The 72089-nt window shown below is 47.0% G+C and overlaps 4 protein-coding genes across 4 annotated transcripts; 2 read left to right on the forward strand and 2 right to left on the reverse strand.

Annotated features, from left to right (window-relative positions):
• Nucleotides 1-11105: 11105 nt before the first annotated feature.
• On the reverse strand, nt 11106-13798 carry LOC123162705 (G-type lectin S-receptor-like serine/threonine-protein kinase LECRK3). Its single transcript, XM_044580479.1, has one exon. The coding sequence runs from the start codon at nt 13689-13691 to the stop codon at nt 11220-11222; it is 2472 nt and encodes an 823-aa protein (XP_044436414.1). The 5' UTR covers nt 13692-13798; the 3' UTR covers nt 11106-11219.
• A 10270-nt stretch (nt 13799-24068) lies between these two features.
• Nucleotides 24069-29059, forward strand: LOC123158147 (pentatricopeptide repeat-containing protein At2g22410, mitochondrial). Its single transcript, XM_044576252.1, has 4 exons — nt 24069-26208; nt 26298-26364; nt 27336-27469; nt 28790-29059. Exon 1 carries the CDS (start codon nt 24069-24071, stop codon nt 25998-26000), a length of 1932 nt encoding a protein of 643 aa, XP_044432187.1. The 3' UTR covers nt 26001-26208; nt 26298-26364; nt 27336-27469; nt 28790-29059.
• On the reverse strand, nt 28431-32521 carry LOC123157170 (probable methionine--tRNA ligase). Its single transcript, XM_044575418.1, has 13 exons — nt 32181-32521; nt 31326-31479; nt 31070-31225; nt 30757-30987; nt 30519-30662; nt 30115-30205; nt 29932-30038; nt 29730-29844; nt 29535-29653; nt 29360-29425; nt 29136-29264; nt 28913-29056; nt 28431-28809 (listed from the first exon to the last, which is right to left on the reverse strand). The coding sequence occupies exons 1-13, from the start codon at nt 32438-32440 to the stop codon at nt 28735-28737; spliced, it is 1791 nt and encodes a 596-aa protein (XP_044431353.1). The 5' UTR covers nt 32441-32521; the 3' UTR covers nt 28431-28734.
• A 16413-nt stretch (nt 32522-48934) lies between these two features.
• LOC123158148 (G-type lectin S-receptor-like serine/threonine-protein kinase LECRK4) lies at nt 48935-51283 on the forward strand. The gene has a single exon (XM_044576253.1). It carries the CDS (start codon nt 48935-48937, stop codon nt 51281-51283), a length of 2349 nt encoding a protein of 782 aa, XP_044432188.1.
• The last annotated feature ends 20806 nt before the right edge of the window (nt 51284-72089 follow it).

The raw sequence follows: 72089 nt of genomic DNA on the forward strand, positions 1-72089 counted from the left end.
TAGGGCATCCCAACAAACAATCATGTCTTTCAAAATATCAATGCTTCCAGAACGTTATCCCTACAAAATCATATAGTCATGTATGCTCCCTTTTCTTAACACAAGGTACCCCTCATGCCTATCCCGGTGTTAGCCAAGCAATATTTTCATACTTCAGTATTCTCAAACCTTTTCAACTTTCACGCAATACATGAGCGTGATCCATGGATATAGCACTATGGGTGGAATAGAATATGATGGTGGAGGTTATGTGGAGAAGACAAAAAGGGAGAAAGTCTCACATCGACGCGGCTAATCAACGGGCTATGGAGATGCCCATCAATTGATGTCAATGTGAGGAGTAGGGATTGCCATGCAATGGATGCACTAAGAGCTATAAGTGTATGAAAGCTCAAACTGAAAACTAAGTGGGTGTGCATCCAACTTGCTTGCTCATGAAGACCTAGGGCATTTGAGGAAGCCCATCGTTGGAATATACAAGCCAAGTTCTATAATAAAAAATTCCCACTAGTATATGAAAGTGACAACATAGGAGACTCTCTATATGAAGAACATGGTGCTACTCTGAAGCACAAGTGTGGTAAAAGGATAGTAACATTGCCCCTTTTCTTTTTTTCTTTTTTTCCTTTTTATTTTTTTTCTTTTTGGGTGGGCTTCTTTGGGCCCCTTTTTTATTTAGGCTTGTTTGGCCTTTCCCTTTTTTTTCTTTTTTTTCTTTTTTCTTTTTTTTTCATGGGGCAATGCTCTATAATGATGATCATCACACTTTTATTTACTTACAACTCAATATTACGACTCGATATCTAGAACAAAGATATGACTTTATATGAATGCCTCCGGCCGTGTACCGGGATGTGCAATGATCTAGCGTAGCAATGACATCAAAAAATGGACAAGCCATGAAAACATCATGCTAGCTATCTTACGATCATGCAAAGCAATATGACAATGGATGCTCAAGTCATGTATATGATGATGATGGAAGTTGCATGGCAATATATCTCAGAATGGCTATGGAAATGCCATGATAGGTAGGTATGGTGGCTGTTTTGAGGAAGATATAAGGAGGCTTACGTGTGATAGAGCTTATCATATCACGGGGTTTGGATGCACCGGTGAAGTTTGCACCGACTCTCGAGGTGAGAAAGGGCAATGCATGGTACCGAAGAGGCTAGCAATGATGGAAAGGTAAAAGTGCGTATAATCCATGGACTCAACATTAGTCATAAAGAACTCACATACTTATTGCAAAATCTATTAGCTCTTGAAACAGAGTACTACACGCATGCTCCTAGGGGGGAGGTTGATAGGAGTTAATCATCACGCGCCCCCGACCTTCACGCAAAGATAAACAATCAAAATACAATGCGCGCCAATTTGGTCACATAGTTAGTAGACCATACGTGCATGCCGGGAATCACAAACCTTAACACCAACATCCTTACTAAACACAACCATCTAATAGTACCTCCCACATATTCTCACCTCTATATTGCAAAACTATTGCAAGGAATCAAACATATCATATTCAGCGATCTACAAGTTTATGTAGGATTTTATGACTAACCATGTGAATGACCAATTCACGTCGTCTCTCTAAATAGATATACATGAAGCAAGAGAGTTTAATTCTTTCTACAAAATATATTCCCACGCTATAACAAATATAAATGAAGCAAAAGAGCATTCTACAAATTGCGGTTTTCTATGTGAAGAGAAACAGGCAATCCAAACTTCAAACGATATACGTGAAGCACATGAAGCATTCTATAAAGCCATACTCAAAAGATTTAAGTGAAGTGCAATGAGCATTTTATAATCAACCAAGGACTATCTCATACCATCATGGTGCATAAAAGAAAAATTAAAACTAAATGCAAAAGACGCTCCAAGACTTGCACATATCGCATGAACGAAACGAATCCGAAAACATACCGATACTTGTTGAAGAAAGAGGGGATGCTTTCCGGGGCATCCCCAAGCTTAGACGCTTGAGTCTCCTTTAATATTTACTTGGGGTGCCTTGGGAATCCCCAAGCTTGAGCTCTTGCCTCTCTTCCTTTTCCTCATATCGAGACCTCCTCGATTAGACACTTCATCCACACAAAACTTCAACAGAAAACTCGGTAAGATCCGTTAGTATAATAAAGCAAATCACTACTCTAAGTAATGTAGAAAACCAATTCATATTTTGTTTTTGCATTGTGTCTACTGTAATATAACCTTTCCATGGCTTAATCCACTAATATAAATTGATAGTTTCATCTAAACAAGCAAACTATGCATTAAAAACAGAATCTGTCAAAAACAGAACAGTCTGTAGCAATCTGAACATTCATCATACTTCTGGTATCCCAAAAATTCTACCAAAATTAGGAAAAATAAACAATTTGTACAGAAAGACAGTGCAAAAAGGAATCATAACCGTTTGGCATCCCTGTAAACAATGTAAAATCGAGCACTACAGCCAAAGTTTCTGTCTTGCAACGCAAAAACCAACAAGCATTGGAAACATCCTAAAGGCAAACCTTGGCACATTATTTTTATAATACAATGGAATTTTACAAGGGGATAATTATTTTTGATGAAAATTTTCTTTAATCAAGATCCACAAAGTTTCCGTGAGCATGAACAAAGTTCAAGGAGCTCTCCCACTTCAACAATGCTTGTCTCTCTCACTTTCACTTTCCTTTTTGAAAATTTTGGTTTCCCCTCTTTATGTTTTTTGTTATTGAACTATATAAAAGCACTCAACAGAAATAAATGACTCTCTAAAACTTACGGGTTGTCTCCCTGGCAGCGCTTTCTTTAAAGCCATTAAGCTAGGCATATAGTGCTCAAGTAATGGATCCACCCGGATCCCAAGGTATATCAAAGCCAATTTTAATTAACAATGATTTGTAATTTAGTAGTGAGCACAAAGTAACATATATCATGCATAAACGAAGTCTAACTCTCTTCCTATGCATCGGCATGTCATAAAAGAACAATTCATGCACACCAAGTAAAGACCAATGCATAGTATAAGCGGTTTCTTGCAATTTTATCATATTGGAAACATAGAGAGGTGAAGATATAGTTACTCTCTCATAATAATTGCAAGTAGGAGCAGCAAGCACATGCATATTATATGTATCAAAATCATCATGTGCAATGGTAAAAGGCAAACCATCAATATAATCCTTAATAAGCACAAACTTCTCCGATATAGTGTAGTCGGGAGAATTCAAAAAGATAATAGGACTATCATGCGTGGGTGCAATAGCAACAATTTCATGTTCAACATAAGGAACTATAGCAAGTTCATCTCCATAAGCATAATTCATATTGGCATCTTGTCCACAAGCATATCAAGCATCATCAAAAAGGGGTAATTCAAGATAATCAACGGGATCATAACAATCATCATAGCAATCATCCTTCGGTAAGCACGAAGGGAAATTAAACAATGTATGAGTTGAAGAGTTACTCTCATTAGAAGGTGGGCACGGGTAGCTAATCCGCTCTTCCTCCTTTTGTTCTTCGCTCTCCTCCTCATCTTTTTCATCCAATGAGCTCACAGTTTCATCAATTTCTTCTTCCATAGCTTCCTACAAAATATTAGTCTCTTCTTGGACAGCGAAAAATTCCTCAATATATGGTTTAACATAGGCATTAGAAGCATAATTATCATAACAATATTCAAGTATGGCAAAATTTTCAGATTTGTAGAGAGTAGCATCATACTTTTCAATCAAAGAAGCAATTTCATAAGCACCCTTAAAAGCAACAAATTCTTCAATATGTTGAACATCATAGTAATTATAAACACCCTTAACATACGAAGATACGATTCCATTATCACTAGACAAGCATTGATAGGGAAGGTGTTTCTTAGGGTTTTCAGAACAACAAGTAAAATCATATAGTTCACATAAAGTCCAAGCATAGCATTGCAAACGATGAATTTGATCCAGTAAAAGTTTCCCTTTTTCAGATATACGGTGTCGCATATAACAAGCATGCTCATCTAAAGATTTGCCCTCAACTAAGCTAGTTGGGGTTTCAACACGAGCACATAGGGATCGAAGATGATCTAAGTAAAAAGCTTCACTACTGTGATAGATTTTGAGTGGTTCTTCAACCATTGGTGCAGTAGGTACAACTAATTTTTTTGGTATTTTGCTTTTCCTACCCATAACTAAAGATAGAAAACAACTTATAATAGCAAATAAAAATTACTTAGTGATAAAGCAAACAAGCACACACGAGAATATTCACCCCACGCTATGGCTCCCCGGCAACGGCGCCAGAAAAAGGTCTTGATGACCCGCAAGTATATGGGATAACTGTAGCCTCTTTCGATAGTAAGAGTGTCAAACCCAACGAGGAGCTAAAGGTAGAACAAATACTCTCTCAAGCCCTATCTGCCACTGATACGACTCGACGCACGCTTAGTGTTTGCTTTACCTAGAACAGGTATGAAACTAGAAATACTTTGTAGGTGTGATAGGATAGGTTTGCAAGATAATAAAGAACACGTAAATATAAACTAGGGGATGTTTAGATAAAGATGTAATAAAGTAAATATAGCGAGTGTGGAAAAGTGGTGGTAGGAGTTGTGAAATTGTCCCTAAGCAATTGACTATGTTACTAGAACGGTAATCACTATTGCAATTCTATTTGAGGGAGAGGCATAAACTAACATACTTTCTCTTCTTGGATCATATGCACTTATGATTGGAACTCTAGCAAGCATCCACAACTACTAAAGATCATTAAGGTAAAACCCAACCATAGCATTAAAGTATCAAGTCCCCTTTATCCCATACGCAAACAACCTACTTACTCGGGTCTGTGCTTCTGTCACTCACGCCACCCACCATAAGCAAATCATGAACATATTGCAAACCCTATAGTGGGGATCCCTCACGCTTGTGCGACACGGAGAGCACTATAGGACAGCACCAATAATAAAACACACAACTCAAACCAATCATAGCAATTCATCAATCACCGATAGGACAATGAAAATCTACTCAAACATCATAGGACGGCAACACATCATCGGATAATAATATGAACCATAAAGCACCATGTTCAAGTAGAGAGTACAACGGGTTGCGGGAGAGTGGACCGCTGAATATAGATGGGGGAAGGTGATGGAGATGTTGGTGAAGACGGCAAAGGTGTTGGTGTAGATCGCGGTGATGATGATGGCCCCCGGCAGCGTTCCGTCGCCATCGGAAGCAAGGGGTAGAGGGCCCCCCTTCTTCTTCTTCTTCTTCTTCTTCCTTGACCTCCTCCCTAGATGGGAGAAGGGTTTCCCCCTCTGGTCCTTGGCTCTCATGGCGTGGGAGGGGCGAGAGCCCCTCCGAGATTGGATCTATCTCTTTGTCTCTCTTTGTTTCTGCGTAGCCAGATTCTGCCCTTCACCGTTTCTTTTATATCCGGAGATCCGTAACTCCGATTGGGGTGAATCTTTCGCCCAGATCTTTCTCATAAAATTAGCTTTATTGCGGCAAAAGAAGAGCGTCAACCGCCTTATGGAGGGGCAGGAGAGTCCACGGCGCGCCTGCCTCCCTGGGGCGCGCATCCTGTCTCGTGGCCCCCTCGGGCACCGTCTCGTATTGATTTTACTGCCCAAAAATCATAAATATTCCAAAATAATTCTCCATCCGTTTTTATCCCGTTTGGAATCTATTTGATATTGGGTTTCTGTGAAACATAAAACATGCAACAAATAGGAACTGGCACTGGGCACTAGATCAATATGTTAGTCCCAAAAATAATATAAAAAGTTGCCAAAAGTATATGAAAGTTGTAGAATCTCGGCATGGAACAATCAAAAATTATAGATACGATGGAGATGTATCATGTACCAGACCTATTGTATACCTTGCTCTGCGTTTGGCAAGGGAGTACAATTTTGATCTAGCAATAGATCACTGGGCAGCGGTCAAGAATATCCTTAGTAAGGACTAAGGAAATGTTTCTCGATTATGGAGGTGATAAAAGAATTGGTCGTAAAGAGTTAGATCGGTGCAAGATTTTACACCGATCCAGATGACTCTAAGTCTCAATCTGGATACATATTGAAAGTGGGAGCAATTAGCTAGAGTAGCTCCATGCAGAGCATTGCAGACATATAATATTTGCAAAATACATACGGCTCTGTATGTGATAGACACGTTGACTAAACTTCTCTCACAAACAAAACATGATCATACCTTAGTACTCTTTGGGTGTTAATCACATAGCGATGTGAACTAGATTATTGACTCTAGTAAATCCTTCGGATGTTGGTCACATGACGATGTGAACTATGGGTGTTAACCACATACAGATGTGGATATTGGTATTAAATCACATGGTGATGTAAACTAGATTATTGACTCTAGTGCAAGTGGGAGACTGAAGGAAATATGCCCTATAGGCAATAATAAAGTTGTTATTTATATTTCCTTATATCATGATAAATGTTTATTATTAATGCTAGAATTGTATTAACCGGAAACTTAGTACATGTGTGAATACATAGACAAACATAATGTCACTAGTATGCCTGTACTTGACTAGCTCGTTGAATCAAAGATGGTTAAGTTTGCTAGCCATAGACATGAGTTGTCATTTGATTAACAGGATCACATCATTAGAGAATGATGTGATTGACTTGACCCATTCCGTTAGCTTAGCACTTGATCGTTTAGTATGTTGCTATTGCTTTCTTCATGACTTATACATGTTCCTATGACTATGAGATTATGCAACTCCCGTTTACCGGAGGAACACTTTGTGTGTTACCAAACATCACAACGTAACTGGGTGATTATAAAGGTGCTCTACAGGTGTCTCCGAAGGTACATGTTGGGTTGGCATATTTCGAGATTAGGATTTGTCACTCCGATTGTCGGTGAGGTATCTCTGGGCCCTCTCGGTAATGCACATCACTATAAACCTTGCAAGCAATGTAAGTAATGAGTTAGTTGCGGGATGATGCATTACGGAGCGAGTAAAGAGACTTGCCGGTAACGAGATTGAACTAGGTATTGAGATACCGACGATCGAATCTCGAGCAAGTAACATACCGATGACAAAGGGAATAACGTATGTTGTTATGAGGTTTGACCGATAAAGATCTTTGTAGAATATGTGGGATCCAATATGAGCATCCAGGTGCCACTATAGGTTATTGACCGGAAATGAGTCTCGGTCATGTCTACATAATTCTCGAACCCGTAGGGTCCGCACGCTTAACGTTCGGTGACGATTTATATTATGAGTTATGTGTTTTGATGTACCGAAAGTATTTCGGAGTCCCGTATGAGATCAAGGACATGACGAGGAGTCTCGAAATGATCAAGACATAAAGATCGATATATTGGACAACTATATTCGGACATCGGAAAGGTTCCGAATGATTCGGGTATTTATCGGAGTACCGGAGAGTTACGGGAATTCGCCGGGGAGTATATATGCCTTATTTTGCTTTAGGGGAAAGAGAGAGGGGAGGCTGCACGCCCCCCAAGGCCTAGTCCGAATTGGACTAGGGGGAGGGGCTGCGCCCCCTCCTTCCTTGTCTTCTCTTTTCCCTTTCCTTGACTCCTACTCCTACTACATGGAAGGGGGGAATCCTACTCCCGGTGGGAGTAGGACTCCCCAGGGCACGCCATAGAGAGGCTCGGCCCCTCCACTCCTCTCCTCCTTTATATACTAAGGCAAGGGGCACCTCTAGACACAACAATTGATCTCTTGATCTCTTAGCCGTGTGCGGTGCCCCCCTCCACCATATTCCACCTTGATCATATTGTAGCGGTGCTTAGGCGAAGCCCTGCGTCAGTAGCTACATCATCACCGTCACCACACCGTCGTGCTGATGAAACTCTCCCTCAAAGCTTGGCTGGATCAGAGTTCGAGGGACGTCATCGAGCTGAACGTGTGCTGAACTCGGATGTGCCGTACGTTCGGTACTTGGATCGGTCGGATCGTGAAGACGTACGACTACATCAACCGCGTTGTGCTAACGCTTCCGCTTTCGGTCTACGAGGCTACGTGGACAACACTATCACATCTCATTGCTATGCATCACCATGATCTTGCGTGTGTGTAGGAATTTTTTTGAAATTACTACGTTCCCCAACATATACATTCAGGAACCAAACCTTCACACCCTGAATACGAGTTTTTTAGGACCCTAAATACGAGTTATTATTGGGAAAGGCTAGGTGCCACTGTGCCAGTCACTTGGAAACTGAAAAAGGGGCAGTCGATTCTCATCTTTCTATCTCAACCGTTGGATCAAGATTCAATGGACAATGCTTCGTCTTCAACCTCAAAGCGGCACCTATTGTTTCCCTTCTTTCTCTCACACCCGCTAATCTAGACCGGTCGTAATTGCCCACTTCCACCGCCCATAGTTGGGGGCACTCCCGTGACCAGCTCGCCGCCCTGCCCTCCCCTCACCCGCCGCCCATCGTTGTGCTGCCGCTGCCCCCGGCCATCCCTCTAACCCCGATGATGTCAAGTTTTTTTCCCACGAACTTGCACCACTCCACACCCCTAAGATAGATCATGGGGTCGCCTGCCGCCCAAAGATAGATCTCCAGCGAGCTCCTTCCTTTCCTCCAGTTGTTCCTTCATTCATGCAACATTCGACTCACCCAAATTCAAATTATAGCTATTGTGTATCATTGTTGTTCTCGGTAACAAAAATATGGTTGTGCTCGATGCACTCAATGTAATTAAACAAAAGACACGGTCAAAGGAGCCAAGTCCATGTAACACGAGGGAGGGTCAGGTAGCACCTCAGCCTCAGCAACCACGCTCTCCAGCATCTGCACCACATGGTGCATCGTCGGCCGGAGCGACGGGTTGGGCTCGATGCACCAGAACGCCACACGCGCGAACCTCTCCACCCTCTCCAAGTTCGCCACCGCGTCATTGTCTTCCGGCAGTATGAGCTCAGTCCTCTGGCTGCTGACTAGTTGGATCGCCCACTCGAACAGCATGACTGCCTCGTCTCCTCCCTAGTCGGACAACGGGTCCTGCCACTTTCGGCAGCAGATCATCTCCATCAGCACGACGCCGAAGTTGTACACATCCACCTTGGTGTCGATCCGCGCGTTGCCGCGAAACCATTCCGGGGCGATGGACCCCCTGGTGCCCCTGATGTTGGTCACCGTGGTGTGCACTTGCTGGTTCCCGAGCAGCTTGGAGATCCCGATGTCGGTGATCTTGGGGGTGTGCGCGCCGTCAAGGAGTATGTTGTCCGCTTGATGTCGCTCCCGACCTCTTCGGCCTCGCTTTGGCCGAAGACTAGACTAACCGAAGTTAATCTCTTCGGCCTACGGGCCGCCGCCGATGGCTCTTTGGCTCAGTTATGCCACTCTTCGGCCCAAGGTAAACCGAAAACAACTCTTTGACCTATGCTGGACAAAGAGTGAATCTCCTGCCTAAGCGTGATCAAAGACTGGCTCTTCGGCCCGAGTGAGGCCGACGGGTCATCGTTTTGATTTTTCCGTATTAGACCAATATTTTCGAAATTTGTTATAAAAATGATATTTTAAAAAATCTAGTTCGGACCATATCCCGTGATCAGCCGCGTAGTGGGGTGACGACAAGTGTCGGACTAGTCGCAACTCGCAACAAAAAACCCGTCTCCACGGTCAAGGATGCGCGTGTACGACACACGCGCGACACGTCTTCACAATTCATTCCGTTGCGACTTGCGACGTTGCTCATGCTCCACCCGTCCCCGTCATGTCCCATTTCATCCGCGGAAAACCGGACAAGACTCGGGGTCCATGCCACCGTACGTACGGAGCTACTACATGCACGCATGCACCCTACATGAACGATGATCGTGCCAACTGCGAAGCTTCCTCGTGGTGTCCATCTCAGATCTCACCGTAGTGCGCAGCAGGGGAAGACTTCCAGGTCATGCGAGCCTACGGCCCTGACCGGCGACAGGCACAACTGTTGTGATGCGCCGTGACTATCGTCAACCCCGAAGCGTCACTGCTTTCGGCTTTCGCTTGACTTAGCTCCAGACAATGTACGGTACGGGAGACAAACCAATGTAGGGTTCGGGAGACGGGGCTCCTCGGTGTGCCGCTTGGGCACGCTGGGTTTCCTTTACACGGAAACCGTACAACTGTCCCGGCGACCACGTCCGTGACAAAGTAATGGCAGTGACCCTACACTGCACTGAACGACCAGTCAACCGAACGAAAATGAATGTTGATGGATCTTAGTTGTCTGATGGACTTAACTGAAAAAGGCTCGGGCCTCACTTTATAAATAAAGCAACGACCATACAACTCAACATCACACCACACACGCGCGAGGTAGGATACACCGGTGCATAAGAACGTCAACATCACCCCAACCCACTCCAAACCCACAACGACCGCTTGAAGTTGCATGACACAAAGTAGCATAGTATTTAACATGATACGGTATCTAGTGTATTTTATGATACTATCATAGATGATCATACTATGCACTATGATACTACCACAACGATCTAGTGTACTTTATGATATTATGCACTATGATGGTAGTATCATACGCATACTCCCTCAGTTTCTTTTACCTCTGCGTATAAGTTTTGGTCAAAGTCAAACTACACAAAGTTTGACCAAATTTATATTAAAAAATATAAACATCGACAATACTTAAACTATATAATATGAAAATACATTTCATGGTGCATCTGAAAATGTAGATTTCATATTGTGAATGTTGATATTTTTTAATATAAAGTTAGTCAAACTATGTAAAGCTTGACTTTGACCAAACCTTATATGCAGACTAAAAAGAAACGGAGGGAGTACTTCCCACTATAACTAGCCTAAGAAATCAAGGGTGTCATTTTTAAAGTGCTTTTATGAATACAGTAAAGCATCTCTGAACTTTATCTAAAAGTAACAAATACCGTGTGACACATTTCTGAAACATGGAAAAAGTCAATATAAGTACACAAAAACATATTAGGATCATGCGAATATGTTCCAAGAAAATTTGTAAAGAAAATATTGAAACCCACCGAAATTCTTTTGAAACTTCTCTAGAAACATTTTTAATCTGGATTGATTCGCAGTTTTAAGAGAAAGAAAAGGGGAGTGTTTGGTGTGTGTATTTCCACCTTGAACAGTAGAGATGATCATGGCTGGTTGGTGGATCATTCCATAGCACTGTCTCGATAAGCACAAAAAATCGTTGTGCTCGATGCACTCAATCTAAACAGAAGACACGATCAAAGGAGCCGAGTCCATGTAACAAGCGGGAGGGTCAGGTAGCACCTCAGCCTCACCAACCGCGCTCTCCAGCATCTGCACCACATGGTGCATCGTCGGCCGGAGCGACGGGTTGGGCTCGATGCACCAGAACGCCACGCGCGCGAACCTCTCCACTCTCTCCATATCCGCCGCCGCATCGTCGTCGTCAGGCAGTATGAGCTCAGTCCTCTGGCTGCTCACCAGCTGGATCGCCCACCCAAACAGCGTGACCGTCTCGTCCCCGCCCTGGTCGACCAACGGGTCCTGGCACTTCCGGCAGCAGATCATCTCCAGCAGCACGACGCCGAAACTGTACACGTCCACCTTGGTGTCGATCCGCGCGTCGCTGCGGAACCACTCCGGGGCGATGTACCCCCTGGTGCCCCTAATGTTGGTCACCGTGGTGTGCACCTGCTGGTTCCCGAGCAGCTTGGAGATCCCGAAGTCGGTGATCTTGGGGGCGTAAGCGCCGTCGAGGAGTATGTTGTCCGGCTTAATGTCGCAGTGCATGATCGGGGAGACACATCCGTCGTGGAGGTACTCGATCCCCCTGGCGATGCCGAGCGCCGCCTCGGCGCGCCAGCTCCACGGCGGCCGCTCCGGCTTGAAGAGGAATCCGCGGAGCGACCCTCCCGGCATGAACTCCAGCACCAGCATCCGGTGCTTGCCTTCCTTGCAGTACCCGATCATGCGGACCAGGTTCCGGTGGTGGATCTGCCCGATGGACTGCACCTCATTGCTGAACTCCCTCTCGCTGTACTCGTTCGAGTTGATGAGCCTCTTCACCGCGATGAGGCGCCGCCGCGGGGATTTGAGCTCTCCTTGGTAGACCTCGCCGAAGCTCCCTTTACCCAGCAGCTTCTCAAAGCCGTTGGTGGCTCTGTGGAGCTCCTTCCAACTGAAAGCTCTCACGCTCAGCAAGTCCTGCCTCTCTCTGCTCTTCTTGGTCACGTAGTGCCTTGCCAGGAAGCCGCCGGGGAAGGCCAGCAGCACGAAGGCCACGCAGACTGTCACGGCCACTATGGTCCTTGTCCTCGCCGACATCCTCGCCGGAGGATTATTGCTTCGCCGAACTTTGATCAGTGCCTTGGTGGTGACGTCGCTGGCCTGCCGCCCGTTTGTCAGCGCCGCCATCTCGGCGCAGTCGGTCCCGCCGATCATCAGCGCGGCGGCGCAGTAGCAGTCGTTGAGGCAGTAGTCGCGGCACTGGTCCTCCGTGACCGACGTGAACTTCTTGTAGTAGATCGATGTCTCCCAGGTGGTGTTGGGCAGATCGACGAGCGTGTACTCCTCGGTGTTGTTCTCGCCGTCGCAGCTCTGCGGCTCGAACACCGGCGTGCAGCCGCTGTCCGTGTGCTGCGCGTCGGTGTACGTGTACCCCGACGGGCACACGCAGCGGAGCCGGTCCTTCTGCTCCGTGCAGTACGACCCCGGGCCGCACACGCCCTGCAGCCCGGATGTCCTCTTGTTGCAGGCGTCGCTGGGGAAGGCCCCCGAGACGCTCCATGACGTGTTGCCGCCGCCGTCCGGGACGTTCTTGGCGCGGGCATAGGCACGGACGACGCCGTCTGGGTCCATCCTGGCGAACCTGTAGAACTTGCCGGCGCTGCCGGTCGCCACCGGTGATATCAGGCTCTGGACGTCGCCGTTGTACAGAGTGGAGCTGAGGCCGCCCTGGTCGTCGAAGGTGACCGTCGTGTTGCCGCTGGAGCTGATGGTATGGGCCTGCCAGTAGGCGTTGTCCGGGCTGTTGCCGCTGAGCAGGTCCACGTAGAGCACGACGTTGCCGTCCGTCTGGACGCCCATGGTGAACCGGCCGGTGGTGAACTCCGCGTCCGCGCGCCTGGAGATGAGCTTCCCCTGGGACCGATCGTCCATGGTCAAGGACTGGCCCGGCACCAGCGTGTCCGTCGGGTACCAGAAGCTCGCCCACAGCACGTTCTCCGGGCCGCCGCCGTCGCCGAGGAACTGGAGGTTGCTGGAGTCGAGGAGCGCGAGCACGGACCCGCGCTTGAGGCTGGGGATCGGCGCCCTCCACAGCACCCGATTGCCGCCGCCGTCGGCGGTGTCCGCGAGCGCCAGCTGGCCGTCGGCCGTGACGCTGAGAGCGGACTGCGCCGTGGCGAGGGCGGCCGACGAGTACGTCGACGACTGCCTGGCGAACCACACCACGGACTGCAGCTGGGAGGAGCCACTGGGCCGGCCGTCGTCGTCGGAGCCGGAGCGGAACCATGTGGCGAGGAGGAACTTGCCCGGGCTGGAGTCGTCGAGGGCGCGGAAGCCGAACGCGAAGACGCCGGAGGGGCTGGTGATGTAGCTGGGCGGCGTCATGGGGACTCCGGCCGTGAGGTTGGACCGTGCAGCGGCTGCTACGTGGCCACTTAGCACTGCAAGGAACGCGGCGAGGAAGAGAGCGGAGGAGGGCGGCCCCATTGTTGGGTGTGGGAGCTCGCCGGAGCAAGCGGAAAGGAGTTTGATAATAAACACTACGTAGTACTACTGACTCGGGCCCATTCGTTGACTCCAATTCCTCGTCAAGATGTGCGTGTGGCACCGCCACCATGTGATGCATCAGTTTATATCTGATTTTCGCGGAGCTGATGTGCGGCTCCACACGCACGCCGGAGTCGTGTCGTGTCTTGGACGAGGTCTTGGCCTTGCGTAAAGTTCACACCCGGCTCAAAGAAAGTGATCACAAGATCACACGTGATCACTTATTTGCTCTTAACCTATACTGTCTTGGACGAGGTCGTCTCGATGATGCACGGGCACGTACAGATCCACATCTAAGTTTCTTAGACGGGGTGCCGGTCCGAGGTCGGCACGATTTCTATTTGGAGTATAATTGTTTTTCTTTTTGAAAGACCCGGCTAGTTGCCGGCTTCATTGATTTAGCAGAGAACAGTGGAAACAAAGATCAAGCGATCAGATGAATGAAAAGAAAAGGAAAATACAGTTGTCCTCCCCTCTCTTGAGTCTAATTTTCGCTAGTGGTGTCCCGAAGGGAGACTCTAAACATTTGGCTCCGGCCAGTCTCCATTGCTCGATATTGCTCCTGATTGCCGTGAGAACGTCATCCACCCGCGGTGTTTTTGCCCGGAACACGCAGTGGTTCCTTTCCCTCCACAGTTCCCAGGCGATCATGATGATCAGCGATCTGATTCCGCGCCTGCAAGCGGTAGCAGTCTTGTTAATGAGGAGTTGGCAAGTCTGTGCCGAGCTGAGCCGAGACGCCGTGACTGTTAGAAGTATAATTATGTTTAAGTTAAAGATTAGGAGTTAGAGGTAGGATTGGTTTAAACCATGTACGACTTGTCCTCTACTCCAAGTCTCTCTCACATATTATACTTTATATATACCCACACCTGGGTCAGATCAATAGAAGAACAACATAATATTATCATCTTACAATTTCCACATGGTATAAGAGCCATTAGACCAACGTCGCTCGATCCTTGGTCCTTCCATGACTTCCGCGGCATGCCGCCCCCGGGGAGATTAATCTCCTCTTCCTGGGGCGCAGCACCCGATCAATCAAGATCGGCTCATAGTTTAGATCAATTCCTTAGATTAGATCAATTTCCAAATTTCATAGTAGATTGATTTTTTCTTAGCCACCAAATAAATCCAGCGATCTGCAAATCCGGTGATAATCAGTGCGAGATCCATCGTCGTGCGCCTCGAGCGGATCTACATCGACACACAGCCGGCCGGCGCCGCTCCGATCAGCCATAGCCATCTTCTCCAACAAAGACGCGTACCTCCTGATCACGGGAGGGTGATACTCCCACGCACGAGATCTCTCGGCAGGAGCAGATCCCCCGCGTCGCCTGCATGGAGTCATATGACCATCAGCCGATGCATCATCATGTAGACCTGACGCCGCAGTGCGGCTCCCTGTGATCGGATGTACATCGACAGCAAACGCGTGGCTCCATGGCACGTCCGAAGCGCTGGCCGGATCCATCCCGATCTGTGCCCGGCTGATACCCACCGAACCAACCACAACTCCGGGCTCCATCAGCATCCATCCGGCGAAACACGAAGCAACCAGCAGACCCAGGTACGTCCATGCACTCAGATGAGGCTTCAATAAGGTCTGCATCGAGTTCTCCTGTACCGGCAGTATGCCCCAGTTTCAACATGAAGCACCGGGCAAACTGCACCGACCGATCTACGCCGAGCAAAGCAATTTACACTAATCTAGCCGGCCGGTACGCACCGGCGCCAACTTCGTCGACTCCACGAGCATGCATCTGATGTGTGACTCATGCGAGCGCATCGAGACCTGGAGGGCGGAACGTGCAACCGCACACCTCCTGTCCATGCGCATCCATCGACTCGGCTTCAGCTACTCGACGCCTCGCCTTCAACAACGGGTCACAGGCACCTACATCAGCACTTCTGCATCGCCGGGCTATGGATCTACATCTGCATCAACCAGACCAACGACATGCATCTACGTAACTGATCTTCATCTGCATTGACCCCGAGCTGAACGACATCAACCTGTACGACTACGCCGGGCTATGAGCGAACATACTTCTTCAGCATGGCGCGACATCGACACTTCATCACGCGGAGGGACGCCTTCCAGCGACGCATCATCGTCGACATGCCGCTGTAATGTTATCGCCGACACTTCATCGCCAATGTCTTCATCAACGTCGTCTTCACCAACATCTTCATCAACACACCGCCGCCGCCTCGTCCACAAGATGGGCACCTAGCGCCCTCTGACAGACTTTTCTGCAAGACGCGACCTCGACGACGGCAATGACCGCGTCACGACGACGGCATCGACCGCGTCATCCACGACGGCACGATTGCATCGACATGACGTCACTATAGTGACGACCCTACACGGCCACATGGTTCTGGCAAAATCGATGTGTGCTCGATGGGCTTTCTTCGGTCTTAGCAAACCGGTGGACTCATCGCCGACGGCACCCTCTAACATCCGCAAGGTGCATTGTCCACGACTGCAGCTCCGTCATCTACAACATCGCACAATTTTGCGCCTCCGGCTTTGTGCGGCTTCATCATCCACGACTATCTCGACCACGGCTACATCACATGATCGGCTACCTCAACATTGACATCAATGGCTACGTCTACAGCAACTCATCGGCAACAACTCCAGTCAACAGCGTCCGTGTCGTCACTAGCGTCCAAGCCACTCGCGCTATGACTGCGGGAGGGAATAGAGGAGAAGGCAGGAAGGCACCAGAAGGGGACGCAGTCACCGCCCTTGGTGCTGACCCATCAGAGACGCAGTTGATGATGGCGCGGCGGAGAAGACAACGAAAGCACAAGAGTTCAAATTCAGTCATCATCGTCCGCTTCACTCCCGCTACGACTGAGGGGGAATGTTAGAAGTATAATTATGTTTAAGTTAGAGATTAGGAGTTAGAGATAGGATTGGTTTAAACCATGTACGACTTGTCCCCTACTCCAAGTCTCTCTCACATATTGTACTCTATATATACCCACACCTGGGTCAGATCAATAGAAGAACAACATAATATTATCATCCTACAATTTCCACAGTGACTGGAGCCAGCGAAGAGCAGCCTGACCAAGTAGCACATTTCCCCCAAACCAGGTGTGAGAAACTGCAGTTCCAGATGAGGTGTGTAGATGTTTCCAAGTTCCTGGTGCACAAAGGGCAAAAATAGCCATTGGGCCAACCTCTTCTCTGCAGTCTGTCGTTGCACCACAGTCGATCTCTTATCAAGAGCCACATGAACATTTTGAGCTTGTTGGGAGCCCAAACCTTCCAGATGAAGCTGCTGTAGGCCGGGTTGGGGGCTTGCTGGCATTGCATCTGATAAGCTGATTTGGCAGTGTATGCTCCTTCGCGGTTGAGCTTCCATGTGATTTCGTCTTCTTGATCAGGAGTCATGGCAATTGGCGCAGCGTCAAAGAGCCGCCACATCTGCAGAAACTGAGGGGCTATTGCTGCTGTATCTCCATGTTGTAAATCTGCAATCCACTGATCATTTGCCAACGCCTCCCCAACCGATCTGTTCTTGCGCCTCGCGTGACTGAACAGAGCAGGGAAAGTTGTAGACAGTGGCTCATTTCCGATCCAGGTATCCTTTCAGAAGTTGGTGCCTTTTCCATTGCCAACACGGATTGATGTTGCATTGGCAAACAGAGCCCTTTCATAATCGTCAGGAGTTGGGGACACGGCTACCCAAGGCTTCTCAGGCCTCGCCCAAACAAGCCATTGCCAGCGCATTCTCAGCCCACGATTGAATTTGTGCAGATCCAGGAGACCAAGGCCTCCACGATCAAGAGGGCAGCAAACCTTGTCCCAGGATACCTTGCACTTTCCACCTGAGAGCTCGTCGTCTTGTGCCCAAAGGAATCGTCTCGCGATTTGTCCATTTCCCTCAGGATTTTCTTCGGTATTTTCAGTGCAGTCATCGCAAAAGTTGGGAGAGCAGAGAGGACGCATCTGACGAGAACTCTTCTCCCCACAATATTAAGGAACTTGCCCTTCCAGCCAGCCAGCCGTGCTTTCAACCTATCTATCAGGAACTGGAAATGTACCATTCTGAGGCGAGTTGGCGAAATTGGGAGGCCCAGGTAAGTTATTGGGAAACTGACAATTTGGCCACCGAAGCCCTGTAGGAGATCCGGCACGTTCAGCCCCTCACAGCCGATTGCGACCACTGAAGATTTTCTCTGGTTCAGCTTTAGACCGGTGGCTTCTCCGAAACTATCCAACAGCTCTAGCAGCTTGCCCACCTCCTGCGCAGATGGATTGGCGAAGATAACTGCGTCGTCAGCATATAAGCTGACACGCAAGCTTTGGCCGCGGCCCGGTAGGGGCGCCAGGACCCCAAGGTCAGAAGCAGCATCCAACAGGTGGTGGAGCGGGTCAATGGCGATGATGAAGAGCAGGGGGGAGAGGGGGTCGCCCTGCCTTAACCCTTGCATATGCCAGAAGCGATCGCCCGGGTCCCCGTTTAGCAGCATTGAAGAGGAGGCCGACGATAAGATAAGCGCGATCCAATCACGCCATCTCGGTGGAAAACCCAACTTTTGCATTAGCTCCAGGAGATAAGCCCAAGAGATAGAGTCGAAAGCTTTTGTGTCTAACTTGAACAGGAGGGCCCTTTTTTCTGCCGATGGAGCGCTCTGACGTAGCCCTGTACATATTGGTAGCTTTCATGCAGGCATTTTCCTTTCTGAAACGCCGTTTGCGCTGGGGAAATCAGGTCTTGAAGCCGAGGCGCTAGTCTCATGGATAGAACTTTTGCGATCAACTTAGCAATGGAATGAATGAGGCTGATCGGACGAAAGTGACCCAACTCTGTTGCTCCATCCTTCTTCGGCAGCAAGGCAATGAAGGCAATGTTCAGATCGGCAAAATTGCCACCCGCTAGGTTGTAGAACTTTTGGAAAACCGCCATGATATCTAGCTTGATAATGTGCCAACATGATTTGAAGAACTTGCCAGTGAACCCATCTGGCCCAGGAGCTTTTTCTAATGGAGATGCCTTGATGGCCGCCCAGATTTCTTGTTCAGAGAAAGGAAGATCGATGCCCTGCAGGTCGACGGCTGGCAGCTGGAGCATGTCCCAGTTAAGTGTGCAGCTTCGATGCCAGGAATTCCCAAGGCCGCGGGCGAAGTGATCGAAGGCCAACTTAGCTTTCTCCCGCGGCTCTGTGACAATGGCGTCGCCGTGCTTGATCGAGTGGATGTAGTTTTTTCTACGACGTGAGAGGACGCGGGCATGAAAAAACTTTGAGTTTGCATCTCCTGCACGGAGCCAAGAAATCCTGGAGGCCTGCTTCTTGCGAGCCCTTTCAATTGCTGCCAGCCCAAGAACCTTTAGTTTTAGCTGCTTCCTCAGGTGTAGCTCTTCAGGTGACAACGGTCTGGTCTCCAGCGCTGCGTCTAGCCTCATGATGACCTCGTTGGTGATGTGAAATTGAAGTTTTGCACCCCCAAACAGACTCTTGCTCCACACCTTTAAGTCCGCCGCAACTCTTTCCATTTTCTTCTTCAACCTGACGAACGGGCAGTCATGGCAGACAGGCCTCTCCCAGGCATGTTGCACAGTCTCTTGGAAATGAGGAAAGATTGTCCAAAAGTTTTCGAATCTGAACCTTGCCCTGGTGACAGGCCTGACACCATTAGCCAGCACCAGAGGGCAATGATCAGAGAACGAAGTGGAGGCCGCCATTAGCACAAAGTTTGGGTGCATATCCTCCCATGCCAGGTTGCAGAAAACCTTGTCGATGCTACAAAGAGTTGGGTCCTCCCTCTCGCTGCTCCATGTAAATCTCCTATTCTTGCATTTGACCTCTTTTAACCTGGCGAGGTCAATTGCTCCGCGGAAACGGCCCATCATTCTTTTGTTGATGTTGGAGTTGTTCTTGTCCCTAGCTTGGTAAATCATGTTGAAGTCGCCGTTCAGCATCCATGGCTCTGGTGCAGCCGGCGCAACCGCAGCCAGTTCAGACAGAAAATTTGCTTTCTGCTGGTCATCCGTCGGCCCATATACTGTAGTCATCCAAAACGAGTGGCCGGTGCTAATGATCCTCACTTTGGCAGTGATGGAGAAACTAGCGATGATCTGGTCCGTGATGTCGACGATCTGCTTGTCCCAGAAGATTGCCGCCCCCCCCTTGTGCCCGTTGCCGGAAGCACCACGCAGCCCTGCAGAAGATTTCCCCCAATGTCGCGAGCCATTTCAGAAGTCCAAGCCTCTATTTTAGTTTCTTGTAGGTTTAGGATTGAGATCTTGTTTGCCTGCGCCACCTCTCTGACTGCAGATCGTCTAGCCGGGGCGTTTAGGCCTCTAACATTCCACGACATAATCCTATAATTTATATCAATCATGGAGACAGGGGAGTTCGCTTCGTCGACTATCCATTAAAACAAAGGGGTTACAACACACATTACATCGACCCAGGGGGCACCGCCGGCCACCAATAGGCCCAAAATCCTATTGGAGTATAATTGTAGATGCTCACATACATGTGCATACACTCACATATATAAACACACACGCACACACTATATATCTCTAAAGAAACTTTGAAAAACTTAACCGATACAACATTTTAACATTGACGAAGTCAACACGACGAACAAACATCTCTAGAAATATTGAAATAAACCCAGAAAATGCAGGTAACAAGTGTCAAGTTTGGCACTTAAACCTGATAGACTGACTTCACAAGACAAAACTTTTTTTTTGCATGGTAATACGTGTCTCATTCATATCATAAAGATTAAAGTACAAGTCACGTAAGGACCGACATGACAAAACTGAAAAGGTAGCAGAACATCTCTGAGTTTGACACCAACGCCCATCACCTGCCTCCGGCACCACGACAGCAGCCACCGAAGAAAAGAATGATGGATCACCTCCTCACCCGAGCTCGACGCGGCTCCATCGCTGATATGCAGCTTTGCGGACCTCCAAGGTGGCTTACCAAAAGTGAAGCCCTTACTGTTGAACGAATCAGACCGGGGCAACACCCCGGACACGCCATCAAACTCCAGATCTGACACCCCACCGTGACTAAAACGTCGCAGAAGGAAACCATACCTGCCATCTACGGAACCACGAACTTAGCACATGTTCCGTCTTCCAGATGTTGTCGATACAGACCTCAATCTGCATCCGCTCCTGGACTACCTCCCAAGCTCCGTGCCGACGCTGGAGCAAACGTCGTCGCAACGGCGGAGCCCGAGGACACAGGTCCACCACGAGGATGTCATCGCCGCCACGCCATTCTTGCTTGAACAAACTGGTTTCCAAATTCATCCCCAACCATAGGACCGATGGCCTTGTCAAGAAAGGATCCGAAGAATATTTATTCAGCGTTATCATCGTCGCCGCCGAAACAGAGACGATGAACAGTCTAAAAATCTAAACTACGAAGGAGTAAAAACGATCCACACGTGTGGATCCGGCGACCCCCCCTCACCACCGACGACCGAAGTCGCCGGTGGAGGGGAGCCGCCGGAGGACGGCGCTGGAAGATTGGGTCTCCTGGCGGCGGCTAGGGTTCCGGCCGCCAGGGACAGGAGGAAAACTTAAAAGCCAATGTAACTAGCACCACAAGACAGAACTTAGCCATCCAAGCTATGACTCGGTCAGCTGTCGTCACGATAGTTGAGTTGAGTGTTCTATTAATGATCTCCGTTCAAAACAAAACAAAAACACCTTTATTTTCCTTCTTAACCCAGGAGTCTGTCAATAAGCTACGCGGGATGGAAAACAGGGCTAACAATGGATGCATGTAGGCTGGAAGGATCGAAAGTCTTCCACAGATGGAAAGGGGGAAGATTCACAAAACTAGCTATCGCACGTCCAAAAATATTACTCTACAAAAACTTATGTGTTGACTGTCGAGTTACCTAGACGTTTGGTCTTGATCTTGCGCAATTCACTACTGAGAATGCTTACAAGGTGCTCAAACACGCAACTTTCCTCCCTTTAATCTCCATTGACGGGTCTAAGGATTGGTCTCCTCTTCGCCTGTTGCTCCAGCGACCGATGGTGGAGAGGGCTAGCTAGTATATATGTAGGGTATTAGTCCTCACAGGAACAACGTTAGACGCTTGTTCTTTGAATTAGTCTTTCGAACTTTGATCCTCCTCAAGTTCATCCATCGAGATGGATTAGATGAAGCTATATCATAGATCCCTGTTAGCTCCTCGAGGCGGCGAGGTTGGGGTTTCTCGCCGTGCGTAAGCAACGACAGTATTTGATGTTAGGTTCTTCAGACCGATTTAAGGATTTAACGCAGAGGGCACTGATCCTTAGGGGCACATGCACGAAGACTTTTCGACTGCCATTGAAAGGTCAGGGAGGCTTCGATATGAGAGTAACGATAGGCCAATACTTATTAGGCTCCAAAATAGTTACGAGTTAATTAGTTTAGAAGCATCAATGAATGAAGTTGGCTTCTAAAATAAGCTAAGCAGGGGTGGCTTTTGCGAATATTCTAGTTGTGCACGGCCCGTTTTAAAAAAATTCAAAACTTTTTGTAAACAAACAAACAAACACATGCGCGTGCACACACACACATTTACTACATTTGTGCAAAAGTTCATTACATTTTACTTTCACAAGTTGCTAAAAAGACAAATACTCCCTCCGTTTCAAAATAGATGACTCAACTTTATACTAAAGTTAGTACAAAATTGAGTAATCTATTTTGAAATGGAGGGAGTATGTATTTTCAAAGGCGGATGCTACGGATCAGCCGGGAAATCATCCGCCTGGCGAACCGTCTGATTTAGGCGCATATGGCCCGTTCGATCATAGCAGCTCAGCATCTCAGTCCCCCATCGTCCTTCGCCTCTAGTCTTGCATCCAGTTGCCCCCAGCGCTGCTGCGACACCCACCTCCTCTCTCAACAACGAAAGAAAACGGCGACTGCAGCACCGACGCATCCGCCGTCGCACCCATGCCGGCGACGTCGCAGTAGCGGCGATGCTGCAACCCCGATGAGTGCAGCGCCGGCGACAGTCCGTTTCATCCCTTGCCCATGCAGCAATGATGATGATGCAAAAGTTGAAGGGCTACACCGGCCACAATATGCAGCAGCGACGATGTTGCAGGAGGCGCCAAGCCGGCCATCGATGCAGCAGCGGTGACGTTGTATGATGGTCGCCGGCGATGCTCCATTGTAGCTTCACGGCAGAACAGAGCGACGCAGCAAAGCTACAACACAACACCGACGACTCCGGCGATGCTCCATTGGAGCTCGATGGAAGCACTGAGCGACGCAGCAAAGCTACAAGGCAACACGGACAACTTCGGCGATGCTCCATTGGAGCTCCATGGAAGCACCGTCTGGCGCAGAAAAAGCTCCAACGCAAGCACCGACGGCAGCCATGGATGGGTTGCGGCACGTGCCCCGCTCCACAGCACCGGTGGTCGCCGGTCCCTCGCTGCACCGACCGCCTTTCAACAACTCGCACACGCCGTGTTGCTTTGTAGCTTGAGGACGTCCCACTTCCCGCAGCAACGACAGATGCAGACGACAACCGTTGCAACGCCGGTGAGTGCTGCGCAACAATCACCGGCGGTGTCGATGCGTGCTGCACAGAAGCACCGATGTTCTGCGATAGCGTTCATGGCGGAGATAGCAGGAGGTTAGAGACGAAGAAGAGAATCGCGTTTGGGGAAGAAGAGAAACGAGTGGTTGTGGCTCACCGCATGCTGGTCTTCCAGGCAGATAAGGTTGGAAGTTGGTGGGCCCGATGAGAACGTGGTTGTGCTTCCAGGCCAACTCATGCGAGACCGCATGCGAGCAAGCACGCGTCGTATGATTGAGTTCGATCCAACGCCTCGCGACGTGGTTGACGCAACAAGAAATCAGTCGGTCTAAGTTAAACATTTTCCATTTTCAAATGGGCCGGAATTTTTTGTTTTTGGACCAGAATTTTGTTTTTTTGTATAGCTTACAAATTACATTTTTTTATAAAAAAATTCATGGATCCGTAGAGAATACATAAAAAATTTCCGCAGAATTATTTTCTATTTTTTTGAAACTTTTAAATATGATTTTACTTTTTTTTTCAAGAAAAGGCACCATGGTGCCCGAGCGCACAAACTTCGCACTCGCGGCTTATGGCCTAACTTAACCCGTCAAAAGAACTGGGCCGAACTGTACAGGCCTCTATTAAGGTGCCTCGCTGGAGGTCCTCTTGGGCTTGACGGGCCAAGCCTTGTGCCTTGCGGCTCAGCTTTGCCCTTCACTCGCCACTGCCATTTTTGTCTAAAAAAAAGAACTCGCCACTGCTTTCCTCCTCGTCTCACTCAAACCATGCCTCCGCCAGCGCCTTCCCGCCTCCTGGCCGTCCTCTCCGCCCGCCCCCCTCCGCCGCTCCGCCGCCTCCTGCAGCTCCACGCGCACCTCCTAACCGCCGGCCTCATCTCCTCCCCGTCCCCACTCCCCTTCGCCTCCAGCCTCGTCGTGGCACTCGCCCACTCCGACGACCCGCGCGGCGCGCCCCGCCCGCTCCTCCACGCGCTCGCCCTCCTCGCCTCGCTGCCCTCCCCGCCCGACTCCGCGCGCCCCTACAACGCCGCGCTCCGCGCCCTCTCCCTCTGCGCACACCGCGGCCTCGTCCCGCGGTGCCTCCCGCTCTACCGCTCGCTCCTCCTGTCCGCCCGTCCAGACCACCTCACCTTCCCCTTCCTGCTCAAGGCGTGCGCCTGCCTGCAGGAGCGGGGCTACGGCGACTCTGTTCTGGGGCACGTCTTCAGGCTCGGGTTCCACGCGGACGTCTTCGTGGTGAACGCCGCGGTGCACTTCTTGGCGGTGCGCGCGTCCATGGCGGAGGCACGCAGGCTGTTCGATCAAATGCTTGTCAGGGATCTGGTATCGTGGAACACGCTGATTGGCGGCTATGTGCGAAGGGGCGTACCCGGGGAGGCGTTGGAGTTGTTCTGGAGGATGGCAGAGGATGGGACGCTGGCACCTGATGAGGTGACGATGATTGGGGTCGTGTCAGGGTGTGGGCAACTGCGGGATCTGGAGCTTGGGAAGAGGCTCCATCGATATGTGGAGAGTAATGGAGTGAGGTGCACTGTGAGGCTGATGAATGTGCTAATGGATATGTATGTCAAATGTGGTGATTTGGAGCGGGCCAAGTCTGTGTTCGAGAGGATTGATGGCAAAACGGTTGTTTCATGGACAACCATGATTGTTGCCTATACAAAGTTCGGGTTGATGGACGATGCGAGGAGGGTGTTTGATGAGATGCCTGAAAGGGACGCATTCCCGTGGAATGCGCTGATGGCTGGTTATGTGCAGTGTAAGCAGGGCAAGGAGGCTCTTGGGTTATTTCATGAGATGCAGGAAGCAAAGGTGAGGCCTGATGAGATTACCATGGTCAATCTTTTATCGGCTTGCTCGCAGCTTGGAGCGCTAGAAATGGGTATGTGGGTTCACCATTACATCGACCGACACCGGCTTTCACTCAGTGTTACACTAGGCACAAATCTAGTTGACATGTATGCGAAGTGTGGGAACATCGAGAAGGCCATCCATGTTTTCAAAGATTTAGCGGAGAAAAATGCGCTCACGTGGACAGCAATGATATGCGGTTTGGCAAATCACGGACGTGCTGATGAGGCAATACAATACTTCCGGAGAATGATAGAGCTTGGATTGCAGCCTGATGAGATTACATTCATAGGGGTTCTGTCTGCATGTTGTCATGCTGGCCTGGTTAAAGAAGGCCGCGAGTTTTTTTCCTTACTGGTCTCAAAGTATCATCTTGAGAGGAAAATGAAACATTATTCATGTATGATAGACTTGCTAGGCAGATCAGGTCATTTAGATGAAGCAGAACATCTAGTAAACACCATGCCAATGGAGCCTGATGCAGTAGTGTGGGGTGCTCTCTTCTTTGCTTGTAGGATGCACGGTAATATTACTTTGGGTGAAAGGGCAGCAATGAAATTAGTAGAGCTTGACCCGAGCGACAGTGGAATATATGTGCTACTGGCTAACATGTATGTAGAGGCAGGAATGAAGAAGAAGGCTGATAAAGTGAGGGTGATGATGAGGCACTTGGGAGTGGAAAAAGTTCCTGGATGTAGTTGCATCGAGCTAAATGGGGTGGTTCATGAATTTATTGTGAAGGACAAGTCACATACAGACAGTGATGCTATCTATGACTGCTTGCATGAGATCACGCAACAAATAAGGCACACTGCAAAAATGATTGACATTTATGCAACTGGTTGAGGCCTGCAAGATGTGATATGTTTGATTATTTTGCGCAACTCAATCATCTCGTGAGTTATGCCAGGCAATGTGCTAAGATAAGTAGGATTTGCTGATGTCCATCAAACTTTGGGCCATTACATCAGCATTATGGCTCTTTTACAGCTTACCAGTCTATGAAAATAGCAATTCCAGTGCAGATGCTGAAGGCAGTATCTCAATTCAAAAGGTACTGCTGCGCCTTACAAGCCAAAAAAAATTAAGCTTGTCAAAAATTGGATTGGTGCTTAGCTGCCTTTTTTCTTATTTCCGTACCAGTCCTTTGAATTCTGTTAGGCCGGTAAAGAGAGCAGGAAGCAGATCCATCTGTGAAGTCTTCAACTTTGTAAGTTACCCTTAAACTTTTCCTTTTCCTACTCACAGTTGTATCTGATACTGATTAAATTTGCATATGCTAGCCTCACGATTTAAGTTCGTGAAAAATATATTTTGCAAATGACTCTGTCAAATACATCACCAAATGGACCCCCTAGGGAAGTTGCAAAAGATGACTCTTATGCTAAACCAAAAGAGCACTGTAAGCATTCAGTAATTTGTAGCAATATACAATTTGTTGCTTTAAATAAGCACTATTGACAAAAAAGTCATTTCAATATCTGAATATCTGACTATAGTTTATGATTCATCAAGAGGGATAAAACAGAATATAATATGTCATGGAACGGTGACGTCACTTAGAGTCTGGAAAAGTAGCATCTCTTCTCCTGAACCTCTAGCCATTAAGCCGAATTTGAATCTCCTGAGAGCCTTCAGGAAATCTTCGTGGTCCAACAAAACTTTTTTTTTAATGTGAGCATAACACTAAGACAAGTCTACTAGTATAGGATCCCATTGTATTCAGCCATGTGTTGAAAGAATCAGCAAAAACATTTATGCCAATTGGCATCAGACTCCTTATTTTGTCTATCATATGTTCCATATCGAAAAACATGTTATGCCATATGCCAATGTTATGTCCTCATCTAGTGAAGCAGCCAAACTTTTGCATTTGATCTTTCTTTAATGTACTGTCACAGATTCAAATCTGCAGAGAATACGAAATGTCCCATATAGCTAATTGATAGGGTTAGCAATGAGGGTGATAACATTTCCAGTGATACTGGACTTTAGGTGATACAACAAATGGATGGCACATGGTCTGTTTGATCTTGATCTTGCGTGTAGGAATATGGTCACAACCTGGTGATATTCAGGTCAATGGTTCGGGTCCCCTATTGATGAATATGCAGAAACACACTCTTTCCTTATTTCTGTAATAATTGAACTAACCGTTTCTTCCTCTCCATATTTTCCTAGCACCTCCATATCCGGAGCATGAAGCGTCGCTTGCTTCTGTTGGACCTGGACCCTCTCAGAGTGTGATTCAATGTCTGCTGACAGCCTATTTCTCGGCAAATGCCAAGAAGATTGGACGAGCCAAGGTCAATTTGGTTAGTTCATTGTCTAAACTTCTATAATCGCTAGTCAATAAAGAAACTCCATGCCAGTTGTTCTGCAATTGCAGCCCGTAAGGATTGGTTATTAAAGTAGTGTGCTTTCCAAAATAATATTATTTGAGCAGTAGCAGATTGTAGAATTGTATTGTTGTTTGAGGGCTAAACTTACGATCTGGAATGCACATCAGTAAGCTATCCATATCACTATAAGTCAGACAAAGATAAGTAAGTATCTCCTTGGGATACACACATCAAGCTCAAATTCCGCTAGTGTTGCTCAACGTTGCTGGTTCCGATTCCTTCCATTTTTCTTGACTGAACCAAGCTTCACATAACAGCTTCAAATGAATGTGAAAATGTGTGATAGAATAAGGAACAAGAGTCCAGTACTGGATTTCAGAACGTTGCTTTGAATTTCTCAAATTTGCAGGTAATATCTAATATGTACTCACTAACTCGCTAAGTACGCCATATATTATTCAAAGGTCTGTATATGTTAGACAAGGTGGGACAGCCCAATCGGCCACCTCCCCCACTACACTATTGTACTCGAGTGGGTGGATCTGAGATGTCCAATCATTACTAAAAATAATATCCTGATACAATATTGTTTCATGCAAAATTGGTATTTTTGCATCTATGGAGTAGCTCCTCACACAAATGGGCAATGCCCCTTCTGAATATTTTAGCCTTTCATAAAAGAGCTGGAGCTACTTAAGCATCAAGGTAACCCTATTTCTCATACAATTTATCCACCTTTGATGGCCCCTGCTTAAATACACTTGTGCAGCATGCAAAAGCAACCTATGGCACATCATAATCTGCAAATCAATACCAGGCTCATCACCTATGGTTACACCACTACCAATACAGTCGACCCAAGCACGTTTACCACAGTTCTGTGAGCTTGATGACACAATAAACGGCTGATTCTTTTCTCTCCTTAGGTTAGATAGAAAAGTAAAGGTTTCCTTTATTTTTAACTATGTACATCATACTCACAACTAAAAATGTAGCTCCCCAGGTGATCAGCACATGTGCACCAATTTAGGCATCTCCAACTCCAAGTACTACAGCATGTAGTTCAGTTTATGTACATTTTCTGAATGCATCATCACTAATAATCAGTAAAATATACATTGTGATTCATCCTTCGAACTCACATTTCTGGATCTCAATGTCATTTGATTAAGTATTGTGATCAACTTTGCAAGAAATGTTTTGCAGCTTCCAGTTAGGCAACAACTTCATTGGCTTCTTTAATTAGCCCTTGCGTTTCTTTCGGTCTGACTGCCTGCAAATGTTTCCCTGAAGCTATCCACTGCATCATCTTTCTGTATATGGTGTACGGCAGGCGTCAAGGAAATGAAGGCAGCAAACATACAAGGGATGAAAGTGGAAACAAAGGAAGAACATGAAAAGCGTGCTAGTGCATACCAACTCTGTGAACAAAGGCACAATTTTCCCTATCCTGTGGTTTGATGGTATGAGATCCCAAGGCCTTTTCGCCTTGTCACTCTCCCCCTTTTCATCGGCAAAAGAAATATGCTCATTCGGACAGAGATTCAGCTGTTGCAAGACCTGGGCCAGAGAACAAGACATTATAGATTTGCATGTAAACATTGCCTGAATGCAAGTAATTCATAAGTTGGTGACAAACATCTTTTGAGAAGGACGGCATGAAAGGCTCTAGCAAACAAGCGAGAAGGTAGACAACTCCAACTGAAGTTTTCATCACAGTCGCGCAACTAGCTGGATCTTGTTTGTAAAGCTTCCAAAATTGACTCTCCTGCATATCCAGGTAGAAAACCGGAGTCAAATCCCGTGCAAGTTAAATGATGCAGAGTAGAAATGAAATCAGCAAAGGAAGGAACAAGAGCTTACTTGAAGGTAAGCATTTCCCTCACTAGAGATGGCCATTGCAATTTTCAGCCCTTGTTTTAGTTTGACCTGTTAACGGCAATGTTTATGTCACATAAATGCTTCAGATCTATGGTACTTATTCAGATTTATTCACTAGTACAATGCGGAGTTCACACAGTTCAGGTTAATGCATTACCTTGTCCATTGCATCAGTATACTGCTGAATCAAATTACCAACAGTTTCTGCTAACGACTGACTCAATGGATGTATATCAGCATTAGGTGCTTCAGGTATGATGGAGCCGTAGCCAGCTCCTGCAGGAACAATTGAAAAAAAAATTATCAGCACCACCAACAAAGAAAATTTAAAAGAGAATGTTCGTCTTCTAACCCTCTGGTTTTGCGATAAAGCTTAGCACTCGATAGATGAAGTTGCCCAAATTCTTTAGCAGCTCGTTGTTATGCTTTATCTGCAAACCTCCCCATGTGAAAACTGCATCTGATGCCTGAAAGTTTTACAAGATAGACCAAAATGAACAATCTTACATGCATAGAGGTTTAATATAGATAATTCAATTTAACCAAAACCTAACCTCAGGACGATTACTAAGCAAGTAGTATCGCCACACATCAGCAGGAATATTTGTGGCTTTGGCGTCATTGCCAAAGACTCCGATGCCCTTAGTTTTCGAGAACTTTCCTGTGCATGATAACAGAGTGAACAAAAAAAAGATGTCCAAGAATAAATAATGGCCTGAACAAAACCTGTGCGATACCTGATTCATAGTTGAGATATTCAGTCACACTAATATTCTTCATCAGAGTCCAGTTTTCACCAGTACCAAGTAGAGCAGAGGGAAACATGACCTGTAAAATTGTTACATATGCAGCAAAATAAGATTTCTATGAAAAGATAATATAAGAATTGCCTGCTACATATCTGTATGCACTTGCACATATACTCCCTCCGTTTCGAAATATAAGCCCTTTTAGAGATTTCAATACGGACTACATATGGATGTATATAGGCATATTTAAAGTGTAGTCCATATTAAAATCTCTGAAAGGTATTATATTTAGGAACGGAGGGAGTAGAATATATTGAAGCTTGTTAAGCAGCGTTGTACATAGAGAGGGTATTTGTATACTGGAAACTCCCAAGTTGGCAAAAGAATCTCACCGTGTGGAATGGGACGTTGTCTTTGCCCATAAACTGATACAATTCGACATTCTCTGGGTTCTTCCACCACTTTTCCCACTCGGGCGTGTAGCAGGCCGTGATGGAAATATATCCGATCGGCGCATCGAACCAGACATAGAACACCTGAACCCATTCATCACATTACTAACATTAACACAAACATGGGAGATATAAACTTTCCCAAATGAATCTCTGCATGCTCAGATGGATGGCAAACCTTATCCTTGTACTTCTCATGTGGGACAGGGACGCCCCATTTCAAATCCCTGGTGATGCAGCGAGGCCTCAGCCCTTCCTTCAACCAGGCATCCGTGATGCGAACTGCGTTCTGGCTCCATGATCCGGTCGCCGAGGCCTCGTCGATGTACTTCTCCAGTTTCTCCTCCAACAAGGGAAGCTCCAAGAACAAGTGGTCCGTATGGCGGACGACCGGTATGCCCTCACAAACCTGGAGAATGGTAACAGTTAAGCACATGGAAGATTGATACGCGGTGAGAAGAGCCAAATAGAACTAGAGAAGCTCCTCCTGCCTTGCATCTGGGATCAATCAGCTCGGTCGAATTCAGCAGCCTCCCGCATCTGTCGCACTGATCGCCCCTCGCGGTGTCGTTGCCGCATCCCTCCATGGGGCATGAGCCCACGACGAATCTGTCCGCCAAGAATCTTTGGCATGATTCGCAGTAGAGCTACAATAGATGGACAGAATAATTTAGGCTATGTCTAGTGTGAGGAAAAGAAAACGCAGGGAATGAACCTGTGACAACATAAAACAGATAACCGGCAAACCTGCTGCATTGTGTTCTCTGAGAGCCAGTTGTTGTCCAGCAGCTTGTGGAAAATCGATTGGCAGATCTCTGTCTGCTGCGGGGTGGATGTCCGGCCGAAGTGGTCGAAGCTGATGTTGAACCACTCGTACACTTCCTTGTGGATTGCATGGTACCTGCATCAGTCAGTAGGGGGGTGGATTTTCAGAAGCTATGCAACACAACACAGATGTAGTTCCCCTCTTTATTCCCTGATGATGAAGCAATTTGGTTGAGTGCAATAATTTAATTTAATCCAAATTGCAGTTCTACTTGCAAACTTGATAGTGCAGCACGAACCATCCATACCGGTCCTCCAATACGAATAAACCAAAACCTCAACCTCAATTTGCACAAATATCAGCTTCCGACGATACTATAATCTCCACTAAATATCACACTGTCACGTCTCAGGCTATGGGCGAGATGTAAACAGTGAAGGTGCCATCCAGCAAAGAGAGAAGATCGGCGACGGCGCCTGGTGGTGTGAGTGAGTTGTGTGTGTGCTGAGTGGTCCGTAAAAGTCGTGTGGCTGTAACTGAAGCAAACAAGTCTGAAGATTGAAATCAGTTCTGAATTCTCCTCCTACTCTTCCCCTTTGACTATGAGTCGTCGTCTTCTTCCTCACGCAATCAAGGGGATGTCACACACACACACACGCACACACACACACACACACACACACACACACACACACACACACACACACAGAGCAACGGTTAGCCAAACACTCCAAGCCAAGACAAGCCAAACTACAGCATCATTTAGCCTACTAGGCTAGTTCATCATGTAATGATGCGTATAATAGTATCGAAAATCAAGTGGTGCGGGCGCTCACTTGTCGCAGATCTCCAGAGGGGAGCAGCCCTCCTCGATGGCCTTGTTCTCGGTGGCGGTGCCGTACTCGTCGGTGCCGCAGACGTAGAGCACGTTGTGGCCGCGGAGGCGGCAGTAGCGCGCGAAGACGTCGGCGCTGAGCACGCAGCCGATGATGTTGCCCAGGTGCGGCACGTTGTTCACGTACGGCAGCGCGCTCGTCACCAGCACGTTCCGCCGCCCCGCCACCGGCACCTTCGCCTCCCCCTTCCCCGACGACATCGCCGCGCCGGCCGATATAGAACGCGGAGTGGTGTTTCTGTGTGCGTGTATTTCTTCCTTTCAGCGCTTGTCCGATTGGTCGCGGGTTGCATTACATATATATTCTCTGGTGGATGCAAAGCTGACGCGTTCGACGGCGACGTCTTCTTGACGGCCAAGGAAGCTTGACTTTCTATTACTGTGGGTTTGTTCGTTTTTTTTTTTGAGCAACTACTGTGGGTTTGTTCGTGGTACGCCAGTTGCCTAAACTAGGACTGGGCCTTCCGTGAAGGAGGTCCAAACTGCATAAATAAAGGGACGAAACGACTTAAGTTTTTCTTAGGGGTACCAAACGACTTAAGTGCATCGTAATCAGGGGCGCACCCAGTCTGGCAGCCCGCGCCCCCCGCGCGGGGTGGGCGCCCCCGTTTTATTTCTTTTTGTTTTTACTTTTCCTTCTTTATTTTCTGTTTTTTTTATTCTATATTAAAATAATTAGGGATTGGCACTACAATTGCCAAACATTGTGAACTGTCAATAAAACAGTTCTTGAATTAAAAAATGTTTGTGATTCAAATTAATGTTTTTTTCTATTTTTAATGGACATTTTATTATTTTGATGAACAATTTTTACGAGCATTTTTTAATAAAGATGAACGTTTTTATATTACATGAACAAATTTTGAATTTGAGTAACATTTTTTCAACTTGATGAACAAAATGTTTATTTAAAAACAAAATGGATGAACAAATACTGAAATCAATGAAAAAATTTGAGTTTCATGAAAATCTTTTGAAAATGATGAACACAATTTGAATTAAATTAACATTTTCTAGGTCGGTCAAAAGATTTTAAATTTTGATGAACATTTTTTAAATCCGACGATTTTTTTTTGAATTTCATAAAAAATTATTGTGCATTTTAAACAAAACAAAATCAAGAAATCATAAAATATTTGCGAATTCCAATTTTTTTTATGATTTTAGGAATTCATGATTTCAAAAACATGTTCTAAAATAATAAATGTTCAGAAATTTAAAAAATTGTCATGGTTACAAACAATATTCATGATTTAGTTTTGTTTTGGGAATTCAAAATATGTTCATGGGTGAAGAGAATGTTCACGAATTAAAAAAATGTTCACTATTTCAAAATATTCTTCACGAATTTCAAAAAATGTTCATGATTTCAAAAAAGTATATGATTACCATTTTTCAAATACATGGTATACATATTTTCAAAATATATGTTTTGGTGCCTATTTTTTTCATACACAATATATATATTTTCATGCAAATAAACATTTTTAATATATATTTATCATTTTAAAATACACGATTAGCATTTTTATAAATATATTTTTTGGGGTCTAATTTTTATTCAGACAGATTGTATATTATTTGTTACAATGGGAACATTTTTATACCGTTAAATATACTTTTATGCATGATCCACATTTTTCTGATATATGTTTTGATGTCTATGTTTTTTCATACATGTTGTACATTTTTTCTATACACGTCTACATCGGAAAAAAAAGCTATGCACGTTTAACATTTTTTTAGATATATGTTGTGATGTCTATTTCGTGTGAAACTGTTACACAAAGAGATTTTTATAATATATATGTATGGAATATCTCGATATACTCCCTCCATCTCAAAATAAGTGTCTCAAGCTTAGTACAACTTTGTATTAAGATTAGTACAAAGTTGAGACACTTATTTTGGGATGGAGGGGGTATATATAAAAAGGTAAAAATGGAAAGCAAAGTTGAAACACTAGACCTCTAGAACGCTAGGCCAGCCCATTGTCTCCCGCTTCAGGCGAGATGTTTGGTCTCACACTAAGCCATACATAGTCGTGCCCTTCCCCGCCTAGATCAGAGAGTAGTGAGACCCCTATGTGACGCTCGCATGCGAATGAGGGACCTTCGCGCGGGCGCGCACCTGCTGGGCCGGTCTACTCTGCCTGCATCGATTTTTTATTTCGTGTTCTTTTTGATATTTACTTGGTTTACTGTAGTGTGGAGTTTAACTGTGGCCTCACATACTCTAGAATCCGATTTACTATATCAGACTGGTTTGTTGGTGGGTTTTTATTTTGAACATTTTTTAAAACAGGCATTGGACATTCTGTAATATCCCTTGAAAATTTTGTAATACACATTGAACATTTTCTTCATATACGATGAATTGTTTGTATTATATGATGAACTTTTTCTAACATACAATGAAAATTTTGAAAATATATGAATATATACGTTGAACAATTTTCATATACATATTGAACATTTTGTAGTATATGTTGAACAATTTTTGAATACACAGTAGACATTTGTGTAATATACAACATTTTTTTAAAGACAGTGAACATTTGTATATGTGTTGTACAGTTTCTAATATACGATAAACATTTTTATAATGCATGATAAAAAAAATTGTAGCATACCCTAAACTTTTTTGTAAAATTTGAATTTATGAAACAAAAAAGAAATAGAAAAAAGGGAATTAAAGAAAAGAAAGAAATAAGCAAAAAAAGAAAACGAAATTGAAAAAGTGAAGAAAACCGGTAAAAATAAACTTTTCCCTCTAGCTAGGGTTTTTCTCCTCCCGGAGGCGATCTTCGCCGCCGTCGAGAAGTTTTGCTTCCCTCCCGTCGATCTGTCCAGGGCACAACCGTGGAGCGATCAAGGGGCGATCATTGGGATCGTTGCCCGCTCCTGGTTCGTGTTCCTGGCTCCGACGGGGTCCTAGGGTTCCCACCAAATGCCCGATCTGTCTTCTTCGGGCGAGTGATCTCCATGGATTCGACCGGGGCCTCGGGCTCTGCGGTTAGCGATGTAGAAGCAATGATGAAGGAACTTGGGCTGCGTGAAGAGGATCTGGATGACGTTGTGTTTGATGAGAAGGAGGCGCCAAAGGAGGCGGTGAGATGGGTTGCCCTAGTTAGGGTTAACACCAAAAAGACCTACAAACAGGACTTGGTTCTATCGTAACATGAGAGCAGCCTGGGACATTGCACAAGAATAGAAGTTTAGACCATTAGAGGATAACCTGTACACGGTGAAATTTTCATGCTTAGGGGATTGGGAGAGGGTCATGCATGAGGGGCCTTGGAACTTCAGAGGAGATGCAGTGATATTAGTGCCTTACGATGGAATCACCAAACCATCCCTGATCAAGCTTGATTATGTGGACATCTGGGTTCAGATACACGATGTGCCTGATCTTTATGTGCATCTCGTCGGGCCACTAGCTTCAAAGGTGGGCGAGGTTCTGCATGTTGAACAACAATCACAGGATTTCACGGGGAACTTCTACCGCGTCTGGGTTCACATCAATGTTGAAAAACCTCTAAAGAACATTGTGTCGATGATCAGAGATGGCAAGCACCAAATCTACAGGGTGAAATACGAAAGGTTGCCGGACTGGTGCGCCGTTTGTGGCATGCTGGGACACCTGTTCAAGAAACACGGCAATGGTATACACCCTCCCTCTGCCCTGGTCTTCAAAGACTTGAGGGCCACTTGGTACATGCGATCTAGGAAAGGCCCGGGAGAAGGAAGAGGACGTAGGGGAGGACGTCGCGGTGGTCGTTCAGGTGGGCGAGCAAAGATGTATGATAGAGCCGATGAGTATAATGGCGATGAGTACACAGAAGAGGAGACTGAGCCAGAAGAACGAAAGGAGGATGCAGTTATGGAGGAGAGCAACAGGAAGATGGCGATGACAACAGATAATGCAGCTAGGGCGATCGCAGAAGGCATGAAAGGAGGGGCGTCTACCTCAGTCTCTAATCAGCTGGCGATCTTACCGCAGAGTGCCCTCCCTTTTAGCCCTCCTCTAAAGAGGGATCCAAAGCGAAACAAGGTTGCAGAAGGAATATATGGTGCTGTTATCCCAAAACACTCGTTGGCGGGCTCCTACGAGGGGCGCCTCGGGGTCAATGAGTGCCTTGGTCTGGAACTCCCATGGAGCGGGTAATGCCGCGACAGTTCATGAAATTCGCGAGCTAGCGAAGAAGTTTACCCCTACCCTCCTATGTATTCTTGAAACTCAAATAAAAGGTAGTAGGGTAGAAGCATTAGCAGGAACGCTTGGTTTTGATTGTGCTTTTGCAGTTGATAGACAGGGTAGAAGTGCAGGGATTGGCCTATTTTGGAATAATGAATTAAAGATTGAAGTGTTGGGTTACTCTGAGTATCATTTAGATGTCTCTGTGGAGGAGTCGGGTAAGGAAAAGTGGCGCATGACAGGTGTATATGGTGAAGTGTAAGAACATGCGGTGCCCCCATGTTTGGTTTTGGCAATTGATGACAATCTCTATGGACTAATGGTTGCCTTGAGTTACATTTGAAGGGTTTGTCCATAGGCTTTTCTTGGAGTCCATTTGTTGGTTTCAAGGAGAGTTTGTGATGACCAAGTTGCTATTAAGGAATTATCCAAAGATTGGTCTTATGAGTGTTGAGCTTATTGCAAGCATGTCTTGAAGAAGAAGATTGTGTGATCATTCATGTTTACCTTCAAGACATCATCCAAATGAAGAGAGTTGGAAAGATTCAAGGTTGATCAAGACTAAGTCAAAGAATGAATCAAGTTGATCAACACACAAAGCATAGAAGATGTACCGAGAGGGATCAAGTGATCCCATGGTATGGTAAGCATGGTCAATTACGCTTTGTGTACTAACCCATGGTCTTCGTGAGAGTTCTTTGTGGGGTTAGGTTGCGGTGTGCAAGCTCAAGTTGAATCATCACGAAGAGATCATATGCTTGAAGCTTGCCGTCCATTGTGGCGACAATGGACTTGTGAAGATGTGCAGAAGAGTGGCTCACCCATAGTGGAGTATGGGGGAGCAATCAACTAGTCTTCTTCGAGCCAATGCAATCAAGAAAGGTGGTCCAACTTGAGGGAGTCAAGATCGTCATCATCTAGCTCAAGTGGACCATGTGCAAGGCAAAGGTTTGCCCTTGATAGGTTTTCTATTTTACCGGTCTCATGGTAGTTGTGGGAGACCGGGTTATAGGATCGTTTGCCGTACTATCAAGGGGGGCTCTCGATGAGTTGCTTGATCATATCGTTCGTAGAGAGCTCAAACCTTGCATCCTTGCATCATCTTTTTGATTCTTGTTTGGGTCTTCTCCTTGTGAGATTTGGAGCTTATGGTCATTTTTATGACAAGCTCGAGTTCATCAAAAACGGAGTTCTCATGCATCTTCTATGATGTTTTCGATGTTGGAGGGTATGCCGGTTCTTCTCGGTTGGAGGTTTCACTCCTTTGTTTGCTAAGCATACCTCCGCTGCCTCTTCTCTGTTTTTATGCTACTCGTCTTGCTCTATCCAACAAGCTTGAGTTTGCTCAATTCGGAGCACATATGAAGAAGTTATGGCAGTTCTGGTTTTCCTTGGAGTATTCTTTGTTTTCGTGGTTGAGGCATAAGGTTGGCCCCAGCGGTAGTACCGCTCTCAGAGCGGTAGTACCGCTCCAAGCGGTAGTACCGCTCTCCGAACGGTAGTACCGCTTGGGATTTTCGGCTGTAGTACCGCTGTGTGTCTGGGCTACTTCCGCCTTGATTCTCGTACGAAGTTTTTCGTGTCGGGTTTTGCGGCACTAAGGGCGGCAGTAGGAGCGGTAGTACCACCCTAAGCGGTAGTATCGCTCTTCCCTAGCGGTAGTACCGCCCTGGGGTCATGGCCCTGGCAGCGCGGCAGTACCACTGGGTTGAGCGGTAGTACCGCCCGGAGCGGTAGTACCGCCCTTCCCTAGCGGTAGTACCGCTCTGTGCGGGGATGTTCAGTGGGGTAACGGTTGGATTTTCCCCCTCCTATAAAAGGGGGTCTTCTTCCCCATTGAACCTTATCCTTTGAGCTCGTGTTCTTCCCCCATTGTTGACCTTCTCCGAGCTTGCTATCTCTCAATCCCTCCATGGATTCTTGCTAGTTTTGGGGGGAAAAGAGAGAGGAGATATAGATCCACATTTCCACCAATCACTTTCTCCTCTATGTGAGGGGAACCCCTTGGATCTAGTTCTTGGAGTTCTTGGTGTTCTTCTTCTTGTTCTTCCTCTCATTTTCCTCCCTAGCATTAGTTGCTTTGGTGGGATTTTAGAGAGAAGGACTTGGGCACTCTGTGTGCCCTTGCCATTGCATTTGTGCATCGGTTTGAGTTCTCCACGGTGATACGTGGAAGTTATAAGTTGAGAAGCTTATTACTCTTGGGTGCTTGGTGCCCTTGAGCTTGTTCCTCTTGGGTGCTTGGGCGCCCTAGTCGGTTGGTGGTGTTCGGAGCTCAATCATTGTGGTGTAAAGCTCCGGGCAAGCGTCGGGGTCTCCAATTAGGTTGTGGAGATCGCCCCGAGCAATTTGACGGGTTCCGGTGACCGCCCCCAAGGGTTGCCAAAGTGTACGGGTTCGGTGATCGCCCCCAAGGGTTGCCATTTGTAGGGGTTCGGTGACCGCCCTCAAGGGTCCCTTAGTGGATTCACGGCATCTTGCATTGTGCGAGGGCGTGAGGAGATTACGGTGGCCCTAGTGGCTTCTTGGGGAGCATTGTGCCTCCACACCGCTCCAAACGGAGATTAGCATCCGCAAGGGTGTGAACTTCGGGATACATCATCGTCTCCGCGTGCCTCGGTTATCTCTTACCCGAGCCCCTTTACTTATGCACTTTACTTTGTGATAGCCATATTGTTCTTTGTCATATATCTTGCTATCACATAGTTGCTTATCTTGCTTAGCATAAGTTCTTGGTGCACATAGGTGAGCCTAGTTGTTGTAGGTTTTGTGCTTGTCAAATTAACCGTTAGGTTTATTCCGCATTTGTTCAAGCCTAAACCGTAATTATTTTAAAGCGCCTATTCACCCCCCCTCTAGGCGACATCCTCGATCTTTCAAGCACAGACTCACCTGAGACACCAAACGTGGGATGTGTTAAAAAACATCAGCACGCAAAGTGATCTGCCGTGGCTCTGTATTGGGGACTTCAATGAAGTACTACTCTCGGAGGAACACAAAGGGGTTGGAAGGTGCAGTAACGCTCAGATGCAAGCCTTTAGGGAGACCACAGATGTCTGCATGGCCTAACGGTTGATATTGGGTACAGCGGTCGTGATTGATATTGGGTACAGCGGTCATTTCTGGACTTTTGAGAAGAAGGTTGCATGAGGTACATTCACTAGATGCAGACTGTACAGAGCACTCTCTAATGCACCATGGACCGCTATGTTCCCGTTGGCGAGCGTGGAACACTTGGAAGCATCAACATCAGATCATACTCCTATTCTGTTGTAGTGGGGCGGATCAAACAGATCTGCGACTAAATGGGGCTTCCGCTATGAGGTTATGTGGGAGACCCATGAGGAGCTGAAAGACACGATAGCTAGCGGATGGCCGGGGCCACCGTGCGTGACGGTAGAGGAGATGAGACAGAAACTTTCAGCCATGTCAAAGAATCTTGAAGTGTGGGGACGTGATACGTTTGGAAGTGTACGCAAAGAAATTAAAATGCTGCAACAAGAACTAAAGAGACTACAAGATGATCCCTTAAGGGAGGGGCCTAATCACTCGGAACTCAAAATTAACGAGAAGCTTATTGAGTTGTATCACCGCGAAGAGATCATGCGGAGGCAAAGGGCAAGAGTGCAATGGCTGGCGGCAGGAGATAAAAACACAAGATTTTTTCACTTGAGAGCTAGTCTAAGGCGGAAGAAGAACATGATAAGAGCTCTGCTGAATTCCTTAGGGGTTTTAGTAGAGGATCCGGCTGAGTTGAAAGCCTTAGCAATGGAGTTTTATCAAGATCTATACACATCGGAAAGGGGTGAATGATATGGAGGCTGTCCTACAACATGTACCGAGGAAGGTAACGACCGATATGATGCTAATCTTTGTGCTCCATATACCAGTGATGAGGTTAAGACAACACTATTCCAAATGTTCCTTACAAAGGCTCCCGGTCCTGACGGTTTTCCAGCTCACTTTTATCAGCGTCACTGGGACATCTGTGGGGAGGAAGTCACTCGGGTTGTGCTCAGAATTGTTAGGGGAGAAGAAAGCCCTGAGAGTATAAATGATACAGTCTTGGTCCTTATTCCAAAAGTTACTAACCCCTCTCTCTTGCCACAGTTCAGGCCCATCAGCTTATGTAATGTGTTATACAAGATTGCCTCCAAGGTAGTGGCCAACAGGTTGAAGCTCATTCTGCCAGATATTATTTCAAGGGAGCAATCTGCTTTTATCCCGGGCAGGTTAATCACGGATAATATCATTTGTGCATATGAGTGTTTGCACTTCATGAAGAGGACCAAGTCGAAGAGTAACAACTTTTGTGCTTTGAAGTTGGATATGATGAAAGCTTATGACAGGTTGGAATGGTCCTACCTGCAAGCCATCATGGGAAAGTTGGGTTTTGAGCAGCGATGGATTGACACTGTTATGGGTATGGTGTCGTCAGTTTCCCTTTCAGTTCTGTTCAACGGAGAGAAGCTTGATAGTTTCAAGCCTACTAGGGGAATCAGGCAGGGAGACCCAATCTCCCCCTACCTCTTCTTGATTGCAGCAGAGGGCCTTCCGTGCCTCCTGAAATTCAGTTCTCAGTCATCAGTTTTGGTCGGTGTGAAGGTGGCTCCTACAGCGCCACCCATTAATCACCTTCTTTTTGCAGATGATAGCCTGTTGCTTTTCAAGTCTAGTGTGGAGGGAGCCAATGCGGTGTCAAACCTACTGGGATCTTATTGTAGTGCTTCGGGACAAAGGATTAACCATGAGAAATCTTCAATTTTCTTCGGCAAAGGATGTAGCCAGCAGTTGAGAGAAAGCATTAAAAATATCCTGCAAGTCAAGAACGAGTCATTGACTGATCGGTACCTGGGGATGCCCACTGATGTGGGTCATTCCAAAAACGGTACCTTCAAATATCTTGTGGACAGGGTGTGGGATAAGGTCAAGGGATGGATGGAGAAACTCTTGTCAGTAGGGGGGAAAGAAGTTCTAATCAAATCAGTCGCACAGGCTATTCCAGTGTATTCCATGTCTTGCTTCAGATTACCTCGAGGACTTTGTGACAAAATCACCTCTATCATACGACAGTTTTGGTGGGATAGCAAAAGAGGTAAGAGGAAGCCTGCGTGGGTGGCTTGGGATGTTATGATCCAGCCAAAGTATGTGGGAGGTTTGGGCTTTAGAGATATTGAGATTTTTAACCTGGCACTACTTGCAAGGCAGTCATGGAGAGTGCTTACTGATCCTGATTCGTTAAGCGCTGAAATTCTGAAAGCAGCTTACTTTCCAGATTCGGACATACTAGAAGCAAGGCTGGGTTCCCACCCTTCTCAAACCTGGCGAGCCATTCTGGATGGCATGATATTCTGGCCCAAGGGATCATTAGAAGGATTGGTGAGGGGGAAACAACTATGATCTGGGAGCAAAACTGGATACCACGGGATGGTGTCAAGCGTCATATCGCTTCTTTGATCCAAAACCCACCGATCCGTGTGGCAGTACTCATCGATAGCAACACTGCTAGCTGGAGAGCAGATGTCGTATGGAGTGTCTTCACACCTTTTGATGCAGAAGCAATCTTCAGAATCTCTTTATGCAATAGAAGAATACATGATTTCTGGGCGTGGAACGAGGAGAAGCGAGGTATATTCTCAGTTCGCTCAGCTTATAGAATGATCGTGAGGATCAAGACGGAGAGGGAAGGATGGCTGGAAGAAAGGGAGGGTACATCTTGTTGGAAATATGCCCTAGAGGCAATAATAAAATGGTTATTATTATATTTCTTTATTCATGATAATTGTCTGTTATTCATGCTATAATTGTATTATCCGGAAATCGTAATACATGTGTGAATACATAGACCACAACATGTTCCTAGTGAGCCTCTAGTTGACTAACTCGTTGATCAACAGATAGTCATGGTTTCCTGACTATGGACATTGGATGTCATTGATAATGGGATCACATCATTAGGAGAATGATGTGATGGACAAGACCCAATCCTAAGCATAGCTCAAAGATCGTGTAGTTCGTTTAGCTAGAGCTTTTCCAAATGTCAAGTATCATTTCCTTAGACCATGAGATTGTGCAACTCCCGGATACCGTAGGAGTGCTTTGGGTGTACCAAACGTCACAACGTAACTGGGTGACTATAAAGGTGCACTACGGGTATCTCCGAAAGTGCCTGTTGGGTTGGCACAAATCGAGACTGGGATTTGTCACTCCATATGACGGAGAGGTATCTTTGGGCCCACTCGGTAATGCATCATCATAATGAGCTCAATGTGACCAAGTGGCTGGTCACCGGATCATGCATTACGGTACGAGTAAAGTGACTTGCCGGTAACGAGATTAAACGAGGTATTGGGATACCGACGATCGAGTCTCGGGCATGTAACGTACCGATTGACAAAGGGAATTGTATACGGGGTTGTTTGAATCCTCGACATCGTGGTTCATCCGATGAGATCATCGAGGAGCATGTGGGAGCCAACATGGGTATCCAGATCCCGCTGTTGGTTATTGACCGGAGAGGCGTCTCGGTCATGTCTGCATGTCTCCCGAACCCGTAGGGTCTACACACTTAAGGTTCAGTGACGCTAGGGTTGTAGAGATATGAGTATGCACTAAACCGAAAGTTGTTCGGAGTCCCGGATGAGATCCCAGACGTCACGAGGAGTTCCGGAATGGTCCGGAGGCAAAGAATTATATATAGGAAGTCGAGTTTCGGCCATCGGGAAAGTTTTGGGGGTCACCGGTATTGTACCGGGACCACCGGAAGGGTCCCGGGGGTCCACCGGGTGGGGCCACCTATCCCGGAGGGCCCCATGGGCTGAAGTGGGAGGGGAAACAGCCCCAGGTGGGCTGGTGCGCCCCCGCCCCCTTGGCCCCCCCCCCTGCGCCTAGGGTTGGAAACCCTAGGGTGGGGGACGCCTCCACTTGCCTTGGGGGGCAAGGCACCCCCTTGGCCGCCGCCCCCCTAGGAGATCCCATCTCCTAGGGCCGGCGCCCCCCTAGGGGCCCTATATAAAGAAGGGGGGAGGGAGGGCAGCCGCACCCTTGCACTTGGCGCCTCCCTTCCCCCCTGCTGCATCCACCACCACACCGTCGTGCTGCTGGATCTTCATCAACCTCTCCTTCCCCCTTGCTGGATCAAGAAGGAGGAGACATCTCCCTGACCGTACGTGTGTTGAACGCGGAGGTGCCGTCCGTTCGGCGCTAGGATCTCCGGTGATTTGGATCACGACGAGTACGACTCCCTCAACCCCGTTCCCTTGAACGCTTCCGCTCGATCTACAAGGGTATGTAGATGCACTCCTCTCTCTCGTTGCTAGATGAACTCATAGGTTGATCTTGGTGAAACCGTAGAATTTTTTTTATTTTCTGCAACGTTCCCCAACACATCTCATACATCGGCAAGCCAGGGTTTTTGGAGTGATATTTGGAAGTTGCAGGTCCCTACCAAGCTCAAGATCTTTCTGTGGTGGTTAGCTTAGCACTCAATTCCATCACAAGAGCTTCTTCATCACAGGAACATGGCCACAACCCCGGCATGTAGTTTATGTGGAGCACACGACAACTGTCATCATGCCCTGTTGAGCTGCCCCATGTCTCGCTGCACGTGGGCCCTGTCGTCTGATCTAGTGCTCGAGCAAATCAGTGCAAATCAAGAGGAGAATGCAAGAAGTTGGATCATTGCTATGAGCGAAAAGCTGGATAAGGAAGATTTCATGCGGTTATCTGTCTCACTATGGGCCATATGGAGTGCCCGGCGAAAAGCTCTCCACGAGGGCATTTTCCAGATCCCACATGCAATAAATGTGTTCATCAGCTCGTATTTGGCAGAGATTCAGACCCATAGCACACCTCCTGTGCCAGGTGCAGGACGGGCTCCAACTCTGGGTAGGGTTTGGCTGTCACCACCAGAGAATCATGCAAAGATCAACGTCGATGCGTCCGTAAGTCACAGTGGCGGGCATGGGGCGGTGCGGCGATCAGCCGGAGTATGGATGGGAGTTTTGAGGGAGTGTCAATGGTTGTTTTTCCCACGCTGACCGATCCAGCCACCTTGGAATCCATGGCGGTCAGGGAAGGTATTGCACTCTCGATGGATCTAAATAATCATAGAATTCATATTGCCTCAGATTGCAAGAATGTGGTGAATGAAATCAAGGAGGGGAGCAGATCAAGCTATGGTGCTATCATCGAAGAGATCAAACTAGGAGTTACTGCCTTTATTTCATGTAATATAGTTTTTGAAAGTAGGAGCTCGAACTTCGAGGCTCACAATCTAGTGAAGCATGCTTTACGTTCGGGGCCAGGCCGTCATGTATGGCTAGGTCATCCGGGGAACCTTCCCTCCGTCCCTGTAAATGTGGTGACGATATAATAAAGGTTCGTGTGATTGTCTCAAAAAAATAAAAATAAACAAGAAATAGGGAAAACCCGGTTAAGGGAACCCACAAGAAGGTTCCCAAAACTAGGTGCCCGCTCGAAGTGGGCCGGCCTCTTTGTTTTTGTTTACTTTTCCATTTTCTTTCTTTTTTCTTTTCCCTTTCTTCTTTTTCCATTTCTTATTTTTTGAAATCCATATTTTTTCAAAATTGTGATTAATTCCCAAATATTCGAATGTTTTCAAATTCATGAACTTTTTAAAAAACATGAACATTTTCTCAACACTTATTTTGGGGATGAGTATGTTTTTTTTTGTCTTGGCGGCAACGTGAAACAGAGCGTGTATGTTTTTCAGTGCTTGTCTCGGCGGCGAGTCCGATTGGTCGTGGGTGCAATTATATTGTGGGGTGGATCAATTTGAACGGACGAGTTCGATGGTGGTGGATTCTTTACGGGCAAGGAAGCTTTATTTCTTACCGGGTTGTTCGTACACCAATTGAGTAAACTAGGATTGGGCGATATGTTGCTTGGGCGGAGCGCTCGCCTACGACGCACAAAACATCGGCTGGGTCTACGTGATTTGTGTAGCATGCATGCAACTTTCTCTTCCATTTTGTCACGTTTGTTTTTTTTATTTTTTTTCTCTATTCCTTCAAGTAAAATACAAAAAAAAGTGTTAGATATACACCAAAACTTAATTTTTAAAACGTTCATGAACTTCCTTAAACATTATCCACGTGTTTTGAAAATATATTGATGTATATCAGAAAAGTGTTAAAAGATTTTTACAGAAATGGTCTGAACAAAAAAATGTTCATGTGAATGGAAAGGTGACTGCGTACTTCTTTTAATCACATGATGGATTTTTTTAAAAGAAGTTGAATGTTTTTTGAAAACACGATGAACATTTTTCAAATACACGACGAACATTTCTTATAAACCATGATAAATGTTTTTTTAAATACATGATGAATTTATTAATAAGAGAATAACATTATTGAAAAAAAGTTTTTTTGAAATAAACATGATGAATTTTTTCAAATACACCCTGAACATTTGTTTTTGTAAAATACATGATGCTTTTTTTAAGTGCATGATTGAGTATATTTTTATATAAGATGAACATTGTTGAAATACACGACCTTTTGTTTTCTGAAAAATATTATGAACAATGTCTTAAATATAGAGGATGTTTTTCTAATGTGTGAAATAGTTTTTTTAAACACAATGAACATTCTTTAGGTGCACCCTTGAACATTTAAAACCCAATATCGGATGCATATGTTTTAAATGCATGTTTAACCTTCTTTAAAAACACGATGAAAATTGAAAATACAAGATGAATACATTTTAGCCCCTTTTCAAATACAGTATGAACATATTTAAAAACCACGACGAACATTTTTGAAAAAAATACCATGCTCATTTTTTAAATCCAAAGTGTTCAACACATTTTACGGAAACTTTCTAAATTTTAAAAATCTTCATGTAATTAAAAGTAAAATTAGAAACAAAAATGGAAAACACATAAAGAATAAGAAAAAGGAAAGGAGGAGAACAGAACAAATAAATAATGGAAAAACGAAAAATAGAAGTAGGAAACAAAAAAAAAGGAACAAAGAAAAACCAACTACCAAAAAACCGACGAACAACTGACCCCAAAACAAAATTACAACCTGGTGCTGCTACTGGGCCTGACCTGTGTCCGCTAGAGTGCGAGTGCAGGGGCGAGATATAGCCTTTATTGATGAGACTTTGTTAATTCTCATGTAGATGAGAATTAGCAAATCTGCAAGAAAAAATAAGAGCCAGAGCCCCGGTGAATTGCATAATAATAACAATGAAACATGAGCATTAATAGGTTTCCCTTAAGAAAAAGAGTATTAATAGGTTCAGTGCTCAGGACTAGCCAGAGTTTTAGTTGCGCAGATTCTGAAGTCGCCGCCCAACACAAGGCAAACGAGCTTCAACTAACTAGGATATAAGATAGCAACTAGCTACAAATCAAGCTTCAATCAACACAGAACCAATTGGGGTTGTCCAGGAGCAGCTGACGCCGATATTTGTGTCAGGCTGGGAGGATCAAGCACAGACGATGCGAAGCAGCGCCCCACGGTGGAGGTCCAGTAATAGCAGGCAGCGAAGAAGCACTCCTCAGACTCCAAAGCACAGCAGCACAGAGAGCATTACAGACAGCATAACGTTTACTCTCCAGCCACCAACGGCCGATGTCTTGTAAAGACGCAGGGGTACGAACATGAAAAGAATCTGCAATAAATTGACACGTTTGTTTAGAAATCTACACGATAGAAAAAACAAGTGCTGCGAACTTTATGATTCACCACCGAAAAAGCAGAATATATCATCAACAGTTCGGCGCTTCAAAGGATTATCTCTGGTTAGAATTTTGTTATGAACCAGCATCTATAAGAGAACATGAATCTTAGGTGGATCCTGGATTCCAAAGAGCATCACCCCACCGAGATTTAATCCCACCAAAGTTGAGGAAATAATAAAAAGATTTCAGTGTAGCATCCACATAAATTATATAAAAGACTACAATACAAGTTACACAACTTGTTTCATTTTCTGGTTTCCATTTTGGTTACAAATAACTATATTTTGTAACAGAAAGATCTCAGCGTAGCATCCAGATGAATTATATAAAAGACTACAATACAAGTTACACAACCTGTTTCATTTTCTGATTTTCATTTTGGTTGCAAATAATTATATCTTGTAACAAAATTTATTAGGGTAAGTTTCTTTCCATCTTTTACTTGCATGTTTTTTTGCATAAATTTTCAAAACCTCCAAATATGTATTTCGCCGAGCTCTAAAAATTGTATGTACACCCCAGATTATAAAAGTCCTCTCCTGGAGCAGATGCCACATATTCCTCTTGTTCTTGCCAGTTAGGTGCGTCGTCCTCGTTGGGTTGGACCATCACTATCTTTAAGGCTTGAACCCTCCTTCCTATCAGTATAGGGAGCCCACGGTCGGCTTCGTTTGACTCAACGAATTCCACAGTTTCGTTGTGAAAAGGAGTATTACGCTTCACACCAGCTGTACTTTTGCTGTTCAAGACTAGTTTCTGGTATCATCCCCTCGTTTTCATGCAACTTCCTACTTACGCTGATGTAAACGTTCGGATTTGGAAATAGTGGTAATGACATAGCAGTGCTATTTATTTATTTATAGCATCAAGAATGACTCCTTCATGCAGAAGTTGTTCAATCTGGCCCATCAGAGATAAGCAGGGAACAGGGGACACACTGAAATGTCTTCATCCTTTTTGGCCCCTTCATAACATTAATACCAGAAAAATCTGAGCCTTAATTTCCGATACTAGACAGATTTACTTAACGATCGAATCAAAGCAGTATTACGGATTATGTGCAGGCAGCCAATCAACAAAAACAAAAATGATCCAAAAAACAGGAAAGATGCAAATTGAGGTTAAAATTCAGATTCATTTATCTGCCGTCTAGTATTATATTATTATCCTTTGTTTACTGTTCTACCATTTGTGCAAAACCATTGTCGCATCAACAAATAAATGAACTGAGAAAATGGCCTGCACTTTGTTAGACCAAGGAAAACAAAGCAGAATTCACTGTCACTGAAAAGTATTGGGTACACACTGTGACACTAACCACCACAAAACAACAGCTGTCTAAGCAAGGGGCGGACGCCCTTTGCGGGGCATTTGATCGAGCAAACGATGACCGATCTTGAATCTGAAAGGAACCATTCGACAGTCAGAATTACATACAAACATAGTTCGTAGCCCAGATGCTGGTGTCCAGCAAGGCAGCAACGTCTCAGGAGTCATGCATGACAGCCAACCAAGCAAATAACTATATCTTCACCGCCGCCGGTGCCTTTGATTCCAGATAGGGAGCCTTGACCTCGACCGTCTGCAAGAGACAAAACGGCCGGCCGGAGGAATACATCGATTATTAGGGACTGACCGCTGGCGCTAATCGCAGGCAGTATAAAGAACAACCTTGCCCGGTTACTACCTCCACAGACCACAGCTCCACACAACAAATGAAGCCCTTAGGCACATCGCCCTCTTCTGGCCTGCACCTAGCTCCATTGCTAATTGTCCTATTCATGCACGGGCCTCATCTGCTTGTAGTTGTAGCAGACAACCTCACGGCCGGATCGTCTCTCAGGCCCCCTCAGTACATCACCTGCCCCTCCGGTGACTTCGCCTTTGGCTTCCGTGCCCTCGACTATGACCCCAGTCAGTTCCTCCTCGCCGTCTGGTTCAACCTCAACCTTGACCCGGCAGCCGACCCCGGGCAGAAGAAGGTGGTGTGGTACGCGAAAGACCCGGTCTCAGACTCGGCAATCATGGCCACGGGGCAGGCCGTATTCAGTATCACCCCCCATGGTGAGCTCTTGCTCACAGACTCCACCACCGGCGGCAACATCTGGACGAACCCGAGCCCTGGCCAGTCAGGGAACGTCCTCACGCTACAGGACTCGGGCAACCTCCAGTTCATCGCCATCGGGGGGAGCACCGTCGTCTGGGAGACCTTTCGGCACCCGACCGACACGCTCCTCCCGGGGCAGACAATGGTCTCTGGAGCAAGTCTTCAGTCTAAGCAATCAGACACAGACTTCTCTGCTGGCCGCTTCAGCTTGTATGTGCAGGCTGACGGCAATATAGTCTTGTACCTCATGAACCTCGCCGGTGACATGGACTCATACAATTCATACTGGCGCACCGGCACCGGCCAGCCCGGGCAAACCCAGGACGGCAACACCACCCTTTTCTTCGATTCGCCGGGCCACCTCCACTACCAGATCAAGGATGGCACGATGCGCGATCTGACACCTCCCATGCCGAACTCCACCGTTAGTTACTACAAGCATGCAACGCTTGATCCAGATGGCATTGTTCGTGTCTACACCCTGCAGAAGAATGCCACCGGAAGGCGCAATGTGCCATGGACGATCTTTGGGCTGTTCCCAAGCAATGGTTGCAGCAGCAGCACTACAGGCTGGGAAGGAATGTGCGGCCCCAACTCGTACTGTGTTTATGGTCCTAACAACAAGCTCGATTGTGAGTGCCCAAGTGGTTACTCCTTCATCGATCCTAGGCTCAAGTACAGAGGCTGCACACCAGTGTTCGTGCCACAGAGCTGTGATGGGAAGAACCGGCCCTCCGAGTTCAGTCTTGTTAAGTTGCCAAACACCACTTGGTTGCTGTCATCATACAGAGGGTATTCGTACACCACAGAGGAGAAGTGCGACAACTCATGCTTGCGAGACTGCTTCTGCACTGCCACTCTGTTCGATGGAAAAGTTTGTTACAAAATGGCATTATTGGCGGGCGCAGGATGGCAGGAAGGAAGCCTCAACATGAAGGCATCGATCAAGGTGCGGACAAGCAGCCTCCCGATGCCGACATCACCGAGAAGACCATTGCCTTATTTACTGCTGATTTGCTCGGTGCTATTGATGCTGGCTGCAGCAAGTAGTCTCATGCTACATTTTTGCCTTCGGAAGAAGAACACTAACCATGATTTCCTGAGGGTTTTCACCCGAAAGGAGCTTTACAAAGCCACCAATGGCTTTCACAAGTTGTTGGGCAAAGGAGGCTTTGGAGAGGTCTACCATGGGGTGATAATGTCGTTACACGCCTCTGATGTAGCAGTGAAGAAGCTCATCAACTCCAACGAGTACAGCGAGCGGGAGTTCGCGAATGAGGTGCAGTCCATCGGCAGGATTCATCATAGGAATCTAGTGCGCATGGTCGGTTACTGCAAGGAGCAGGAGCAAAGGATGCTTGTGTTTGAGTTCATGCCAGGCGGCTCCCTTCGAAGCTTCGTCTTCCAACCTCAACGGCCGTTGTGGACGTGGCGTGTAGAGGCAGCAATTGGGATTGCCAAAGGGCTAGAGTATTTACATGAAGGCTGCGATTCTCCGATCATTCATTGTGACATCAAGCCCGACAATATACTTCTAGATGGCAAGAACAATCCAAAGATAACTGACTTTGGGATCGCCAAGCTTCTCAACAACCAGCAGATGCACACGACAGTGACCAATATCAGAGGCACAAGGGGATATATTGCCCCTGAGTGGTTCCAAAGCGACAGGCGCATCGACACCAAGGTTGATGTTTACAGCTTTGGCGTTGTGTTACTAGAGATGATATGCTGCCTGAAGTGCCAGGAGCCGGTGACAGGGCAGGATGGTGAAGATTCAGTCACATTGTTCTGGTGGGCCGGTCAATTGGTTCATCATGGCAGGACTGAAATTCTGCTGCATGATGACGATGATGCCATGGAGGACTTGGTCAGGGTGAAGAGGTTCTCACGTGTCGCATTCTGGTGCATCGAGCAGAATCCTTTGTTGCGACCAACAATGCACCAAGTTGTGCAGATGTTGGAGGGTGTTGTTGAGGTTGGCATTCTACCTGATCCTCCAAACTCCACAGACCATCCTTGATCTCTTCAGTTGGCCAGAGCACTTTGCCGTCAAGTTGTACTGATTGTCTGATCTTCAAGTGGAGTGATTCGCGTTGTATTATCAAGCGTGCTCAACATTTCTAAGTCATATAGGCTGCAGAGCTGAAATAAAATTTCTTTTCTTCTCTCCAATGCTTCTCACCATGACTTAATTATTCACTACTGTACTGTGTATTTAATTTGTGATGGTGTAGCTCATTCCTTGAAACAACCTAACAGTCACACACTGCAATCTGTGTAGACATCTTCTAGTAAATGGGAGAGTACAACTATATTATAGCAGTGCCTACCTTTTTCAATTAAAGATTAGGTAAGCTTCCTTGGCCCGCGAAAACCGAATTCCACTATGTTGAGTGTCTGGAGTTATCAAGAGCTGTACCTAAATTTTTAAGCTTTTATTTGTTTTGAGATTCGAGTGATTTTCTCTTTATTAGTTGGCAAATTTCGTAGAAGAGATTATACAGTTGGTACAGATGTGCTGGAAGGACAGAACAGAATAGAACTTCTGAAAATTCCTCTGTGAGTAGAAGCAAGAGTACAAATTGTCCCATATGAATGCTAGAACTAGTCACAGGATGTTATTTGGTCCGACTAAGTGCATCAGAGTGATTTATGAAAACATACCACATAGGCAGTGCATGTAATGTCCCGCAGTCCATGATCGCTGAGACGTGGATCAATAGAAGTTGCATGTGAAGCAACCCCAAACCATATAGTTGCTTGGGTAGAGCAACCAGTCCATGAGGAAGAAGAAACAGGTATAGGATGCCGAGCCGGGACTGTGCGCAACTCCATGATCCCAGGGTATCTGCCAGCCCTTGCTGTCCAGTTATCTCCGCTCATCGTCCATCACTGCCCCGCACAACAGTAAAATGAACCTAGCTGAGACTTTCCAGGCCACCACTAACAACTACAACCAAGATCCAAGGGTCTTAAGAGTAGCATGCAAACCTTGAATAATATGATGCACAGGAGAATCTTCCATTGCAGAAAGAAGAAAATCCATACTGCAGTGCCACGCACCACTGTCACATCCCTAGTCTGGTATGACTTAGACTAGCTAGCTATTTGTGCATCATATTTAAATTTCATTTAAATTTGAAATGAGGATTGGTGGAAACCTCAGAATCATTTTTTGAAATGACCCAAATAAAAATTTCTCCAAAAGGGTCCAATAAAATGCTCATGTTGCCCTCTGAAAATATTGGACAGAGATAAAAATCAAAACAATATTTTTAGGAGCTCATGGACATTTATTTTGGCCATTTGGATTAATTCGATAAATATTTGCATTGGAAATATATTTCTATATATATGAAATATGGTCCAAAAATTATGCCAATTATAAAAGAGCTCTGGAATAATACCATTAGCCCCTACAAAAATTGGCATAATAAAATTAAATGATTTAATATATTTATTAAATCAAACAAATGTCAGAAAATTAGAAAAGAAAACAGAAAAGGGGAGAGAGACTTACCTGGGCCACTTACCTGGCCCATCTCCAGCTGGCGGCCCAGCCCACCCCCGCTGCCTTTTGTCGTCTCCCTCCTCGGACAGAAGGACGAGGGCGTGTGCCCGACGCTCGCCGGCACGCGCGCGCGCCACCTCCCCCCCTGCTGGCCACCTCCTGCTTCCCCGGACTCCCTCCCAATGCCACGGAGACGGCCACGCACCCCAGGCCCTCTCATTCCTCCTCCCCCCATGCTCATCCCCTCCTCTGGCTCCCCCTCACTTCCACCGAACGCGGCCGCCGCCGCCGACGAGAACCACCACGGCCACAGCCACCCCCTCGCCCCTCGGTTGTGCCCACGAGCTCCGCGACGTCGTCCTCGACCCCCTCACCGAACCACGCCCCGCCGGAAGCCCTGCAGCGTCGACTTCGAGCTCTTCTTCAACCTTCGGCCGCCGGTGACCTCGTCTTCGATTCGCGCCGTCTAGGTCGTCCCCAGGCCCACTGAGCTGCGCTTCGACCTCCCAGTGAGCTCCTCCGTCGTTTCCCCCTAACCCCACGGCCTAGCGCTCGTTGTAGCACCACTTCCCATGATGCCCGAAGCACACCGCCGCACGAACTCGTCGCCGACGAGGCTCCGGTGGCCAATCGGCCCCGTGCATATGCCCGTTGGCTTTGTGGGAGCCTGCAGAACGCGTAGTTGCTACCCGTTGATCCTCCCGTGCACGGTGGCGCCGTTTTCATCGGCGCCCGAACTCCGGCGACCGCCAAAGTCGTCGCCGGCGACGTCTCCGGCCACCCCGAGCTCAACCATCACCACCAAGAGCTGCGGCTCGTTCCCAGGAGCTCGTAGATGCTCTCCGCCTCCCGTTTGGTGGCCGTAACGTGCAAATGCACTTCCTCCGCCGCGCTCGGCCTCGCCGGCGGCTAAACGCCGGCGAGTTGACCGGGTTTGACCCCCCAGGGTCGCTGACCAGTGGGCCCGACCCCCCCTAACCTTTTAATTAAATTAATTAACCCCTGTTAACCCCCTGTCACTGACGTGTGGGTCCCACACGTCAGGTTTGACCCTGGACAGCCGCGTTGACCGCTGATGTCAGTGATGACGTCATGCTGACGCAATATATAATTTTCTGGAATTAAAATAATTCAGAAAATCCAGAAATTGATTTAAACTTCAAAAATTCATAGAAATTCAACCGTAGCTCAGATTGAAATAATTTATATATGAAAAATTATCAGAAAAATGCAATCTTTCCATCTGTACTAGTTTCATGCATGAAAAACCAACTTATACATGCTGAATATGGGAAAACACATTATGGCATATATAAGAGACTTAATTTAGAAATGCATTTGAACCTTTGGTTCAAATGGACTTCAAACCAATTGAATACTAGTTGCATTAGCTCAACAGCATCACATCTACATGCCATGTTCATGCATCATATTGTTGCATATGATTGTGTTTTGATTGCCGGCACCGTTCCTTCTCGATAGGTCCTGCTCCGGAGACGTTCCAGAGTACCTGTCTGTGAAGCAGTGCCTCCCTTGTTGATTTACCAGGCAAGCAAACCCCCTTGTTCATTTCGATAAAACCCTACTCTCTCGCTCCTGCTCTCAGTTATTGCATTAGGACAACAACGATTCATCTGCTACTTTGTGCTGCGGTAGTTGAACCCATTCCTCTGCATGACCTGTCATTGCCACAGTAAATAGTTGAAACCCACTAGCATGTGTAGGAGTTGATTGAAGCCACTGATGTGTTCCTACCATGCTATGCCTGCTATTGCTTAGAGTTGTGTCAGGTCTGATTCATTGGGAATGAATTGGAGTGTCACGATATGTTCTGATGCTGAGAGTGAAGTGTGTGAACACGATTTGGTAAAGGTAGCGGTGAGAGGCCATGTAGGAGTACATGGTGGGTTGTCTCACTGGAACCGTCCTTAAGCCCTGAGTTCTGTGTATGTTGTCCAATGACTCGATACTACCACACATTGGGCTCCGGGCGCTCCAAGCCCTCTCGACTTATTAACCAACTTGATCTCTGTCCAGGAGTCGCAACTAGTTTCTGGTGTTTGTAGGTAGTGCTATTTTTCTACCAAGTGGCACCCGGCAGGGTGGGCTTGGGACAGACTAGGCACACGTGGCCGGTGTACCGAGTGGCACCCGGTTGGTGGGCTCGGGAACCCTGTACACATCGTTTGGGGCCGTGAGCGACACCCCGGCCGGATCTCCTTGCGGATGGAACCCGAATAGGCGATAAACCTGGACTAGAGTCTTGTGTGGTTAGTCAGGTCGTGGCCGACACCCTCGCCAGGCTTCCGCTTGAAGGTTGCCGAGATACATGACGTGTACATGGCGGTAAGTGGCGAGAGCGTGTGTGAAGAAGTACACCCCTGCAGGGTTAACATGATCTATTCGAATAGCCGGGTCCGCGGTTATGGACTTCTTGGATGCTTACATGGTACATAGACAACTTGAAGTGGATACTATAAAATGCTCAAGACAAGTGTGAGTGCTATGGATGGCCTTCTCGTAGGGAGACGGGGATGAATCCATAGTAGTGTATTGTGTGGTGATTAGTGGACTCGTGTACGTTGTTTCACCTCCAGAGTTTCTGGTAGTCGTAGAACAGGATAGCCACAGAGTCAAAGCTGGCTTGCTGCAACTAAACCCCACATTACCCTCTTGATACCAATGCATGTATGATAGGATCTGATGTAAGTCTTGCTGAGTACCTTTGTACTCATGTTGCTTTATTTATGTTTTTGCAGCGGAGACTTCGGTCTTACTAGTGTTCTCGTGGACTTCGACTAGTAGCTAGTACCTCAGCTACGATCTTGATCGGATGTTGTAGATAGTCAGGCTCTTCAGCCTTTTTCATTTGTAGATGTCTGTACCCAGACATGTAATGCTTCCGCTTGTTGCTTGTATGCTCTGTATGATGGGTCTTGTGACCCCTGTTTGCAATAATGCTATGACGGCTCTTCTGAGCCTTTATCTATATGAGTTGTTGAGTTATGCTGTGATGCCATGTTGTACAGCACATACTTGCATGTTATGCGTACGTGTAATGTGTATTGCTATGTGTGGGATCTGACTATCTAGTTGTTTATTCTTAGTAGCCTCTCTTACCGGGAAATGTCTCCTAGTGCTTCCACTGAGCCCTGGTAGCTTGCTACTGCTCCGGAACACTTAGGCTGGCCGGCATGTGTCCTTCTTCGATCCTGTGTCTGTCCCTTCGGGGAAATGTCACGCGATGAATACCGGAGTCCTGCTAGCCCGCTACAGCCCGGTTCACCGGAGTCCTGTTAGCCCAGTGCTACAGCCTGGATTCACTCGCTGATGACCGACACGTTCGATGCTGGGTCATGGATGCCTGTCCCTGTAAGTTAGTGCCACTTTGGGTTTACGACTAGCCATGTCAGCCCGGGCTCTTTATCATATGGATGCTAGCGACACCATCATATACGTGTGCCAAAATGCGCAAACGGTCCCGGGCAAAGGTAAGGCGACACCCGTGGGGATACCGTGCGTGAGGCCGCAAAGCGATATGAGGTGTTACATGCTAGATCGATGTGGCATCGAGTCGGGGGCCTGACAGCTTTGGTATCAGAGCTTGACTGCCTGTAGGATTACCAAGCCAAACTGGTCGAAGTTGAGTCTAGAAATTCTTTAGTTATATAAGGGAATTGATTGTGGGATGGAACGTAAGGCTCTTTTTACTCCTTTACCTCATGGCCTTCTGATCTGAGTCATCCTATCTTTCCGACGGGGTTAAGGAACTAGGCTTCTCTTCCGTCTATCAGGATCACGTGTTACTACTCCGTAGTCCCATAGGATTGGTTGATCAGAGTCATACCCCAGTTTTCGAGTACTTCCGGTGTAGTCTGTTTAGTACTATCCAGAACCTTGAGTGGTGATGATGAGTATGTTACCACCCCATTTTTAGTAGGATGTCTCATTCTGAGCATTTTACTGCCGTTATGCTGCCGGATTTTCCCTAGGAGTTCGAGTGATACTAATTCCTTGTCCTACATTCTACAGTCCATAGTTGATGCTGATTCCGTCCTTGGTTCGTTTCTCAGGATGTCATCAGCCAAGCGAAGTTCCGTTGCTCGTAGCCAGAACCACGGAGATGGTAGGGATGAGGATCCTCCTGACCAGCCTTCGTTGACAGAGTTCATGCTAGAGATGGAGAGGAACAAGCGTGAGTCTAACCGTTTGTTGGCACGTATCGAGGAGAACACCGCACATCAGTTCAAAGGGTCTGTGACCATTCATGACTTCATTCGCTTGCACCCACCTACCTTTCATCATTCCATCGAGCCACTCGATGCAGATGACTGGCTCCGTAGCATCACCCATAAGCTGCGTTCCGCGAACGTAGCTGAAGATGATAAGGTCACTTATGCCACATATCACCTGGAAGGTCCTGCTAGTCTTTGGTGGCAGAACTATGAGGCTATGCTTCCAGCTGGCCAGATTCCTACCTGGAAGGATTTCACTGAGGCTTTTCGCGAGCATCACATTCCCCAGGCCCTCATTGATCGCAAGAGAGAAGAGTTCTGTAGTTTCACCCAGAGTAAGATGGCTGTTGATGCTTATAGCAGAGAGTTCGAGAACCTTGCCCGTTATGCCACAGAAGAAGTGTCCACGGATGCTAAGAAGCAGGCTAGGTTCCGGAAGGGTCTCAACCCCAAGTTGCGTCGTGATCTTCACCTGCATCATTGCGATACATTCCAAGCCCTTGTGAACAAGGCCATCAATGCAGAGACAGCTCAACTCACTTACGAGGAGTCTCGTAAGCACACCCGTGATTTGGGATCTTCCTCTGGCTCTAGTTCCCAGAAACGCCGGATTTGGGTTCCAAACTCCGCTCTTCCTTCCGGTTATACACCGAGGTCATCCTATGTGGTGCCTTCCCCAGCTCAGTCGTATGTTCCACCCAGGCCTACTGGTAGACCGCTTGTCAGTGCGGGTCCCCGTCCAACCTCAGGGACTTGCTTCACATGCGGGAAGCCAGGACACTATGCACGTGACTGCTCTCAGACTAGTTATGCTCCACCCCAGCCCGAGAAGACTGTTGGCTGTATTAAGCCATCACGCAAGATGATCAGTGTCAAGTCAGCCCCCACTGAACGTGGACGTGTGCATCACGTCTCAGCTAAAGACGCTCATGATGATCCAGATGTCGTTCTTGGTACACTCCTTGTCAATTGTCACCCAGCATCAGTTCTATTCGATACTGGAGCATCTCACTCCTTCATTTCTGAAGGCTATGCTCGTTTGCACGACATGTCATTTTGTGATATGCCAACTCCGCTTGAAATCCAAACCCCAGGGTCTAGATGGCAGACCACCAGAATCAGCCATGGTAATGAAATCCTTGTTGATAGACTTGTATTCCTTGCATCACTTGTAGCCCTCAAGTCCTCAGATATTAACATCATCTTGGGTATGGACTGGATGACAGCTCATCATGCCAAGATTGATTGTTACACAAGATCTGTTCAGCTTACACACCCATCTGGCAAGATAGTCACCGTCTCCACTAGAGTTGCAAAGCGTCAGCTCTATTCTCTTAATGCCAGCCCTCTTCCAGACCTTGAAGATATCCCGGTAGTCCGTGACTTTCCGGATGTCTTTCCAGAGGAACTGCCAGGTGTTCCACCTGACAGAGATGTAGAGTTCGTCATAGATCTTATCCCAGGAACAGCTCCAATCTCCCGGAGACCTTACAAGATGGCACCCTTAGAACTAGCCGAGCTTAAGAAACAACTCGATGAGTCCTTGCAAAAGGGTTTCATCCGTCCTAGTTCTTCTCCTTGGGCTTGCCCCGTCCTTTTCGTCAAGAAGAAGGATGGTACGGACCGGATGGTTGTAGATTATCGTCCCGTTAATTTGGTCACGATAAAGAACAAGTATCCGCTTCCCAGGATCAACGACCTGTATGATCAGCTCGCTGGATCCTCAGTCTTCTCCAAGATGGATTTAAGGTTAGGCTACCATCAAATCAAGATCAGAAACGGGGACATTCCCAAGACAGCTTTTGTCACTCGTTATGGCCAGTACGAGTACACCGTCATGTCCTTTGGCCTAACCAACGCCCCAGCCACATTCTCCCGCTTGATGAACTCGATCTTCATGGAGTACTTAGATAAGTTCGTCGTGGTTTACCTCGATGATATTCTTATTTACTCGAAGAACGAGGAAGAGCATGCCGAACATCTTAGACTTGTGTTAGAAAAACTCAGAGAGCACCGCCTTTATGCCAAGTTCTCCAAGTGTGAATTTTGGTTGCCAGAAGTGACCTACCTAGGCCACGTAATCTCTGGTAAGGGCATTGCTGTCAATCCCGAGAGAGTTCAAGCCGTTCTCGATTGGACTCCACCTGAGACCGTTAAACAAGTTAGGAGTTTCCTTGGTCTAGCCAGCTATTGTCGCCGCTTTGTTGAAAACTTCTCCAAAGTAGCCAAACCCCTCACGGAACTTCTCAAGAAAGATAAAAAGTTCGAGTGGTCCCCACAGTGTGAGTACAGTTTTCAGGAACTGAAAAGACGCCTGACTTCTGCTCCCATACTTGTGCCACCGGATTTCACTAAAGACTTTATTATCTACTGCGACGCCTCACGACAGGGACTAGGTTGCATTCTTATGCAGGATCGTCATGTGATTGCCTATGCATCTCGACAGTTGCATCCACATGAGGAGAATTATCCTACACATGATCTAGAGCTTGCAGCCGTAGTCTATGCACTCAAGACCTGGCGACATTACCTCCTTGGTAAACGTTGCGAGATCTACACCGATCACCAGAGTCTCAAGTATATCTTCACCCAACCGGATCTGAACCTTAGGCAAAGACGTTGGTTGGAGTTGATCACAGATTATGATCTAGGGATTACCTACACCCCAGGCAAAGCCAATGTCATGGCTGATGCTCTAAGCCGTAAATCCTATTGCAACAATCTCATGTTGCAGCAAGGCCAACCACTTCTCCATGAGGAATTCTGTAAGCTTAACCTTCACATTGCTCCTCGCGGATTCCTTTCTACCCTGGTGGCGAAACCTGATCCTTGAGGATCGGATTATCGCTGCTCAAAGCAAGACACAGGGAATTTCTCGGATCAAGAGAAACATTAAGAAGGGAGTTGGTGGATGTTTCTCTATGGATGATCGTGGTGTTGTTTTCTTTGAGAATCGCTTGGTGGTTCCCAAGAATCAACATCTGCGACAATTGATCCTTAAGGAGGCGCATGAATCTCCTCTCACGATTCATCCCGGTAGTACTAAGATGTATCAGGACCTACGCCAGAGGTTCTGGTGGACTAGGATGAAGAGAGAAATCGCTGAGTTCATTGCTAAATGTGACGTTTGTCGTCGCGTTAAGGCAGAGCATCAAAGACCTGCTGGCACCCTTCAGCCTTTAGCTATTCCTGAATGGAAATGGGATAAAGTTAGTATGGACTTCATCACCGGCTTTCCCAGGACCAAGAGAGGGAATAACGCTATCTTCGTAGTCGTTGATCGTCTTTCCAAAGTGGCTCACTTCCTCCTGTTCGAGAGAGTATCACTGCTAGTCAGCTTGCTGACTTATATATTTCTCGAATAGTGTCACTTCATGGTGTTCCACTAGAGATCAATTCAGACCGTGGCAGTCTTTTCACTTCTCATTTCTGGGAGAGTTTCCAAACTGCCATGGGAACCCATCTTTCCTTCAGTACCGCGTTCCACCCTCAGTCAAGTGGTCAGGTGGAACGGGTCAATCAAATTCTCGAAGACATGCTCAGAGCTTGCGTTATCTCATTCGGTATGGATTGGGAGAAATGTCTTCCTTTCGCCGAGTTTGCTTATAACAATAGCTACCAATCCAGCCTCAAGAAGCTCCTTTTGAGGTTCTCTATGGACGAAGATGTCGAACACCTTTGAACTGGTCAGAAACCGGTGAAAGACAATTCTTTGGACCGGATATGATCCAGGAGGCAGAAGAGCAAGTTCGCATCATTCGTGAGAATTTGAAAACAGCCCAGTCTCGTCAGAAAAGCCAGTACGATCGTCATCATAAGGATATGACTTATGAAATTGGCGACCAAGCTTACCTTCGGGTTACTCCTTTGAAGGGTACCCATCGTTTCGGTATCAAGGGCAAGTTGGCTCCTCGTTACATTGGTCCTTTCGCATTCTCGCTAAACGAGGAGAGGTTGCCTACCAGTTGGAACTACCCCCACATCTTTCTCGAGTTCATGATGTCTTCCACGTCTCTCAACTCAGGTGTTGCTTCTCGGATCCCATCCGCGGAGTGGACCACGAAACGCTTGATCTCCAAGATAACCTCACATACCGAGAGTACCCGGTTCGCATTCTTGATCAAGCAGAGCGTGTTACCCGACGTCAGAACATCAAGTTTCTCAAAGTTCAGTGGTCTCATCATTCCGAGAGAGAGGCTACTTGGGAGCGAGAAGATCGTCTTCGACTGGAGTACCCCGCTTTCTTTCCGTCGACCCCTGAATCTCGAGACGAGATTCTGTCAAGTGGGGGCGAGTTGTCACATCCCTAGTCTGGTATGACTTAGACTAGCTAGCTATTTGTGCATCATATTTAAATTTCATTTAAATTTGAAATGAGGATTGGTGGAAACCTCAGAATCATTTTTTGAAAATGACCCAAATAAAAATTTCTCCAAAAGGGTCCAAGAAAATGCTCATGTTGCCCTCTGAAAATATTGGACAGAGATAAAAATCAAAACAATATTTTTAGGAGCTCATGGACATTTATTTTGGCCATTTGGATTAATTCGATAAATATTTGCATTGGAAATATATTTCTATATATATGAAATATGGTCCAAAAATTATGCCAATTATAAAAGAGCTCTGGAATAATACCATTAGCCCCTACAAAAATTGGCATAATAAAATTAAATGATTTAATATATTTATTAAATCAAACAAATGTCAGAAAATTAGAAAAGAAAACAGAAAAGGGGAGAGAGACTTACCTGGGCCACTTACCTGGCCCATCTCCAGCTGGCGGCCCAGCCCACCCCCGCTGCCTTCTGTCGTCTCCCTCCTCGGACAGAAGGACGAGGGCGTGTGCCCGACGCTCGCCGGCACGCGCGCGCGCCACCTCCCCCCTGCTGGCCACCTCCTGCTTCCCCGGACTCCCTCCCAATGCCACGGAGACGGCCACGCACCCCAGGCCCTCTCATTCCTCCTCCCCCCCATGCTCATCCCCTCCTCTGGCTCCCCCTCACTTCCACCGAACGCGGCCGCCGCCGCCGACGAGAACCACCACGGCCACAGCCACCCCCTCGCCCCTCGGTTGTGCCCACGAGCTCCGCGACGTCGTCCTCGACCCCCTCACCGAACCACGCCCCGCCGGAAGCCCTGCAGCGTCGACTTCGAGCTCTTCTTCAACCTTCGGCCGCCGGTGACCTCGTCTTCGATTCGCGCCGTCTAGGTCGTCCCCAGGCCCACTGAGCTGCGCTTCGACCTCCCAGTGAGCTCCTCCGTCGTTTCCCCCTAACCCCACGGCCTAGCGCTCGTTGTAGCACCACTTCCCATGATGCCCGAAGCACACCGCCGCACGAACTCGTCGCCGACGAGGCTCCGGTGGCCAATCGGCCCCGTGCATATGCCCGTTGGCTTTGTGGGAGCCTGCAGAACGCGTAGTTGCTACCCGTTGATCCTCCCGTGCACGGTGGCGCCGTTTTCATCGGCGCCCGAACTCCGGCGACCGCCAAAGTCGTCGCCGGCGACGTCTCCGGCCACCCCGAGCTCAACCATCACCACCAAGAGCTGCGGCTCGTTCCCAGGAGCTCGTAGATGCTCTCCGCCTCCCGTTTGGTGGCCGTAACGTGCAAATGCACTTCCTCCGCCGCGCTCGGCCTCGCCGGCGGCTAAACGCCGGCGAGTTGACCGGGTTTGACCCCCCAGGGTCGCTGACCAGTGGGCCCGACCCCCCCTAACCTTTTAATTAAATTAATTAACCCCTGTTAACCCCCCTGTCACTGACGTGTGGGTCCCACACGTCAGGTTTGACCTGGACCAGCCGCAGTTGACCGCTGACGTCGTGCTGACGTCATGCTGACGCAATTATATATTTTCTGGAATTAAAATAATTCAGAAAATCCAGAAAATGATTTAAACTTCAAAAATTCATAACAATTCAACCGTAGCTCAGATTTAAATAATTTATATATGAAAAATTATCAGAAAAATGCAATCTTTCCATCTGTACTAGTTTCATGCATGAAAAACCAACTTATACATGCTGAATATGGGAAAACACATTAGGGCATATATAAGAGACTTAATTTAGAAATGCATTTGAACCTTTGGTTCAAATGGACTTCAAACCAAATGTTTACTAGTTGCATTAGCTCAAACAGCATCACATCTACATGCCATGTTCATGCATCATATTGTTGCATATGATTGTGTTTTGATTGCCGGCACCGTTCCTTCTCGATAGGTCCTGCTCCGGAGACGTTCCAGAGTACCTGTCTGTGAAGCAGTGCCTCCCTTGTTGATTTACCAGGCAAGCAAACCCCCTTGTTCATTTCGATAAAACCCTACTCTCTCGCTCCTGCTCTCAGTTATTGCATTAGGACAACAACGATTCATCTGCTACTTTGTGCTGCGGTAGTTGAACCCATTCCTCTGCATGACCTGTCATTGCCACAGTAAATAGTTGAAACCCACTAGCATGTGTAGGAGTTGATTGAAGCCACTGATGTGTTCCTACCATGCTATGCCTGCTATTGCTTAGAGTTGTGTCAGGTCTGATTCATTGGGAATGAATTGGAGTGTCACGATATGTTCTGATGCTGAGAGTGAAGTGTGTGAACACGATTTGGTAAAGGTAGCGGTGAGAGGCCATGTAGGAGTACATGGTGGGTTGTCTCACTGGAACCGTCCTTAAGCCCTGAGTTCTGTGTATGTTGTCCAATGACTCGATACTACCACACATTGGGCTCCGGGCGCTCCAAGCCCTCTCGACTTATTAACCAACTTGATCTCTGTCCAGGAGTCGCAACTAGTTTCTGGTGTTTGTAGGTAGTGCTATTTTTCTACCAAGTGGCACCCGGCAGGGTGGGCTTGGGACAGACTAGGCACACGTGGCCCGGTGTACCGAGTGGCACCCGGTTGGTGGGCTCGGGAACCCTGTACACATCGTTTGGGGCCGTGAGCGACACCCCGGCCGGATCTCCTTGCGGATGGAACCCGAATAGGCGATAAACCTGGACTAGAGTCTTGTGTGGTTAGTCAGGTCGTGGCCGACACCCTCGCCAGGCTTCCGCTTGAAGGTTGCCGAGATACATGACGTGTACATGGCGGTAAGTGGCGAGAGCGTGTGTGAAGAAGTACACCCCTGCAGGGTTAACATGATCTATTCGAATAGCCGGGTCCGCGGTTATGGACTTCTTGGATGCTTACATGGTACATAGACAACTTGAAGTGGATACTATAAAATGCTCAAGACAAGTGTGAGTGCTATGGATGGCCTTCTCGTAGGGAGACGGGGATGAATCCATAGTAGTGTATTGTGTGGTGATTAGTGGACTCGTGTACGTTGTTTCACCTCCAGAGTTTCTGGTAGTCGTAGAATAGGATAGCCACAGAGTCAAAGCTGGCTTGCTGCAACTAAACCCCACATTACCCTCTTGATACAATGCATGTATGATAGGATCTGATGTAAGTCTTGCTGAGTACCTTTGTACTCATGTTGCTTTATTTATGTTTTTGCAGCGGAGACTTCGGTCTTACTAGTGTTCTCGTGGACTTCGACTAGTAGCTAGTACCTCAGCTACGATCTTGATCGGATGTTGTAGATAGTCAGGCTCTTCAGCCTTTTTCATTTGTAGATGTCTGTACCCAGACATGTAATGCTTCCGCTTGTTGCTTGTATGCTCTGTATGATGGGTCTTGTGACCCCTGTTTGCAATAATGCTATGACGGCTCTTCTGAGCCTTTATCTATATGAGTTGTTGAGTTATGCTGTGATGCCATGTTGTACAGCACATACTTGCATGTTATGCGTACGTGTAATGTGTATTGCTATGTGTGGGATCTGACTATCTAGTTGTTTATTCTTAGTAGCCTCTCTTACCGGGAAATGTCCCCTAGTGCTTCCACTGAGCCCTGGTAGCTTGCTACTGCTCCGGAACACTTAGGCTGGCCGGCATGTGTCCTTCTTCGATCCTGTGTCTGTCCCTTCGGGGAAATGTCACGCGATGAATACCGGAGTCCTGCTAGCCCGCTACAGCCCGGTTCACCGGAGTCCTGTTAGCCCAGTGCTACAGCCTGGATTCACTCGCTGATGACCGACACGTTCGATGCTGGGTCATGAATGCCTGTCCCTGTAAGTTAGTGCCACTTTGGGTTTACGACTAGCCATGTCAGCCCGGGCTCTTTATCATATGGATGCTAGCGACACCATCATATACGTGTGCCAAAATGCGCAAACGGTCCCGGGCAAAGGTAAGGCGACACCCGTGGGGATACCGTGCGTGAGGCCGCAAAGCGATATGAGGTGTTACATGCTAGATCGATGTGGCATCGAGTCGGGGGCCTGACAACCACCGATATTGCAAGCATATGGCTTGCCAAGGTGTTAGCCCAATTGTACTGGTTGAAGTTGCATCAGCAGTGTTGTACTGTTGTTGTTCCGCAGTCCCAAGTGATTCGATGACCCTGAACAACCACGGTGACCAATAAGAAACACTATTGATTTATCCAATGCTTTAGCTACAATCAACAAGAAATAATACATAATCTGTATAGCATAATTTCTTCTACACAGAAACGTGTTAAGGACTTACTGTAGTTTGATTTGGAGGCTGACTTGGCTGCCGCCTGCCGCACTATATAGCTTAATGGGCTCATCTGTATAGCACGTCCTTGAGAAGCACTTCATCATTCCATACCACGTCCTTGAGAAGCACTTCATCGAACACCGCATCAGCAGAATCACTGTCTAGCTCCAAGAAAAGTGGCAAGCCACAACCATCAGTGAGCACATTGTCAGCAATCTCATGTTGCACACCATGTCCTAGAGAAAAACTTCAAACAACATCGTTTCAGAAGAATCCACATCCAACTCCAAGAAAATTGATGATCCACCGACATGCGCGAGAACGGATTCCCCTTGCCATCCAAGCACAAATGATCCGGCGGGCAGCGCCACATCTTGTATCTGCCGTAGCAACATGACATTCTGCGGTAGCTTTCTGCCAGCCTGGAACAACATTGGATGAGGGCGCGACTTGTGAAGTTGTGATCATGAAGACGTTGCGTGCAGCGCTGCAGACACAGGGGCAGGCCGAGCCACTTCCGTATTACCCAGTTCAGAGGTTATGAGGCAGCAGCACCCATCATAGATGCACCATACATGCACTGTCCAGCGCTATGACTGGAACTCCACTCGGGCGTCCACATGAGTGATTCTCTGCAGCACACACATCTCATTCACGCCATGGTAATCAATAGTTGATGGAAAACCTCCTCCATCACCTGGTAGAGTGTGTGAGTAGCGCGACATGCAGAACGCTGCCGGTGGCCACCTCATGTCGCCCAGGCATTCCGTCGAACATCTGGCGTGCGCTTAACTGCTGTGGCTCGCCCTGCGGAAAGCCAGCACCGCATGCTGTCCCAGGCGGCATGAGCCCATGAATGCGGCCGGGGAAGGAGGGCATACGCCGTGGATGGTCGTGGGATCCCGCGTGGTTGGCACGGCTTCGTTGCCAGGGCCAAGGCCTGATGTCAAACAGTTGGCGAGCGTCGAAGGTGCGAGGGCCGCGTTCGCGCGAAGAGTGGTGGAAGCGGCATCGGCCTCGTCACGGGCCGCACCCTCCCGTGCTCCATTGTCGCCTCCGCGCGCGAGATGCCGCCACAGAATGAGCGATGCTTAAGTCCGTCGGAATCATGTTAGCATTAGCTGCATTTATGAAATCTGGCAGATGGATGTCAAAACGAGTTCCTTAAGTCTTCGTAAGGAAAGGTTGTATGTGATACAATCATAAAGTTTTTGTCGATCCTAAGGATGCTAAAAGGTATGCTGGCTCCAGCGATCCTTCTAAGGACTGGAGTAAGCATCTCGGAGTTGGAATGTGCGCTTTGATGAGATGATCAAAGATTTTGGGTTTATACAAAGTTTATGAGAAACTTGTATTTCCAAAGAAGTGAGTGGGAGCACTATAGAATTTCTGATGAGTATATGTTGTTGACATATTGTTGATCAGAAATGATGTAGAATTTCTGGAAAGCATATAGGGTTATTTGAAAGGTGTTTTTCAATAGAAAACCTGGATTAAGCTACTTGAACATTGAGCATCGAGATCTATAAGGATAGATCAAAATGCTTAATAATACTTTCAAATGAGCACGTACCTTGACATGATCTTGAAGGTGTTCAAGATAGATCAGTCAAAGAAGGAGTTCCTGCCTGAGTTGTAAGGTACGAGGTTAAGACTTAAAGCTCGACCACGGCAGAAAAGAGAGAAAGGACGAAGGTCGTCCCCTATGCTTAGGATGTAGGCTCTACAGTATGCTATGCTAAGTACCGCACCTGATGTGTGCCTTGCCACATGTCTGGCAAGAGGGTACAAAGGTGATCAAGGAGTGGATCACCAGAGAGCGGTCAAAATTATCCTTAGAGGAATAAGGATATGTTTCTCGATTATGGAGGTGATAAAGAGTTCGGCGTAAAGGGTTACGTCGATGCAAGCTTTAACACCTATCCGAATGACTCTGAGTAGCAAACCGGATACGTATAGTGGAACAACCATTTGGAATAGCTCCAAATGGAGCGTGGAAGCAACATTTACAATATGACCTAGAGATTTGCGAAGTACATACGGATCTGAATGTTGCAGACCCGTTGACTAAAACTTCTCTTACAAGCTAAACATGATCAAACCCCATAACTCATTGAGTCTTAATCACATGATGATGTGAACTAGTTTAGTGACACTAGTAAACTCTTTGGATGTTGGTCACATGGCGATGTGACCTGTGAGTGTTAATCACATGGCGATGTGAACTAGATTATTGACTCTAGTGCAAGTGGGAGACTGTTGGAAATATGCCCTAGAGGCAATAATAAATAAGTTATTATTATATTTCCTTGTTCATGATAATAATTTATTATCCATGCTATAATTGTATTGATAGGAAACTCAGATACATGTGTGGATACATAGACAACACCATGTCCCTAGTAAGCCTCTAATTTACTAGCTCGTTGATCAATAGATGGTTATGGTTTCCTGACCATGGACATTGGATGTCGGTGATAACGGGATCACATCATTAGGAGAATGATGTGATGGACAAGACCCAATCCTAAGCCTAGCACAAATATCGTAGTTCGTATGCTAAAGCTTTTCTAATGTCAAGTATCATTTCCTTAGACCATGACATTGTGCAACTCCCGGATACCGTAGGAATGCTTTGGGTGTACCAAACGTCACAACGTAACTGGGTGGCTATAAAGGTGCACTACAGTTATCTCTGAAAGTGTCTTTTGGGTTGGCACGAATCGAGACTAGGATTTGTCACTCCGTGTAAACGGAGAGGTATCTCTGGGCCCACTCGGTAGGATATCATCATAATGTGCACAATGTGACCAAGGGGTTGATCACGGGATGATGTGTTGCGGAACGAGTAAAGAGACTTGCCGATCATGAGATTGAACAAGGTATCGGGATACCGACGATCGAATCTCGGGCAAGTACAATACCGCTAGACAAAGGGAATTGTATACGGGATCGATTGAGTCCTTGACATCGTGGTTCATCCGATGAGATAATTGTGGAACATGTGGGAGCCAACATGGGTATCCAGATCCCGCTGTTGGTTATTGACCGGAGAACGTCTCGGTCATGTCTACATGGTTCCTGAACCCGTAGGGTCTACACACTTAAGGTTCGATGACGCTAGGGTTATAAAGGAAGTTTGTATGTGGTTACCGAATGTTCTTCGGAGTCCCGGATGAGATCCCGGACGTCACGAGGAGTTCCGTAATGGTCCGGAGGTAAAGATTCATATATGGGAAGTCCTGTTTTGCTCACCGGAAAAGTTTCAGGTTTTATCGGTAACGTACCGGGACCACCGGGAGGGTCCCGGGGGTCCACCAAGTGGGTCCACCATCCCCGGAGGGCAGCATGGACCAAGTGTGGGAGGGGACCAGCCCCTGGTGGGCTGGTGCGCCCCCCACAAGGGCCCAAGGCGCCTAGGGTTTGGGGAGGGGGCGCCCCACCTTGCTTGGGGGGCAAGTTTCCCCCTCTCCCCCCTTGGCCGCCCCCTAGATGGGATCTAGGGCTGGCCGCCACCCCTAGGGGGTGGAAACCTAGGTGGGGGCGCAGCCCCTCTCCCCCTATATATAGTGGAGGCATAGGAGCAGCCCAACACATGAGTTTCTTCTCCTGTTGGCGCAGCCCTACCTCTCTTTCTCCTCATATCTCGCGGTGCTTGGCGAAGCCCTACTGGACTACCACGCTCCTCCATCACCACCACGCCATTGTGCTGCTGCTGGATGGAGTCTTCCTCAACCTCTCCCTCTCTCCTTGCTGGATCAAGGCATGGGAGACGTCACCGGGCTGTACGTGTGTTGAACGGGGAGGTGCCGTCCGTTCGGCACTAGGATCTCCGGTGATTTGGATCACGACGAGTACGACTCCTTCAACCCCGTTCACTTGAACGCTTCCGTTTAGCAATCTACAAGGGTATGTAGATGCACTCTCCTTCCCCTCGTTGCTAGTTTCTCCATAGATAGATCGTGGTGACACGTAGGAAAATTTTGAATTTCTGCTACGTTCCCCAACAGCTTCCTCCTTCCCCCCTTGCACATGAGTCATTGGATCCGCCATGCACGCATGCACACACGATGGAAGATGATAGATCTCACCGACGGCCAAAGAAGATCGCCAGCCAGAGAGATTTTACATGGACTCCGACAGGATCGCCGGAGGATAGGTGGAACCCTAGGCGAAAACCCACCCCTATTGTGCATACAGGGCGTGTTTGGCAGCCGGGCCTGGCTAGCTCAAGCCTGGCTCATGAGGCTGATGGAGCAAATGCAGGATGTAATGCAACATATGCACATTGTAATAGAGGACATTAAACAGGGCTGGAGCCCGGAACAGCTTTGGGACTGCACTAGCAAAGCAAATGAGTTTAGTGCTAGTCAACTAAGTGCCTTAAGGAGTATCAACCAACATTTGGCAGTGTGAGGAAAAGTGGATTCGTCACACTGAAATGGATCTCTCCTCGCCTCCTCCCACCCCGGGAGCAGCGACCGCCTCCGCGGCGCCGCCAACTCCGGGCTCGCCGGACACCCCCAACTCCCCTGCCCCTAGGCACTGATACGTCTCCAACGTATCTATAATTTTTGATTGTTCCATGCTATTATATTATCCATTTTGCATGTTTATGGACTTTACTCTACACTTTTATATCATTTTTGGGACTAACCTACTAACCGGAGGCCCAGCCCGATTTGCTGTTTTTATGACTATTTCAGTGTTTCGAAGAAAAGGAATATCAAACGGAGTTCAAACGGAATGAAACCTTCGGGAGCGATCTTTTTGGAACGAACGCAATCCAGGAGACTTGGAGTGGACGTCAAGAAGCAGCCGAGGCGGCCACGAGGCAGGAGGGCGCGCCCTAGGGGGATAGGTGCACCCCCACCCTCGTGGGCCCCTCGTGGCTCCCCTGACCTACCTCCTTCACCTATATATATCCACGTACCCCGAAAACATCCAGAAGCACCACTAAAAACTATTTCCACCGTCGCAACCTTCTGTATCCGCGAGATCCCATCTTGGAGCCTTCGTCGGCATTCCGCCAGAGGGGGAATCAACCACAGAGGGCCTCTACATCATCTACAAGGCCTCTCTGATGAGTTGTGTGTAGTTTACCGCAGACCTTTGGGTCCATAGTTATTAGCTAGATGGCTTCTTCTCTCTCTTTGAATCTCAATACAAAGTTATCCTCGATCTTCTTGGAGATCTATTCGATATAACTCTTTTTGTGGTGTGTTTGTCGAGATCCGATGAATTGTGGGTTTATGATCAAGTTTATCTATGAGAAATAATTGAATCTCCTCTGAATTCTTTTATGTGTGATTGGTTATCTTTGCAAGTCTCTTCGAATTATCAGTTTGCTTTGGCCTACTAGATTGATCTTTCTTGCAATGGGAGAAGTGCTTAGCTTTGGGTTCAATCTTGCGGTGTCCTTTCCCAGTGACAGCAGGGGCAGCAAGGCACGTATTGTATTGTTGCCATCGAGGATAAAAAGATGGGGTTTACATCATATTGCTTGAGTTTATCCTTCTACATCATGTCATCTTGCTTAATGCATTACTCTGTTCTTATGAACTTAATACTCTAGATGCAGGCAGGAGTCGGTCGATGTGTGGAGTAATAGTAGTAGATGCAGAATCGTTTCAATCTACTTGTTGCGGACGTGATGCCTATATACATGATCATGCCTAGATAATCTCATAACTATGCACTTTTCTATCAATTGCTCGACAGTAATTTGTTCACCCACCGTAATACTTATGCTATCTTGAGAGAAGCCACTAGTGAAACCAATGGCCCCCGAGTCTATCTTTTATCATATAAGTTTTCCATCTACTTTTATTTGCATCTTTACTTTCCAATCTATATCATAGAAATACTAAAAATATTTATCTTATCATATTATCTCTATCAGATCTCACTTTTGCAAGTTTCTGTGAAGGGATTGACAACCCCTTTATCGCGTTGGTTGCGAGGTTCTTATTTGTTTGTATAGGTACGAGGGACTTTTGAGGAGTCTCCTACTGGATTGATACCTTGGTTCTCAAAAACTGAGGGAAATACTTGCGCTACTTTGGTGCATCACCCTTTCCTCTTCAAGGGAAAACCAACGCAGTGCTTAAGAGGTAGCAAGAAGGATTTCTGGCGCCGTTGCCGAGGAGGTCTTTGCTCAAGTCAAGACATACCAAGTACCCATCACAAACTCATCTCCCTCACATTACATTATTTGCCATTTGCCTCTCGTTTTCCTCTCCCCCACTTCACCCTTGCCGTTTTATCCGCCTCTCTTTCCCGTTCTCCTCTCTCTTTCGCTTGCTCCTTGTATTTTCTGCCGTTATGCCTGAAACTTGGGAGATTATCGTTGATATGGACAATAATAATAACATGGAAAATTTTGATGCTCCTGCTGAAGAACCCACTATCTTACATACTAAAAAATTCGAATCGGTAGTGGTAATATTATTGGAAAAGGGGTTATTCAAGATTTCTTTACTTGTGCCGGTGCTTTACCTTCTATGGGTG

The sequence above is a fragment of the Triticum aestivum genome, chromosome 7B (assembly GCF_018294505.1).
Source record: "Triticum aestivum cultivar Chinese Spring chromosome 7B, IWGSC CS RefSeq v2.1, whole genome shotgun sequence".
NCBI lineage: Eukaryota > Viridiplantae > Streptophyta > Magnoliopsida > Poales > Poaceae > Triticum > Triticum aestivum.

Bases quoted from the DNA above. Each gene is read 5' to 3' on its own strand.
- LOC123162705 (XM_044580479.1), bottom strand. From the start codon at position 13,691: ATGGGGCCGCCCTCCTCCGCTCTCTTCCTCGCCGCGTTCCTTGCAGTG.
- LOC123158147 (XM_044576252.1), top strand. From the start codon at position 24,069: ATGCCTCCGCCAGCGCCTTCCCGCCTCCTGGCCGTCCTCTCCGCCCGC.
- LOC123158148 (XM_044576253.1), top strand. From the start codon at position 48,935: ATGCACGGGCCTCATCTGCTTGTAGTTGTAGCAGACAACCTCACGGCC.
- LOC123157170 (XM_044575418.1), bottom strand. From the start codon at position 32,440: ATGTCGTCGGGGAAGGGGGAGGCGAAGGTGCCGGTGGCGGGGCGGCGG. The intron at 30,039-30,114 runs GTATCGCACAGG...TATCATGCACAG, and splicing joins ATATCTCAACTATGAATCAG to GAAAGTTCTCGAAAACTAAG. The intron at 29,265-29,359 runs GTAAGCTCTTGT...CTGGATATGCAG, and splicing joins AGGGAAATGCTTACCTTCAA to GAGAGTCAATTTTGGAAGCT.